General features: G+C 53.3%; 1 protein-coding gene and 1 long non-coding RNA gene across 2 annotated transcripts; one reads left to right on the plus strand and one right to left on the minus strand.

Annotated features, from left to right (window-relative positions):
* Window positions 1–7,725: 7,725 nt before the first annotated feature.
* PXDC1 (PX domain containing 1) lies at window positions 7,726–33,302 on the minus strand. Its single transcript, XM_082663622.1, has 5 exons — window positions 32,574–33,302; window positions 19,957–20,048; window positions 19,344–19,461; window positions 12,216–12,327; window positions 7,726–8,735 (listed from the first exon to the last, which is right to left on the minus strand). The coding sequence occupies exons 1-5, from the start codon at window positions 32,827–32,829 to the stop codon at window positions 8,618–8,620; spliced, it is 696 nt and encodes a 231-aa protein (XP_082519748.1). The 5' UTR covers window positions 32,830–33,302; the 3' UTR covers window positions 7,726–8,617.
* A 74-nt stretch (window positions 33,303–33,376) lies between these two features.
* LOC309828475 lies at window positions 33,377–48,345 on the plus strand. The gene is made up of 3 exons (XR_014297313.1): window positions 33,377–33,982; window positions 44,857–45,659; window positions 47,065–48,345. It is a non-coding gene; the product is annotated as an uncharacterized lncRNA (long non-coding RNA).
* The last annotated feature ends 22,410 nt before the right edge of the window (window positions 48,346–70,755 follow it).

The following is a 70,755-nucleotide window of genomic DNA, read 5'->3' on the forward strand; positions in this document are numbered from 1 at the left end:
GTCTAATGGGAGGAACAAACAGGAAACACTGAATTGCATAAATAATCAATTTCAGTCATGGAAAGCACCAGAAAAACAGTGATATAATGAAAACTATACTCAGTCTGTCCCAGGTTCCGACTGAGTTTTAAAACCCTTTCGAATTTCCTTTAGTGAGGGGAGGGGTTCTCTTATGCTAATGAGGTGGCCCTGGAGGGCCCCTAGAGAGCTTCAGGTTAGGGTCTGGTCACCAAAAAGACCAACCATGTGGTTGGGGGCTGGAACATTCCACAGCCCAAGCTGGCTGGGATGGCCCGCACTCCTGGGGGATGCTGTCCCCACCTGAGCACCAGGTTCTCCCGGGAAGGGACGGAGCCCAGGGCCTGCTGTCCTGTCTTCAGGGACTGTCCTGCCAGGGGTCACAGCACGAGGGCAGTGAGGACTCCCAGGTCTGCCAGACGTAAACCCCGCGTGGAGTCAGATAAGCTCTTCCCGTCCCGGTCCTCCAGCTGCAGTGAGAGCTCCCTCCAGCGCCAGGTCATTTTTCTGAATTACAAACAACAAAACCACAACAACAAAACACACACACACAGATGTCCAGGCGCTGAGCGTCTGTGTGAGTGTCCGTGTCCGTCCGTGTGTGTTGGAAGAATGAGCAGGGACAGAAATCACCTACTTGGACACACTCCCCTCCAGCTGTCCCTGAAGTCCCCATCTCTGGAGACCCCAGGCACTAACACACCCGTGTTGGGGGTGACTTGACAACTGGGGCAAGCCCTGCAGCCTGGGGTTAATCCACCCTTCAGAGGGGGGGCTCTCCTTTCACCCACGTAGTTCTGGAAACTGACCCCCAAGTAACTTCCCCTTTGCTGCTCCCCTGTACCCCTGGAGGGCCAAAGCCCCAGGCAGCCAGCCGTTCAGATCAAGAGAAGTGAATCTGGAAGCACTGGGTTAAAAACCTGATTTGATTCAGGTACAATAATCCACAGATACCCAGCAAAGAAAATTCTGCTCTACTGAGGGCTTTCAAGGCCAGAATGGACCCTGGTGCCCACTGCCACCCCCTGCCCTTGGCCTCGTGATGGACTCCTGCCGTGATTGAAGGGGGTGTCCACCCATTAGGAGCCAGTTTGTGGACGCAGAGGCCTGGCTGGGGCTGAGCTCAAACCCTGACATCTGGTGGACCGGGGCTGGCAGCTGGTAGGTGGCAGTGGGGATGGAGGTGAGAGGTAATTTGGAGGTGGGATTTCACAACGGCACGAATGGGGGGGTGCAAGGGGGTCAGGGGAGTGTCAAGAACGGTTCCCGAGTTTCTGGATGGAGATCGCTGGGAAAGAGTGGGTTTGGAGAAGGAGGGAGAAGGCTGCTTTGGGCACGCGAAGCCAGAGGAGGATATGTGGGGGGCAGGGGGGCAGCCTGGACAGGCACGGGGGCCGGGACGGGAGGCTCCGGCCATCCCAGTGGGGTGGCTCAGAAGACCCCCGCCAGCTCGCCGGCCGAGGGGTCCACATTCATCTGGGGCCTGAGCTGTGTGGCTTTTCAGTCTCACGCCCTCCACGCTGGGACAAGGATTCGTGCCAAAGATCTGTTTCACGACTGCTCACGAAGACATTCCACAACGAATGATGGAGAACGCAGACACGTAAGAAGTCTTGACAGAGCTATGGCCAACCTGAGATCAGATACAATCCGGTGGCAGGAGCCAGGCCTAGGGACAGGGTCTAGCCACACTGCCACCCCCGGACCTGTCTGGGGAGTGCCTGTGGGGTCACTGATCTCTCCAGCAAGAGCCCTGAAGCCAGGGCAAGACACGGATGCCGTCAGCAGGGGCCGGCGGGGCCTGTCTCTCCTGCTCGACGCTGCTCAGGCCTCTTGTTTACTAGCAAACCTGCACCACACACGCCAATCCATCGTCCTGAATAATTGATCCAGCACGTATGAATAATTCAGGCTCAGCTGGGACCTACGGCGAAGAAATCCTATAGTCCTTCAACTTTCTCACCCTGTGTGACAAAGCAGGGACAGAGCAGGAACCACCCCCAGGGAGCCGGCCCTGCAGGGACCAGGTGAGGCTGTCCCTGCCTCTGCTGCCTGCCCCCGGCTGAAGGACAGCATTTCCCCCTTCTGTCAAAGGCCAGTCCTGGGGGGTGGGGTGGCCCCTCCTGCTGTGCGAGGCTTCTGGCTTCCTGGATCCCTGTTGCTGCCAAACCTTCTAAGTTCCAGAACATTCCCTCTTTGTGAGGGGAGCAAGATTTTGTAGGGCTTTCATAAGATGGGCATCCTTGGCCTTGGCAAGGGGCGCACCTGCCCTGTGCCAGCATGGTGAGGTCTCACCGTCTCCTTTCCCTCATTGCTCTTGGACAATTTGGGGGAGAAGCTGGTCAACCGAAGTGCCCGGTCGCTCAAGGCCAATATCCTTCTGCTCAAGGTCTTTGCACTGCTGTTCCCTCTCCTGGGCTGCTGTTCCCTGCGCCCCCTCCCTCCAGACCCCCGGGCATGGTACTGGGTGGCTGACCCAACGCATGCAGCTCTGAGGATTTCAACCCACATCTGTCAGGCTCCAAAGCCCAAACACTTTCCTTCAAACTGCAGCAGAAGGAAAGGAGGGGAAGACGGAGGACTTTTGAGGTTGTGACCACAGCTAATACTGATGGCTTTATATAAAACCAAATCTTAGTGTCCTAAAACTTCCCAGAGCTGTGAGCTGGGGATGAAGCAGAGTGAGGGCTCTCCCAGCCCACTTGCCCCCATCTCATGGGCCCTGAGGCAGAGCCTGGCACCCCATCACAGCTTTGCTGAGAGCAGTCAGGGTCAGCACTCAACACTCCAATTCAGGGCAGCTTCTGGGTGTTATCCTGACACTAAGCCCCGTCCTTCTCCCGCCCACAGCTGAGCTCTGGAATTTGACCATTAGAGCCCCTTCCCTGGGGTTGAGATTTTGATCCCTGGTAACATTTCCAGTACCCAGGGAAGGGATGCCTCCTTATACTGTCATGAGGCTTCTGTACCTCGGGGTAAGGAAGCAGTCTGGTGGCAGGTTTCATGAGGCAAAGGGAAGCTGGGAAGGTTTGATGGGAGACTGACTCTGCCCGTGAGAATGTTTGGGGGGGCCTGGGGGGGGTCACACAGCAGGTGCACCGCCAGATGGAGAGACGGCGTAACCAACGTTTACCTGCGTGTGAATTTGCAGTTCTGCGCCACCCCAAAGGCCGTGCTTCTGTGGGTCTGAATAGTGATGAACAAAGTTGATTAAATCAAGGCAAAATGCCCTTCACCCTTTTCTCACCTTATTTCTCCCTGTCCTATTCCTCGAGCGTATTCCTCACACGCGTCCTGGGCACCTTCCTATGAATTATCCATGAAAACATAAGAAATGCCCACTGGTCAGGCCAGTGATCCGTCCAGCTCACGGCCACCAGCACGGAGCCCGGCGATGCCCTGCGCCTGTTGGTTAAGCTTCCCTCTGAGACCAGCCTCGGACGTGCCAACTGCAAATCGTCCCAACCCTCCTTGTCCCCTTTCAGAACAGAAACTTGTACCTGTGAATATGAACGTGCGCAGCCTGCTTCGTCTTTAAGGAAACGAATCAGTTGTTCTAGACCAAATTCTATGATAACTTGGATGTCCTGTACCAGAATCTATCGCCTATGGACCATAGTATTTTCCAGACATTGCTAAGTGTTTCCCATCCCTTCTTTCATTTAATCCTCATAACAGACTGTGAAGGACTTATGATCTCTCCTGTTTCCAGCTGAGTAAACTGAGGGGCAGAGAGGTCATGTGACTGGCTGAGAGCTACCCATTCAGTGGTGTAGCCGAGATCTGAACCTCTGTCCATCTGGCTCCAAAGACAGTACAGTTACCACAGTCTACACTGCCTAGCGATTTACCACAGCAGCGTTGACCCTCATCACTAACACACAACTGGAAGAGGAGAATTACAGCCTGAACCATTTCACTCCTCATGTGTAATAACAATTATGAACAGTGATTAACAATAGTAATAGCACTTGAACCTACTCCAGGTGGATAATCAGGACAGAGAGTGACAGTGAGAAACCATGAGCAGGCTTGGCTACTTTGTGTATGAGAAGGAAACAGCCAGGCCCCAGAAAGGACAGGTGATCCCCCAGCATCAGGCCGCTTGCAGACCTCCCAAGACCAGCATAATCCTGGCCCTGGTCAGAGTCAATTTTTAAAACTGATCACCGAGAAGATACTAAACTAAATGGTGACATCTAATCAGGCTCCTTAGATGTTTGGAAAAGATTTGTGAAAAGAGAATTTTCTGGAATGTTCTGTCCAATTCACCCCCGAACTGGTTTTTATCTCCCTGTGCGGAGCCAGCCACGCAGGATGAACTATGTGGGCTCTGAGCCGAGTGTTTGGGGGCTGGGGAGACGCAGGTCTGTAAACAGAACCCAGAGGTAATCAGTCCGCTGGTAACCGGAAGCCCTTCATGGTGATGGTGGAGGACGGGCCGTGTGCCTGGGGCCGGGAGCGGCCGGGGCTCCAGCTGTAGGTGGACGATGGGAGCAGGGCCCTGCCAGAGGAAGGCTCCACACAGAACGGGCCGGATGGGGAAAGGCCTGCCTGCCAGGAGCCTGGGAGCTGCAGCAAGCCCGGACTCAACCCAGGCTCCCCTGTGAGCAATCGTGGCAGGGGCAAAGCCAGAAGCAACGTGGGCACCCCGAGGGCAACCCACCTGCCATGGGGAGGACTCCCCAAAACCCGGCTGCCCCCCACTGAAGAACTGGGATCTTCCGAAGCCAAACGTCCCCCTTGCTGCTGGTGACCCAGGAAGCCGAAAGACCCATCCCCAGGGACCCCGACTGTCTTCCTTCGTGCCAAACACAAACCGTCAATTACACTTCCTCATTTTTTTCTTATTTTCTTTCCGGGGAGGGACTGGTTCAAGCATCCCCCGTGACCACGCTGCACCTGACCATCCAGTGGAGCCAGGTTCCCGGAGAGAGTGAATACTGCCCAGCCTGGGGGTGCTGGGGGGACGGTACTGACCCGTCCAGCCACTGGGGAGACAGAGGCCCTGTGCGGCGTCTTTGTGGGGCTGGGATGACGGGGGTGACCGCGCCATGCCAGGTCTCTGAGCTCATCCGACCAGATCCCAGGGGCCCTGGAGGAACTCCTGGTCCCCACACACTGCTCAGCTCGTGTCTGGAGGCTGAGCCCAGGCCCGGGGAGTCCAACTCTGAAGAAAGCAGCTCTAACTCAAGTCCGAGCTGGGACCAGACTGGATGGCAACCTGCCCTCAACACAGGAGTGGACTTAGACTGTCCTGTGAGCTGACTGCCGTGTGAAGCTCCCCAGAGACTGAAGCAGTCAGGCCTCCCGCCCACAGAGTCCCAAAGGACCTTCACACTCGTTTGTTTTGTGTGTTTCCACCTGCTGGCTGACGTCTGCTCAGAACCGAGACCGCCCCGCACACACGCCTGTACACGCATCGCCCCTCGCAGTACCTGGGGCGTCGGGGATGCTCGGCGAGTGTCACTTCTCTTTCTTCTCCCCCTCCTTCTTCCCATGCCTGGTCTCTAGGCTTGGGCACTGGTGACACCAGTCCCATTCCAGCAACACTCCTGCCTCAGGGCTGGGAAGTCACGGCAGCTCTGCCTAAACGCTCAGAAGACTAACGTCGTGGATCTTATTGCAGGCTCCTCTCCCCAAAACAGCAGGCTCCCGGGCTGACTCAGTCAACTCCACTCATGAAATGAAAGAAAAACAAAAACAGTGGGTGGCTGATGTGTCGATCAGACCGTTGTCAATGAGTCAACATTTCAAGTCACTGGAGGACTTTCTAGCCCATCATCCAGCTGTTACAATTTCTCAAAGCCCAGTTTTGATGTCGTCTGTTTCCATTAAACACATTTGCAGCTGAAATAGGCAAAAATCAAACCCTTCCTGCTGGGTGGGGTGGAACACCAGAGGGATAGCTGGTCATTAAGCTCCCTTAAAGAGAAGGAAAGCAGACTGTTCAGAAAATAAAAACATATTTTCAAAACCACCAAAAGGAGGTGTGTCCTGCACTCAGCAGCAGCCCTGTTCCTGGGTCTCAAGGGCCCCATCGCTCTAGCCAGTCCTACTTCTCTTCAGAAAAAAATGAACTTTAGTGGAAAGAAGCTTGTATTCTAGACCTGAAACTGTGTGAACAGCTGCTCCAAACCCAGCCAGGGGCCTGGAGACCATAACTCACCTACCCCCAACCTACACGGCACCTGGCTTTACCACCAAGAGGGACAAGAGTGATCAGCCCAGATTCTTAAAGCAGAGACTTAAGATCAGGCCTTTATGGGATGAAGTGAATTGACTGCAACACGGCCCCAACTTGTCCATACCTCCCTGTACCCACTGACTTCCCACACTGACTCCGGGCTTAAGCCTCTGGGAAGGTAACAAATGGGATGGAAACAGACTTGAAAAGCACCTGCACTTGGGGGCGTGGCCTCTGTCTGCCCTGGAATGGTGAGTCGCAGTGTGAAAAACCCGAGCTAGCCAACTGGAGGATAGAGGGCAGGGGATGCAGAGATGACGGGTCCAGCCCGCCAGGCCCTCCTACACCAGCTCTCCCTCAGTGAGCCCGGCCAGCATCACCAAGCCTGAGCCCCAGTAGCAGAACCACCTGGTTAAGCCCAGTGCACACAGCCGACCCTAGAACTGTTCAGTCACTACGTTTGGAGCTCGTGTTAAGCTGCAGAAGCTAAGTGACATAAAGGCCAATTTCCTTCATGAGAAGAACTACGTACCTTTCACATCTAAAAAAACTCCCACAAATCAACAGTCACCTTATTCTACAAATTCATTCTCATTCATGAGGAGTTTTGTGTGTGTTCAGACACATCCTTTGCTTCTTGTTTTGTGAAATAGTTGAAACGACCTCAATTTCTATCAACAGAAGCCACGGCACAGGCACTGGTGGTGGGTATGACTTCTCTGGAAGACAACTTGGCAACATCTTTCAAATGCGGGGACATAACAAATGGGTCTAGAAGATCATGTTTTTCCAGAAAAAAACATTAAAAAAAAAAGAAGCCAGAGAACATTCTGATGTGTTTTATAGGAAAACAAATATCCAAACATCTGAGATCTCGTGGTGCATTGACTGGAAACAGTGAAGCTTCTTGCATGAAAGCTGGGGGGCGGGTCTTGGGGAGCCAAGCTGGGCAGTGAGGGGGTAACACAGCCCCCGTGAGCAGATGAGCTCAGGGGGCTGCCATCACTGTGGCCCCAGAGCTGGGGAGAAGTCTCCTGCAGAATGTGGGTAACGAGGAAAACCCAGGAACCAATGACTGGAACTTGGAAGGCGGTTATAGCTGTGATTGATTCTAACCCCGCCAGGCAAGAGGCCCCACCCTGCACAGGCCTGAACTTTACCCCCAAGAGAAGAAGGCAACTGGTCGACCCCACTGGCCGCCTGACAGCCTGTTTAGAAGCAGGCTGAACCCAACTGAGCACAGCTGGAAGCAGAGGGAGACGCAAAAGCCACGGGAAGCCCATCTGCTGCGCAGCTGGGTTCCAGGCGGCTTCCCGGGGCTGCCAGCGAGGAGCACGGAGAAAGGGGAAACCCTAACTCAAAAGAACACTTTGCTTACTTTGCAGTTTGGATAGATCATTCCCCAGGGTGAGAACAGCACATTTCCTAAAGGACAATGAGACGGGAGTGCCGGGGGCAGCCCGGAGGCGCAGCGTGTGGGGCAGGGGTAACAAGAGCCACATCTTAAACCCGTAAAAGTAGAGTAACGTGTTTTATTTAATTAAAATAGATTAAAAAACAGACTGTGTAAAAGAATTAGGCTTCTCAATAATTTACTATTATTTACACGAGAAATTCTGGTTGTTAGTTTTCTCTGTGAGGAGATGAACACGCAGAGCCCAGACCCTCCCCGACGGCAGAGGGAGACTCGCTGGGGGCACTCGGTGACCCCCTGATTCCCATCCACTCAGGTGGATATGGCAAATGTATCACCGAGATCCTGGTGACCGGCAGGAAGGGTGACCCTCAGCCGCCCAGGGGTCACTGCGCTGTCAGCCCTCGTAGGAGCCCCGGTGGGGACTCCTTCCTCTCGGGAGAATCGTCACCACTCAGAGTTCATCACACGGGCACCAGTCAGTGGTTCCCCTATGCCCGCGGCCGAAACCCCATTCACAACCAACCTTCCGCAAACACTCCCTTGGCTGACGTGAAGCCCACAGTTTCCGGATAGAAGATAAAAAACAGGAATGGAAGCTGCACGTCCTGGTTTCCAGGGAAATCCTGGATGACAGAACACACCTGCCTGTGTTGTCCAGAACTTGGTGACTTACCAAGATGCCACGCAAAATGTTCTGTGCGCTTGTGGAGGGAGGAGACGTAGGGGGAGGAGCCGGTGTCCAGACCCGGCCCGGGACGTCCTGCAGGCACTTGTGGCCCCTCCAGGCGTGGAGGGGGTGTGTCCCGGGGATGCATACACAGGCCAGGAAGACCCCTAGAAGCAGCAGGGGTGCCGGACCCCCGTGACCCGACTCCTGGTTGTCGGAGACTTACGGTCTCCGTGGGCGCGGGCGGCTGGGTAGGACCGGTCCCTGGCATCATGGACTTCAGTGGAGCCACGGTCACTAGCTGGGGGAGGAGGGGCCCCGTGGAGACTCAGTCCAGAATGTCCGTCTCGAAAGGCACCAGGTGGTAATAGGACAGGTTGGTGACATAAGCTGCTGGGTCATCTCCATCCTCCAGCTCGGAGGCAAACTCACCGCCGTTCTCAAACCTGAAATGGGAAAGCAGAGGTGAGGCCAGGGCTGGCTCACTGGCCCCCGGCCCCGCTGCACTGGACAAAGGGCAGACGGTCACTGGCAGGAGGGTCTTTGGATCGAACAGCACGGAAGGGCTCTCCACGACACCGGCCCATCCACCACCAGGCTGTGTGTGGAGCTAGTGTGGAAGGAACCATGATTGCAAATTGATCAGTCACGTGGGCCCGACTCCAAAGCCATCACGGCTTTGGTTTTCACGGCCTTAGAGACTGATTTACTCTCACTGTCAATATTGAGGCACCCATCCATCCATCCATCCAACCACCCATCCATTTATCCATCCATCCATCCGTCCGTCCATCTGTCCATCCGTCCATCCATCCAGCCTGCCAGCCAGCCAGCCATCCAACCACGCATCCATTTATCCATCCACCCATCCGTCCATCCGTCCATCTACCCATCCATCCATCCACCTATCCATCCATCCATCCATCCATCCACTCACACAGTGAGTATTTCTCTCTCCATCTGGGGATTATTCTGGGCCAGGCGCTGGGGACACAGAGTGGACCAGGCACAAGGACCTGCCACGTGCTGGGCCTGTGGACCATGGCAAAGACGGGTGAAGAAGGCCGTGTGGTCCCAGCTCCCAGCCTGACTGCTTCCTGGGCCACGTGCACACACGACCAAGGAGGCAGGAGTCAGGGAGGAGCTGGGTGAGGGCAGAGGTTAGCAGAGGGTGGGGTCCTGCATTTGGGTCCTGTATTCAATGTGGGGCATTACATGGCGGGCACGGGAAGAGCTCAAGGAAGGGTTTGTGCCCCAAATGTGAGGTGACCTAAATACCTTCTCAACAGGGATTCCCCAGGAATGGAAACCCTTTCCGCGCCCTGCCTGACCCAGCCTCAGCTTAAGCACACTTGCTTAAGCTGGACAAAAAGGACGACAAATGTTAAAAGACTCTTCACAGAGAAAACAGTGCACGGAGGACCTTCTCCCCAGGAGGGGAAACAGATGCTGCCTGTACCTTTTCCATTGTTCCCCAGCTAAGAACCAGTCCAAACAAAGGGGAGTGGCAGAGGGGGGCGGATGCAGGCCCTGCTCAGGGCAGCGGAGAGGGCCTGGGGCCACCGAGCACACTGTCCACACTGTCCCTGCTCTGACTCCCGCTGACTGAGACCTCACAGGAGTTCAACTACAGCGGAAAGCCGGGCAGCGACGGGCAGGGCACGAGGCGTCCAAACCACATAGCCGCCAGCCTGGCTACACTGGCTGGGGAGCCAGCCGGGATGGGGGAGGGGGAGGGCGGAGAGGTGCCCCCCCGCCCCGCCAGCATCCAGGGCACGTGGGGTGGACGGGGTCCCAGGGAGGCCTGCTGCCTCTAAGTTGCAAGGGAGAAGCGGAGGAGGCGGCGATGGCAGCTTCGAAATCAGACAGGAAAGGCATGGAGGTGGGTTTCCCTCTAAGTCCATGCTGACGGGCGTGTGTGGAGATGCGTGGAGCCCTGCGTCCGTGCAGGCAGTGAGGCCGAGAGGGGGCCCTTAGGTGCAGGGAAAGGCTCCGGGCAGGTGAGGGACGGGCCCGGTGGCGCCCACGACACAGCCCCGCCCAGCAGCTTCCTGCCCCTGCTACCCCTCCTGCCCTCAGATCCCCTGAGAACCGGGGAAGGAAGGGGACCTGGGATGCTCAGCGGAGTCTGGGGTCCCCATCAGCCCCCGGACTCCTCGGCAGGCCTGGCGAATCCCCCTGCTTCTAACCAGTGAGGACAGGGTCAGGGCTCGCCCCAGGCCTGGGCAGAATCTCCCGGAGCCTGGCAACCCCTCCAGCCAACCAGGGTGGTCACAAGGCAGAGGCCAGCCATCCCGCTCTCACTCACGTCCCCGCCAGGCACACACACTTGGTCCCTGAGTGCAGGGGGCTCTCCGGTCCGAGTACTGTAGCTGCTCTCCCCCAGGGACAGCATGGGGACTGACTGGTCCTAACAGCAGGCCCGGCAGCATTGATCCACAGCCTTGGGGCCACACAGCTGCTGTCGAGGAGCGCTGAGGACAGCTGTGGCCAGGAGAGTGGACAGGAGTCCCCTGGAGTGTTCAGACAGACCCTCCCGACAGACAGACGGCAGCAGACCATCACTGCGGGGCTGCCCGAGGTCAGGCACCTGGAGAAGTGCCCGGCAAGCCCGAGTTCCCTGGAGATGCTCCGGGGCCGCTCAGAGGCCGACATCTCCTCGTTAAGCTACCCTGGGATCGCAGAGGTTTCCCCGCGATCTTTCTCTCCCACCAACCCGGCGCTGCAGATTGAGGATGGGTCGCCCTGTCCGTGCAGAGCCCCGGGCTGGCTGGAAAAGTTACATTACAGCCCTTGCTTTCTCTCCATGCTTCTCCTCCAAAACGATTCATGGTTGAACTTCCTTCTCAGAGCTGGCCTCATGCCAGGGGCAGAGGGCCTCTCGGGGCCTCTGAGACAGAAAGGGTCCCTGGGATGCAGAGCCAGAGCCAGGACCCTGCAGCCCCTGGTGGTCCACCAACCACTCCACCAGGACAAGCCCGGCCAGAAGCTCCTCCCATGCAGCAGGACCTCCTTCCGTTGCCGTGTAATCCACGTCAGCCTCGGACCCACAATGCCAGCTCCAAGTTGGCTTGGGGGACCCTCGGGCTGGGAGCTGTCTGTGCACACACCGTGTGTACGATGTGCATGGTCCTGGCCAAGCGCGAGGCACGGCAGCAGTTGGGTCGGTCCTGGTCCGCTTTCACATGGGGCTGACGGGGTGCGGAGGGACCCCCGGACTCTGAGAGGCCCCCTGGTTCCGGGCTTGTGCCGGTCAAGTGCCCGCGGGAGACCCTGAGCTTCCAGAGCTGCCTGGGGGTCCCAGTGTCAGGCATCCACGCTCGTCACCTGAGCCTTCAGGAGATCCTGCGAGAGCACAGCGGTCCCACCCGGAGAGAACAGGAGCCAGGAGACGGGAACGAACTCCCTGAGTTCACACCGCAGGGAGAGCCCCGGGCGTGGCCTTGACAGTCACCAGAGCCAGGTCCTGCCCGATAACCCCGAGACGGCTGGCAGCACCCGGGGTGGCTCTCCTAGAGCCCCCATCGTGGTCCCTGTTCTGTCACCGAGGAAGGAAGCACGGAGGGCAGGGGGCCTTTAGCTGCCTGCCTTCTCTAAGCCGACGCATCCGCCCTCGCAGGGCAGGCCCGTGAGCCACAAAGAAGCCCCCTGGGAGGCGACGAGAGGTCAACACGCAGCTGACGCCCCCCACCCCAGGAGACCATGCCCCCACGAGGAGGCTTGTGGCCCCGGACCCTCCAGGGCCCAGCACAGCCCAGAGGTGAAGCCAGGCAACTCCTCCTGAATGTCCCCCCTCCCCACTGCCAGCCGCATGGTCACACTCTGTCCCCTTCCTAGAGCCCCGAGTGGGCAGGGAACCTGGCCCGGGCACTGGCTGACGGCTCGGGACCTCGTGTGTAAAATGACACTCGAATCAGTGCACTTACAGGTGCTCCGAGGGGTCCACAGCTGCGTGCTGGTCTTTTCCGTTTGGTATGCTGTGGTCAATAACGATTGTTTCGGTATTTGCTAAGCAAAATCCATTGGACCTCATGATTTCTGAAAGCGAAAGCAGTAAGGGAAATATTCAGAAGGGGATCCAACTTTGAAGTTTTGCAGTCTGGGCTCACACTGATCTCCCCACATCCCCCTTCTCCTACTGTGCTCCCTCCTTCCCCACAGTTTAGAGAATGCTCCGCCGCCCAGACTCAGGCGCCACACCTGCCGGCCCTACACCAGTCAAGAGGGGCATCTCTCCCCCGCAGAAAGGCGCTCTGGCAGTCCGAGCGCTCTCGCCATACGCCCGCCCTGTGGGTTTGAAGCTGGAGCAGAACGAGGCTGGGTTTCAGGCTAAGACGACTGCACACGACGTGGGCTCTGCCCAGGTCGCCTGACCTCTCTAAGCTCTCACCTGTCTCAGGTGAGGATAACACGGCCCAGGGTCGCCGTGAGGATCCAGCGCAATCCGTGTGCGTTTTCAACCAAACGGGTGACTCCGCCTTCTGCTTTATATAATCCTATATATAAACTGACTTCTCACCAACAAGCACAACTTGGAGTAATTTTAAAAGGGCAACAAAGAGACCATCTTTGTGTATCTACATTGGCTGTGCGGTTAGATTCCAAGTGCAAAGTCTGGTGCTCACTCAGCTCTAGAAGGGGAGCGGGGGAAGGGCAAGCCCGAGCATCGGTGGTGGCGGGGTGTGTGTGTGCGTGTGTGTGTGTGTGTATGCGGAGGCGTGGGCAGCTGAAACAGCACCGGCCTGGGACCTGGGACTCCACGGCGCAGCCCAGCAGGGAACCCCGAGATACCGGACGCAGTGTCCTAACTGGAAATTTCAAAACTGTCCTGGATGCTCTCCAAGGACCCTTCCAACTCTAAGAGCCTATTAGCTCCCAGGCTCCATCACGCCATCTGGTCCATTTAAACATAAGTGCACCTGACTCCCTTCTCCGACCTGGGGAAGCTCTTACTGATGTTTCCCGGGGACTGTGTGTCCTTCCCTTCCCTCAGTGGATCGCAGACTCTCCAGGATAGACCTGGAGGGTCACCAGGGCTCCAGCTCCTTGCGTGCATCTCCAACCAACCTCAGCCCCTGGTCGTCGAGCTCCACGCTCAGGGCCTCGTTTGTCCCATCAAATCAGGGCCTTCACTAACCTCACCTTAAAAACGTGCTTCAAACAGACTCTAAACTCCTACCGGGTCCTCAAATCCAATGATCATCATCTTCCCACTCAGGGCCTGATGCACGGAAACAGCTCAAGACAGCCCTTCCTCTGGCCCTGGCACAGGCCGCAAGGATGTCCAGCGTTACCCCGTCTCGTCGGGCATCTGATGCTATTGTTGTTTGCGGGATTGTTTTATTTCTTACATCTCACCGTAATTTAGATTATTTTATCCCCATGTACAGATTTGCTTTTTTTTAATAAGTGAAATTGTAACTTCCTATTTACTTTTAATCCTTCTGGGTATTTGATTCTCAGTTCTATGAATTTCTCTCCACATGAAGACACTTAGGGAAACTACACAAAAAAAAAGAAGAAAAAAAAGTCGATTTTCTCCTTGCCTCTGCCCCCCAGGATAAAATGACTATCCATCCGTCGGATTTGCCAAGTAACTGCTAAAATTTCCAATTGACTTTCTGGAGAAGTGACAGCGCTCGTTTCACTGGCCTTTCGAGGTCGGTCGCACTCCACGTGGCATCAGCACATGGCTCTTTCCCGACCTCCTCTCCCTGGCTGAGCCCACCCAGAGCCCACCCGCCTCGGACAGCCTGTAAGTCATGAGAAGGAGCTGAAAACCAGCGAAAAGTCAGTGCTTGGAACCTCTGGGGTCAACTACACCACCAGGTGCAAAAAGAGCATGAAGACGTTGACCAAAGCCTGAGTGGACAGACACTGCAGGGGACGACACCCCGACAGGAGAGATTAATATTCCCCTGCTTCACAATTTAAAATGCACAACAGCACAGAACCCCTTGCTTTACTGCTTGTATTAACTGACTCAAACCTGTCCCAGGAAGCACGTAAAACCTCAGGGGCCTCAGGACAGCCAGCTGACAGCCCCCAGATCCTCTCTCCCACCACCTCCCAAGGGAATTTGGAGGGGAGGACCCTACAAGTGAAAACAAACGTCAGTGCTGCAAAACATCTGTGAATGTCGCCAGGAGTCACCTTGTATAGGAACTTCCTCATCTATCTTAAATGTGAGATTTGGAGCTCTAGAAAGTGGAATCTAGAAAATGGAACCAGCCCCCAAAACAAACTTGTTACAAATCATTCCTTAGTTGTCTGTGCAGAGAAGCCAATTGTCTGCAGGGCCAGCTGGGCCCTCCAGGAAACTCCACTTCCGCCACTTAAGCGTGGGAAGCAGCTTACTCCTTGCTTAGCTTTTTCGTCCGTAAAAGGGGAATAACCGTATCCAGCTATCCTAAGGAGCACAGGTATGGATTAAATGAGATGGTTTTTATAAAGAATCTAACAAATGCTGGGGCTCACGAATGGTAGTTATTGCTATCGTTGTTCCAAGCGTCCTCATATCTGTTGCGTCACCCAAATAAAAAGAACCAAAGGAAATGCGACGTTTACTGAAAAGCTTCAGCATCTGAAGCCTGCCTTCAAACATACTGAAAATGGGAATTTCTTAGAAGTCAGCTTAGTACCTTTAATCACATACATGGCCAGTTCCATGAAATAGTTCGTTTTCAAGCCAGTTTTTTGCATACAGAATTTTCTTCACATGAAGAAGAGTCCTGCTTTGCCATTCTTACTTCTTAAAGCTTTTTTGGAGCTCATTTTAGAATTACAGGAAAGTTGCAAAAACAGTGCAGAGCTTTCACAGATCGCTCGGCAGCCCGTCCTTTGGTTAACATTTTACGTAACCATGGTGTGACGAGCAAATCCAGGAAACGAACATCGGCGCAATACTCTAAACTAAAACCTCCTGCACCTGAGTTTCACCCACATCCCTCTGTCTGTTCTGGGCCCGGCCCGGATCCCTCAGGGCAGGAAGATGTGGTGGTTCAGCCTCCTGTGACCCCTGACGGCCTCGAGGGCCTGGGTCTTGCCTCATCTCTCCTGTGGCTGCAACACTCGGGGCGCGGACTGGTGAGTCTTTCACTGACTGTGCCTCAACTTGCCTGGTGTTTCCGTGCTTGGACAGAGGTGGACGGTCCGGCAGGAACCCGCAGGGACGCTGCCTTCCCTTGGGCATCAGAGATCAGGAGTGCGATGCCCACAGGCCTCACTTATTCCTGGGATGTCGTCTGGATCTCTCGGGTCAGGAGGTTTTCTCCAAAATGAGGATACTCCCTCTCTCTTTGTAGTTGAGAACGATCCTGGTGGAGATGCAAGTGCAAATTCTGCTTCTCCTTCAACTTTCACCCACTAATCTCAGCATCTTCCAGGGATCATTCCTGCAACAATGGCTAGTGTCTGGCTGGTGGTGATTTGCTTTTCTTACTCGCAGCCCGTTTTCACATGCCCCATATGCCACCATAACTCACTTCATTAATTCATCTATTCTTTTTTTCCTGCGGACAGTCTCAGCCCTGAAAGCGTTCACACACTCTCCGATCCCCTTTCCTGTTCTACTGTCAACGTCTCTAGCAACGGAACAAAACCCAAAGCCGTGTAGTTTCATTAGCTGGAGACCAGGACTCTCCCCGCATGGTGAAAATTAAGTTGAGAATATACAGATGCCTGGTTACTAAAAAATGAAATGATTTTTGAGGCCAACATCAGTTAATCCAAGCAGCCAGAGCGAGGCTGGGGTTCATGCTTTCTTTTAAGCTGCACCAACACAGCCACGGTGTAGAAAACTAAATCTAAGTTTTCCTAGACTCGGTAATAAACTTTCAGATTAACACGGGATGAAGAGTGTTTAAGGCTGCACCGGTCCAAAGCATCACCTAAGAGGCCAGAGCACTCGCCAGAATCGGGGCCCCGGTGGGGGTGGGGGGGTGGTGGCGGTGCTGGTTCTCACACCATGGGCGCCTGGCGCCACCTAGTGGAGCCTCTGATCCCTAGCCGGTCAACCTAGAGGTCACTGCAGGAGGCCTGAGAGTGGGCCAACGTCAGGGCTGTCCGCCAGGGCACCACCTCCCAGGATGCCACATCAGAGGCTTGAGAAGGTGCTGAGAAGTCTGGGGGAGGGGGTGACAGTGGGCACGGCCGTTTCCATGCACGAGTGGAATTTAGCTGGACAGGAGGGACGTGGACGGGCAGGGCTTGTGGGGAGGGAGGAGACAGGGCCCAGCCAGCAGGAGGCCCAGGGCCTGGAGCAGAGGGGTCGACGGTGACATGGAAAGCCAGAGTGACCACTGCCTGACATGCCCAGGATGACAGGAAATCCATTAATGAATGAGCCAGGAAGTCAGGTCCTGGTGGCCGATGTCGGTACTGAGGACACACCCCGGGGAGAGGCTGGGCTGCTGGAGACTCAGTCCTCAGGGCGCCTGGCTCTCCGGGTCCTGAGGCCCAGCGCCCGGGGACTCCCGAGTCCACGCGCAGCGCAAATACGGGCCCAGACTGAGGAGCAGGGCTTGCCCACGCAGCTCCAGGCCCTCTGCGGCTGGCAGCGCTACTGTACCGAACAGTTTTCATTAGAAGTTTCTCTGAATTTGCCACATCCTTGTCTCAGTGGACAACGAAAGCACGTCTCACGTGCCATGGGAACTGCCCCACCCAGCCACGCGCTCAGGCAGAAGGAGGGCCAGCGAGGTTGGGGGCGAAGATCCCAGGGAGAACCCCTTTGACTGATGAGGGCAGACGAGGAGGACGGACCCCCAGGCATGGGAGACCCTCAGCTCTGGAAGGGGTGACCCCGCCAGCTTCCCGTGCAGGGCGGCCTTCAGGCCGTGGTCTTGGCACAAGGCTTCGTGCTCTCTGCAGCTGACTTGCAATAGCTGCTTACCAAGCCCACTGTCAGGCAGCCCTGTGTCACCAAGTGTTCTGTGCTGCACCGCGGTGGCTACAGTGACTCCCCCCTGTGATGCCCCAGCAGGGAGCACGATGTCCCCAGGACCCGGGCTCCCAGCCTGCATGGGGAGGCCAAGGCCCTGCCTTCCCAGACCTGCGTGCCAGGCCTCCTGAGCTCGTGGGCAGGAGGAACCCCAAACCTCTGTCCTCAGTTCTCGAAACAACACAAGAACGTAGTTAAAACCTCGACGTGGGACCCCAGCGCTACCCCTGTTCAATCCTGTTTCCTTCCTTTCAGCGCTTTGGGGTAAACTTGGGTCGTGAGTTTATCTGAATCGGCAGTAAAGACAAGGCACTGAGACGGGGGCTGGGGACGCCAGGTTGTCGCCATCAGAAGCACCTGCATGCAGCGCCGACCCGTCCCTCTTACGCCCTGGGGCCTTTGGGTCAACCTGCGCCTGCCACCAACCCCAGGCCCTGAAAGGATCCTGCGGCTCTCGGTTCTCCTGTTTGCTCAAAACAGAAAGAAATCAAGCAAAATGGAGATGCCAGGGCCGGGGCTCTTCCGTGCAAGACTGAAGGACAGAGATGCCCACGCTCCAGGTGACAGCACACAGAGCCCGACACACTCTGAAGCCTCTCTGAGCCTTGGACACTGGGGTCCCCGGACATCCGGTCAGGAGGGCTGACCGCCATTTTCACTCTCCTGTAGAGAAGGTTCTGGACGCTAGGCGTTAGCTAAGAAGAGGCCCCCAGTCCCCTGATCATCTTCCTAAGGACACACACGAAGCTCTCCTGGGAAGACGACAAAAGTGGCAGACACGCAAACCCAGGCTGAACCCTGTCCTGCGCACACACGGTCAGAGCGAAAAGTAACTTTTCCATCCCGGGTTCCCAGAACCTGCCAGCCCTGCCCGCCGTGCCCCAGCACGCAATTAAGGACTCTCATCCTTGCCCTGGTATATCACTCAGTAAGGACACTTTTATAACAGTGACGTCAGCCATCACCCCAATGTGCCCCCTCCGTCTTTCCATCACTGGGACCCAGTTCCTTTTCAGGTGATGGCTCTGGGCTCAGGTCCCCTCACCTGCTGATTCTTCCCCATCACCTCCCTCTGAGCCCCCCTCCTCCGCTCCCTCCTCTTTCCTTCCTTCCACTCAGAACTCAAGTGCTGGACACAGGGACCCCGCCCCGCCCCCCCGCCTCCCCTCACGTCAAGGTGACCTGTGGGATGTCACCGCTGGCCGAGCTGTATCCCCTCTGCGCCCGGCAAACGCCCACACAACCTCACTCAGGCCAGACAAGTTGCCTGGGGAAGCCTGGTACCTGAGACTTCCAGGACAGACCTCTTTTCCTACAAGATGCCCCTCACAGGCTTTGCCGACAGTACTGCAAAAACAGAGTCTACTGTCGTAGCAACACGTGAGGCCCAGATCTGAGGAAGCTGCCGCCGGGCTGAACCCAGGCTTCCCTCGCTCCCCTCTGACCCGCAGGACGGCTGACCATCCCCTCCTAGCGCTGCTGACATTTGTCAGAGGCTCAACCCAGTGTCCACGCTAAGGAGACCTACACCATGTGTCCCCTTCTGTCCCCTCGCCCTAAAGCCAAGAACCAAGTCAGTGTTGCGCTAGGCGAACTCTTATTTTTGCAGGCTGGACGACGCATTCCAGTAATTCACTTCAAAATGCCTCACTGAGGGCTTCCCTGGTGGCGCAGTGGTTGAGAGTCCGCCTGCCGATGCAGGGGACACGGGTTCGTGCCCCGGTCCGGAAGATCCCATATGCCGCGGAGCGGCTGGGCCCGTGAGCCATGGCCGCTGAGCCTGCGCGTCCGGAGCCTGTGCTCCGCAGCGGGAGAGGCCACAACGGTGAGAGGCCTGCGTACCACAAAAAAAAAGCCTCACTGATGCTTTCATCATAGACTATTTAAGTACGTTCCAATTTATACGTCAGATAACTCGCTTTGGAAGTAGGAAGAGTGTAAACTGCAGGTCAGTAGGTAGAAACACACTGTTTCATAAAAATCGGGAAACAGTCCCTCCCCTGCTGCTTCCACCCTTCTGTTGGGCTGTATTTCTGGATCCCAAGGTGGGGGAGGTGTGTCCAGCACGTGGACAGTGGGCTGGGAAGGTTTCTGGTGGCCCTGTGGCTCTCACCTGATATTTTCACCGGACTTTGAAAGCTGGGTTGAATTTTATGGACGTTGTCATTTTTTAACACCTGATCCAGGGGAGATCTTTCAAAGAAGGTGAGCACGACTTCTGACCTGGAATACTGGGAAGAAACACGTTCATTCCTACACAGTTTCCTCTCGTGAGGCAGCCCGTCTGACGCTGGTGGCCCCGCACTGCTCAGACTGCGGGACTGAGCGCGGACGGGGCCGCTTCCCCACTCACCTGTCAGGTGCTCAGGTAGCTCGAGGCCCAGGGACGGACAGGATGGGGACAGTGGGAACAGTTCGTGCCTGGTCTGCGCCAGCATTCACGCACGTCCATCTCCCCTCACTTTCCAGTAAACCGCGAGCCCGTCACTTCCGCTGCCTCCCCAGGGAGAAAGCACCGGAGCCCCCAGAGCCCGAGGAGCCTTCCTTCCCTGGGCTTACACCTAACCCCACCTGACACTTCCAGGAAGCGCGCCCCGGCCCCGCCCGTCCGCCTGCACCCACCTTGCACGCCCACCTTGCACGCCCACCTTGCACGCCCACCTTGCGCGCCCACCTTGCACGCCCACCTTGCGCGTCCACCTTGCGCGCCCACCTTGCGCACCCACCTTGCGCGGCATGCTGATGACGGCCTTGAGCAGCTTCTCTACTTCGTTAAGCCTGGTCTCGATGTCGTGGGCATCCTTTATGGCGACCAGCCCTGGGATTGAGACAGAAATGCCTCCATCAGAAAAACACACCAAGACGTGTGCTCCCGAATCAACTACAGAACAACATGACGCCTCCCTGGCGTCACCCTCCATGCAAGACATCTGGGAAGTTTACTCGGCCTCACGTGGGTGCAGCCCTGCCCCGAAAGCCTGGCTCTCAACCTCGTTTTAAGTTTCAACGACCCAACGAGTGATTAACGTGTGTGCTGCAGTGGACGCTGTCCGTCTGAAAGCCACAGAGACACCATCAGAGGCCTCTCCGAGCTGGACTCTCCAGCCGCACCCTGGACAAGGCCAGAGCTCAGTCCCCGCCAGCGTGGTGGCTGTAGCTGGGGGAGGCTGGACCCACCAGCCCCCAATGACACAGCTGAGATGACCACAGGTCCTGTGGAAACGGAGCCTGTGTTTAGACAAGTCATTTAGATACGGGCTTTGGAAGGGAAAAAATCACATCTCTACCCAGAGAAAACCAGCGCGGGCGTGACTCACAGCACTTTCCAGGAATCGGCTCCTACCCTCGTTCTGGTTACCGGAAGTCTCGACTGGCTACTAAAAAGCGCGGTATTCTGTCTCTAAAACACGAGAGCTAGTGGCACGGAGACTCGGGGTGCGTTTCTATCTTCCTTTGAGCAGTGCAGAGCACAGACCTTCCCAGCACAGCTCCTACACATCAGCTTCCCAGGGATGGAGCAGGTCACATTCCCAAGGACATTTCACGTGATCCAGGATGTTGGTCCCGGTGAGCTACGACCAAACCACAGAGGCTGAAATCCCAGAACTATGTTCAGTCACTGAATCCCAGTTTTCAGAAGTTCTGGTTTTGTTTTACAGGTGAGAAAGGGTTGTTCATTTTGCAGGCAGCTCACCAAGTCCACGTAGTGTTAAATTAACCTCCTAAACTACGTGATTGAAATTACGAGGCCCCGGAACGCGTGGTCCATGGAAACCAGGGGCGTCCCAAACACAGGGCGAGGCGCTTCTGAAGGCCTGGGCTGAGCAGGGGGTCCCTGGACCTCCTGGAGCACAGGCCGGGTGCACCTTCACCTGGCCACCCGGGGGCCTGCTTCTCAGTGGGCTATCTGGTCCTGCCCACCCCACCTCAAGCCACACGGACCCAGGCAGACAGCCAAAGACCCCAAGCCTCGGTCCACACAGCCCGCGCTGGCAACCTCAGCAAGACTCCCCAGCCATCGCCACAGAGAGGGGCCCGGGCCACCTCCTCTCCTCTCACCTAGGCTGCCTGGCCTACCCACCACCCTGCAGGCTGGGGGCAGCGAGAAGGGAGAAAGAACACCAGGGTGCCAGGGTCTCAGCCCTGAGCTTCTTGTTTAGAACTACACACACGCACAAGCACACACGCAGACACGCACACACACCCCTCTGTGACCTCTTGCTTCCTACGGACAAGTCTAGAGAGGAAAAGAGGGACGCTGAAAAGTCCTCTGCAAAGTTGTTTTTAGAGACAGGACAATTCTGTAAGTCGTCCCCAGAAAGAGCTTCTTTATTCTAAGACAAGCAAAACGACTGTCACGTTTCAACTTCTGTTACATCTAACACACTGGTGTTAAATCACTCGAGTTCATGGCACAGTAGTTGTGTTCTGTAAGGACAGTTCATAGGATCAGCCTCTCATCCGGTCAACGCATACGGCGTATTTACACCCACCTCCTAGGACGTAGAGCACGTGTAGCCCATGGTTGGGTTTACAACCACCCAGGGTACCATTCCGTCAAATAAACACACTCTGCTCTATGCTGATCTTCTTTCAGGGCTGCCAGAATTAGCAAGCAAAAAGCAGGACACCTAGTTCAAGGTGCGTTTCAGATAAACAATGAATAATGCAACAGTATGGATAAACACACTAAAAAATTATTCAGTGTTTATCTGAAACTCAAACTTACTTGGTGTCCTGTACTTTACCTGGCAACACTATCTTCTTGGCGACCTGCTTTCCAGACGAAGCAGAGAAAGGCAAGAAGTACGTGGTCAGGCCTCTGGGAACACGTAAGCGTTTAGGCTCAGCGCACACACCCTGGGGGTCCAAGCCTCGCCAACCTCACCAGCTCCACTGCTCTGTGACTACCACATCCTCATCCCAACCCCGAGGAACAGGTCCAAGGCACCACACAGCACTGCCTCTGGGGGACTCATGCCCACTGGCCTTCCCCCACCTCCAGGCTCGAGTGGGAAAATCCCACCATCTCTTAAAGGCCACGTGGGTTGGGACACGCCTTCTGCTCTGTGAAGCCCCCCACCCACCAGGCGGGACTCGGTCTGCTCTGAGCTCTGGGAGAGCTCCATCCACCCCACCTCTGCAGCACTCACCGCTCTGCAGCAGACCTGCTCCCTCCCCTGTGGCCTCCCCAAGCCCACCTGTGAAGCTGAGTGTAGGAGGTGCCCAGGGTCCCCTCCTGTCGTCAGCCGTCAGCACAGGGCCTGACACTGACACTGACACCCGCAGGGGATTCACTGGTCGTTGGTCGTTTGTTGATGGAATAAAGTTGCACAAGAGAACAGAGTCAAGGACGAGTTATCGCCTGTGTGTGTCCAGCAGCCTACGGGTGCCAACCACGTCTCTTGCTTCTCGGGGTCACTGACCCCAGCGGATCCCGGCCAGCAGGCTCAGGGTCACAGGCCTCGGACGACAGCTGCCCGAGACCGAGGTGGCAATAAACCCACCTAGTTGTCGGCCACTCTGGTTTGGTTCCATCTGTGGAAGCTGCGACCTTATCGCTGCCTTTCACCTGCCTTTATGCTTCTGAGGAGAAGCCCAACGGTGCTCTCTGGAAGTGAAAACATGCTTCACGACAAGAGGGGCTGAGAACATCTCAATGGCGAAAGCACACACTGGACTCCCTCCTGCAGGAACAGTGACAGGGGTAGTTTCTTAAGCTTTGGCTTTTGGTTGGGGGCCCCTCGTCATAATTTATCTCCCCGTGGCGTAGTGGCTTCTGGGTGACAACCAAGGTGATCGGGCTCCGCGTTCCCACGGTATGTCCTCCTTTCCCCAAGGAAAGCCGTCCACGTGAATGACAAGGACGCCCACCTCTTCCCTGGGCAGGGAATCAAAGGTGGAGATTCATGAAGCTATGGCTTCGGCTGGGCTGACTGGCATCCATCTAGGGGCGGCCCCCAAGGCTACCTGGCCCCCACAGAGCGCCTCCCTCACCCCACATCAGGGCAGGAAGGGGTCACCACTGGCTACGGGGCTTCCAATGGCCTGGCCCCTCTTCCAACGCCAGCACCCACGTTTCCCTCCCCTCCTGGGCCTGGAAATCTCCCTCCTTCAGTTGTTTTAAAGGTGTTTCCCATTAAACAGGGAGGTGTACTAAATGCGGAAGGAAAACATTCAAACAAACAAACAAACCCAAAACTGTGCTTTGGGGCCACAGTGCAGAAATGAAATAAAGCTTCCTTTAAAATTTCATGTCTCAAACCCACTGAGGTCCGCCCCCATCAGCTTTCTCAAGTTCTCAACTGTTGGAAACCGAAACACCAGCTGGAAACACCCAAGATCAGCATCAATTCCCAAAATGACACAGCACCCGGCGCGGGGTGTGAGCAGAGCCCACATCTGGGGCCTGTGTCATTGCCCAGGACAGACAGTGGATGGGGACGCTCAACTACGTACAGGCAGTCGGGGGGCTTTCTGTCCTACCTGCTGTATTCTTCCTTTGTGACCCAAGAGCTTTGGCTTTTGATGACCGGCAGAGCTTTTCCAAATGTCACTTGTTTACAGTAACTATTTTAAACTTCATTTTCAAAAATGTGCTTACGTCCAATAATTTAGGACTATCTAGAACTTTTAGCTTTTGTATTCCAAATATGGTTGATCGAACGAAAACTGTGGGGATCTTGTTTGACTCAGTTTTACTATCTGAGATCGTGATTCTAAAGAATGCAAGCGGATAAAATGGTTGTAAATTTGCAGTTGGACAGAAAAACTCAGACCCCCCCCCTTGGTTATGAGGCTGCCGTTCCAGGGCCGGCCAGCAGGAGGCGCCATCAGTCCATGGAAGGCGCGGGACGCAGTCCAGCGAGGACAGCGGGAAGGGATGCGGTCCACCCGCCACACCCAAGTTCTAAGGAAACTGACTCAGAAGACTTCACAGCCCCAGGAAATTTTCTAATTTCTGATAAAGCATCATCACTAATATAATCTCAATTTTTAAAAATTTCACTCTACACAATTTGTGATGTGAGAAATTTATCCAGATACAGCCCAAAACTTTGAAACTGTAAGATTGATGACACGACTATGTACATTTCGGTATGTCAATTTCACATCCCTTTGGGGGTTGAAATTCAGCCTTGAGCAGCCAGGGTACCCCTTCTGTCTAAACTAGTTTACCCTTGAAAATCGAGAACTCCAAACGAGCTTCTGTCAGTTCCTGGGTTAGGTCTTTATACAAACACAAACACCTGACGCATTCTCGGAACCCAAACTGAACCCAAACTGTATCAGCACAAAGATCAGGCTGAGGGAGCAGACACGGACCAGTGTCCTAACCTCAGGCACCTGGTTCCACGTCCTACTTCCGTGGGTGGAGGCCTCGGACTGAACATCTCTGGTGACTGTCCCAGCCTCCAGGGACAGACTCAGGGCTGAATCTGCCTGAGCGCCTTCTGCCGCTGTAATTCTGGGAGTGAAGACACATGCTTCTCGGGTCAATTGGGAAGGAGTGTCCGTTACCCAGAGGATGCCAGTCCCTTAAGAGGAGACTCCCATGGCAGACCCCGGGGAAATCTTCTGTGATGTGGACTTTCCAACTGAGTCAAAGAAGGCATAGTTCAAAAGTCCATCCACGCAGAGCCCAGAGAAGCAGGCGGCTCGGGCGAGGTGCGGAGGGCACTGTCACGAGATATATATTCTTTAAAAGCTGAGGATCGTACAAATTTTGGAAATAAAATATTTTAAAATTTCCAGGAAAATTGTCAATGATTACTTCGTAAATACTTGTCCTCTAAATAGGTAGTCAACATAAAACCAGCAGGGACTCACTCAGCGATGAGCTTGAGCTCAACCAAAGTGGTTATTCTCTGCTAAACTCAAGCATCCCCACGCAGCCCTCGCTCCCTGGGACCCCGTGGCGACTCTGACCTCACAGGCTCCATCCATGGGGTCCCACCCTTTGCCCCCATGCCCACCCTGCTGCACACAAGGCTCGGTCCCCCTCCCCCATCACCCTCCCCTGGCCCAGAGATGCCCAAGGCAACACTGATGGACAGGAACATCTCCTCCCCGTCTTTGCAAGGACGAGAAGCAGGGCAGGGAAAGGAGGCGGAGGAGAGAGACGAGCAGAGACAAGACAAGAGGTCCGGAAGCCCCGGGAAGGGGCTGCGGGAAGACTTCTGTCCTCCGCTTCTTCCCAGGCCTGTGAGATGCCCGCCTCTCACCACATCCCTCCGCCAGCCCCTCCTTCTCCGGCCGCCTCGCTCTTCTCCCACCACAGGCAGAATTCCTTACTAACCTTCAGACTCAACACGGCTAAGGAGTCACTCACTCCGCCTTAGTCCGTCTTAAAACTTGGAAGGAATTTAGGGAATCAACGCCAGCTGTCCCAGGCTCTCAAAACAGGAAGCACTTGATCCCGAAGCGGGCACCAGGCGACAAGACCTGCCCCTACATGCTGCCCAGGATGACGGACACGAGGCCAAGACTGACCGCAGGGAGGTGTCACCAGGAAAACCCAGCAGGGAACCTGCAGCGCAGGGGTGAGGGCGAGAGCGGGCCGGAAGGGCTGAGACAAGCCTTACACACCCCTGGGGGCCAAGGGGGGCCCGGCTCTCCACCCAGGCTCTGCCCCCGTGGCAGCTCTATTTCTCATAGAAAATACACACTGAGAGCATCTGCCTCGGAAAACTGCCCCCGAGCCTGACCCACGCCAAGCACCAAATCCCAATTTCTGGACCAGCAAAGCCCCAGGCCTGGTCGGTAGGGGTCCCACTGAGGTATCGGGTGCCCCACTCCCCCGGCTCTCAGGCGCCATCGCCGTCCCCACCTCCCTAGGACAGGAGGCTGGAGGCCACACCCCCGCCGGGAGGGCTCTGGGTGAGGGACGCTGGCTACCCAGAGCAAAGGGCAGAAGCTCCGCCTCACACGGTGCCTTCCGTCCAGCATGGCTCTGTCGTGGCTTCAGCGCTCACAGCGGCGGCCATGCAGATGCCACCCCTGCCAGCTTATCAACCCTGCAGCGGTGGCTTGAGCTGAACCACCTGCCTCAAGTCACGTGGGGGGAAGCCGGAAACAGCCCGACACCGCATCCTCACCCGCCTCAAGTCACGTGGGAGGGAGCCGGAAACAGCCCGACACCGCATCCTCACCTGCCTCGAGTCACGTGGGAGGGAGCCGGAAACAGCGCGACACCGCATCCTCACCCGCCTCGAGTCACGTGGGGGGGAGCCGGAAACAGCGCGACACCGCATCCTCACCCGCCTCGAGTCACGTGGGAGGGAACCGGAAACAGCCCGACACCGCATCCTCACCTGCCTGGTCCCAAAGCTGCTGCTTGGTGCTTTCGGCCGCTCAGCCCAACCTCCTCCCGCCGTGACCTCGTGTCCCCAGGCGGGTCCACCAGTCTCGCAGGGCCTGGATTTTCCCCTGCGGGAAGCAGGGGGTTCTGGTGGTGAGCAGGCACCGTGGTAACAGCCTTAATCCCACGTCCGCTCCTTCCCTGCCCCCACCTTCGGTCCAAATGCCGCTCGTCGTGTTTCCTACTGACTGTAAGTCACACACCAGCACAGGACGACGGAGGTGCCTGTTCTTAAACGTGCGGCACGACCTGCAGTGTAAGTCGGCAGCGGAGCAGGACCCACGTCGGGGCGGGGGGAGCGGGGCCCTGCGGGGCCTGCCTGGAGGACAACGTCGCGGCACGTGGTCTGTGCTTCTATGTGACACAGGACACGTCTTGTCTGTGCTGCCACGGTTCAAGGGAGCCCAGGCCCGACCAGAAGAGAAAGGCGTCCAGCCCTTCGCCTCAGGCCCCTCCCTGCCCCCGTCACGGGGAGGATTTGGATCCAGTGCCTGGCGGGGGCGGGGGGGGGGGGAGCTTCTCAGGCCCATTCAGGGACATGGGGACCATCTTGTCAGTGGTGACGACCGAAAGGGCTGGTGGCTGCCTACTGTCACCCGAGGAAGTGAAAGTGAACAAGAACACCAATAAAAACGATTTCAGTGGGACAACGTCAACCCCTGGTAACGCCGCGCCCTCACTCCCTGTTCCCTATGTACTCTGCTGACGGCCGCTGCCCCTGCAAGACGCCCCGCACCAAGGGGCCGGGGCCTGGGGCGCCCGTGCTCGCCCGTGGGGTCATCGCTCCTGGCCAGCCTCTCCGCGGCCCCGCCCTGCAGCTCCGCACCGAGCCTCACGGAGCGGCCACACGGCCCCGACCCTGCTTCGTACCGCAGAGGCTTTGCTGCTGCCTTCCGCTGCACGCCCATCTTCCCTAGTTCTGACTGCTCCCAACCAGAAACACCTCCTGCTGTTTGGAAAAGTGTTTATAAAAACGCACAGTGGAGGCACACCAGGCCCAGAGTTGTTAAAAGAGAGAAAAGGACGACGGCGTCCCTGGGGGCCAGCCTGAGGGCACCCAGATGCTACCAGCCGGTCCCGGTGCTGAGATGCAGAGCCAAGTTTCCCCTTGGAAATCTAGTGGGAAGTAAGCGAGGCCTAGAAGCTCCAGAACCAACAAGCTCTGTGAGTTTCTGGCCGCTCCTTCTCTGACTGGGAGTTAGCCCGAGTCACCTGGGCCCACGGCACGGCCGGAGCTCTGACGGATGAGACCATGGGACCGCAGAGCACACCGTCACTCACGGAGGAAGGAGAGTCCGGACAGGGAACTCGGAACAAAGCCTGAGCGACAGCAGGGTGTGGGTCTGGGAAAGAAACATAAAACCTTAGGAAGAGAGGAGACAGCCGGCTCCCGGGGGGACAGCAGAGCCCGGCAGCCCTATATATGGAAGAGATTCGAAATAGGTCTGTGAATCAGAAAGATCACCCAAAATGCCCCAGAGAAGTGAAAAATGCCCCTCTCCCCATTAGAAGGGGCAGGACCCCCTCCAGGGAAGCCATGCATGGGGGCGGGGCTGGGCTGTGAGGGGGGAGGACAGAACCCCAGCCCACTGAAGGGCCCGTCAGGCCGGACAGAGGTGGCCTCTGTCCCCCCGATCTGCTGCCCCGACCTGTGGGCGGCCTCTGCTCTTTTTTAGCCACTTTCACTAAGAAAGGAAACTCGGGGCTCTGCAGTTCACCCCCAGACCAGACAGCGATCTACCCCTGCTCGTTTCGGGGAAGCACAGAGCTTCTCCCCATCCACGTGAGAGCAGAGCCTGGGAGCAGAGCGCTGTCCCCTAGAGCCGTGGGGAGGCGGGGTGTCCTGGCTGGCGGACCTGCGCCCAGGCCTCTCTGGTCGGTGCCGGACGCCTTCGCTTCTGCCCCTCCATCTCACATCTAACAGAAGGTCTATGAAGACGCAGGCAGATCCACGTCCCCGGTGACAGGGGTGAACAGACGTTACCCCAGCACCACGCACAGGATCTCAAGGAGGGGCCTTATTTGGAGAAAACACTAAATACCGTGTTCAAAGCTGGGCCCTCCGTCAGCTCCCCCTGCGGGCTTCCTGCATCGCCCAAGGCTCCCCACACCCACATCTGGTCTCTCCATAGACCCTGCACTCCCTCCCAGACACGTCCGTGTTTGACCACTTCTCACACCTTCCCTGTCTCCCCGGCTCGCCCTGGTCCTTCTCCAGCCATGCTCAGCACAGCAGCCAGCGTGCCCGTCACATCAGGTCGCTCCCGTTCCGAGCTCTACATCTCCGACAAGAGCCCCACGCTGAGCGTCATCTGCCCACTCCCTACCTCGATCTCCCATTGCTTCCACCCCCTTCTCTCCCCTCCAACCACAGCGGCCCCCTCAGGACACAGGGCCGCCGGGCACATGCCGGCCTCAAGGCCTTTGCACTTGCTCTGGCCACTGGCTGGAAGCTCTTCCCCAGGCACCCACATCGCTTTCTCCCCACTTCCTCCCGGTCTCTCCTCACAGGTCACTTCCTCTGAGCCCTTCCGGACCAGCCCATCTGAAAGTGAACCCCTCCCTGCCCCTGCAAGTCATAGCTCCTCTCCTTCCTCCCTTTTCTTTTCTTCTGAAGGTGCAGAACCATCTAACATTTTTTTTAACTTATCTTCTTTATTATTGGATTTCCCCCACCCTGAATATAGAGTCATGAGGGCAGGGTTTGTCTGTTTTGTTCACTGCTGCATCCCCAGCGCCTAGAAGATGATGGTGCAGGGGAGGCATCTGGTAGGTACTTGCTGAGTGAATATAAAACCAAAGTGTTGATTTGACAGTGATCAGGAATCAAAGGTCACCTGACTACTTTGGAAATAGAATCTGTTTCTACAGTGATGACTTCATAAGGCCTGAAACAGGTGTTATTTTTTAAAAAGGATCAAAATAATCCAAGAGCCCCAAACAGTCACTGGGGAAATTCTGCATCCTTGTCTTTTAAAGTGTGAACCTTCCCAGACGAGAGATGGAACAGGCAAGAGACCTTGCCACATCTGGTCAGGAGCCCTGAACCATGTTAAGTATTACGTAAAGGGGATTTAAGTCAAAGACTCGGCCCTACCTGTGTCAGAGTGTGGAAAGAGCAGAAGGGGACACCTTGGTCACCCAGAGATGATATGCACAGAGAGCAGCTACCTCCCTCCCCCAGGCAGGGGCACAAGAAAGGAAGGACGGGTATATCAGATCCAGACGCAGAAGAGCACAAGGTGAGAGGCCAAGAGGCCAAGGAAGAGGACAGAAGAAGCAAGACTAGTCCTGAGGGCAGCCTCGCCCAAACAGAAGACCAGAGAGGTGGGCGAGTGAGCCCCGTGCCGCCACTCCACGCAGGGGTTTAAACATCTCTGCGCACGTGTCACCAGGAAACATACACGTTCCACAGACAGACAGCCAAGGCTAGCACCAGTGTGTGTGCAGAATCAAGGAAAAGTACTCTCTGCACAGAAGCACTCTCCCACTGCAGTACTCCAGGGACCAAGACAGAGGGCTCAGCATCCCCTTCACTGCACGCAGAATCAAAGATGCAAGTCGGACCCAAGGCGCTCCCACCCCCTGGAGGTGTTCAGTCCTGCATTTACAAGAGCTACCAGCCTGCTGCCAGCACGGGTTCTCAAACCTACGCTTGCAAAGCTTTTTAAAGAGATGAGCGGGCCAATGTAACCCAGCCCAGAAACATGCAATAAATTTAAACTGAGGGAATCTGATGGGGAATTGCACTGAGAAAACCTGGCATCTCTAAAACAGCACACACATCTGGATGCCTTTTGTGTGTACGGTTTGTATGTCCAGACGATCTGTTTATGCAAATAGGAAATCCACCTGGAAATAAGGTGAACGCTTCTTTTGCATTATGGCGATGTATTTTACTTAGCAAACGACTTCCCTGGACTTTCCTTCCTTCTAAGGAAGGAAAAGGCCTTCCCTTGGGTGTACAACAAACTCAGGTAGTGCTGGGGGAGGGGCCACTTGCCTCCAGGCAGAGAACCTGGAACCAGACAGAGGGTTCAGGTCGCCTGTCCTGCGGCCCCGGGCCTCCACCTCCTCTCCTCAAGGGGTGCTGAGCTGGCCTTGCAGGAGGCCCTCTGGTCAGGACTCCAGCCGAGAAGACATTCCCACAGTCCACCGTGGGCTGTTCGAAAGGCCTTCACACACAACTGGTCCTCACCTGACTGCCGCCCCGCGTGTCCCCCACTAAACCTAATACCCATTTCTTGCCGATTTTTCTCCCTTTAGACACTTGAAAGCAGCTATCATACCCCTTCTGCGCCTTGTTTTCTCCCTGGTGGTCACCCTCTTCCTGTCTCCTTGCGGATGGTGCGCTGACACCTCGCAAACCCAGAACCAACCAGGCACAACCTGTGCGGAGGGACAGAGCCCAGGGCGTGCGAGTGCACAGCGCACCCTAACCCTTGTGCTCCGGGTAAGGTGGTTTCCTCACCAGATCCCAAGGCGACTGAAGCTCCGCCCTCCTCCCCACCTTCTATGACCCTCACCAGAAGCCGCTGGGGGTGACAACAAAAGCCACCTTTGCGGAGGGCTTACTACTGCTGGACACTGAGGGTGCACTCCAATCCGCACAAGAAAAGTGAGTGTCAGGTCCTATGTTACAGGGGCGGAGCCAAGTGGGGAGCCTGGAGTCACAGCTGAGCGGGGTCCTCTGACAGAGTGAGACCTGGAGAGCAGGCGGAGGGCAGAAGGGAGGGCAGGCGGAGGGTATGGGGGAGGGTATGGGGGGAAGGCAGGGGAGGGCGGGGGGAGGGTATGGGGGGAGGGCGGGGGGAGGGTATGGGGGAGGGCAGGGGAGGGCGGGGGGGAGGGTGTGGGGGAGGGTATGGGGAGGGCGGGGGAGGGCAGGCCCTCCACCAGCTCTCGGGGACTCCTGTTTGTTTATGGCCTGCCTTGTTCCAGCATCCATTTGATAAACAACAACACACACACACACACAGTAGATCAAGGTAAACTGCTGCCATGCTTGAAATACCACTAAACTCCCTCCAGAGCAGCACGAAAGCGAGACTCAGGGGAGCAGGGCCTGCACACGTGCTGGCTTTGGGAGCCTTTCCAAGTGACGCGTCTGCCCGAGAATGTGTCATGAGAATGAGCTAATTACCCATATAATTCACACACGGGTGGGAGCTGTCCCGGGGAGGGGGGCGTGGGGCGGAGTGGAGATTATCCCAAGACCTCAGGCAGACGGGCAGCTTCAGTAAATGCCCCCTAAAGTGCCCCAGGGATCTGCTTAGAGGAAGGCGCTGGGAAGTGTCACCAGATTCCCAGCGCTGCAGGTGGTCACGCGTGTGTGTGGGAGGGGGCAGGGGGGACCCCAGTCCTCCTGCCTCGGCTTCAGCCTCTCGCTTCCTCTCCGCGGCCTCCAAAGGCCAGCCCGTGGGCCGAGAAGAGGAAACGGGAAGCCACCCAGTCCCTGCGAGCCAGGAAAGTCACAAGGCGCGGGAGGAGGCCTCTGGGCTCATCAAACTCGAATGCGGACCCACCCTGGTGGCGACGGAGGCCGCGTGGCACCGCGCACTCGGGCTGTCGGTCACCGGGGACAAGAGGCGCGGCCCTGCCGGGGGTGGCCTCGGAGGGGGCTGCCAGACACGACGCGACCCCAGCTGGACGCTGTCCTTAACTCCTCCCAAACGTCCCCCCCGCCTCTCCGGCCGCGGCCGCGGCGGGAGTCGCAGGGGCCGCCCGACACTGGCGCGGGCCGGTGGCTCGCCTTGGGGACGGTCAGGACGCCCGTCTGGCCGGCCTCGGGCCCCGTGCGCCGACTCCTGCGCACCAGCCACTGCACTTCACCGCCCGGGGGCGGGCGGAGGTCTGAGGGTCCCTGTCCCGTGCCGGGGGCCGGGATGTCGCGATCCCCGCTTAATAACCGCCCCTGCGCCCCCTCCCTGCACTTCAAAGGAGCCCCCGCGACCCCCTGCCCCAGGCCGGGCCCGCGCCCACCTTCGCGCAGCGGCGCGAGCGCCAGCTCGGGCCGGTCCTCGGGGAAGGCGTCGCGGAGGCGCTGCCACAGGCGGCCCAGGTCGGCCAGGCTGCGGTGCAGGTAGAGCACGCTGCGGTCCGACCACTCGGTGCGGATCTCGAAGAACTCCTCCTCGTCGCCGCGCCGGCTGACGATGAGCCGGCGGATGCCGTTCACCCAGCAGCCGCGCACGAACATGTTCACGAGCGACGTGCCCTCAAACACCGCCGAGGCCATACCGCGGGCCGAGCATGCCCCGGCCGGCAGGGGGCGCGCCCGCCCGGGCCTGGGTCCGCGGGGAGTCCGTCCGGAGCCGGGATCGGTCTGGAGCCGGGGTGTCTGTTCGGGGCCGGGGTCCGTCCGAGGTCTGTCCAGAGTCGGACAGATCCAGGATCTGTCCGGAGCCGGCGCTGGTCGGGAGTCTGTCCGGAGTCGGAGTCTGTCTGGGGTCGGCCCGGCCTCCGCGAGCTCTCCGGGATGGCGCGGCGACGAGCCGCGGGTTCGGCCGAGCGGCGGCTTATAAGGCGCTTCCCTTCGCGGGCGGCGCGGCCGCCGACGTCGAGGCCGCGGTCGCGTCCGCCTTCCCCGCCTCCGGGTGAGAGGACGCGCCAAGCGGAGGAGGGGGGGGCCTGGCCTCAGCGCCCCGCGCCGCCTCCCGAGCCCGCGCTGCTGGGGCCGCGGGGACCCCCGGCTGCCTGGAGGGGCGGAAACCCGGGCGCCGGCCCCGCCTCTGTGCCCCCGCCCCGCCCCCTCCCTCCCTCCCCTCCGGGCCCCGAGCCGCCGGCCGGGATCGGACGAGACTGGGCAGGGAGGGCGGGCTGGCCTGCGCTCGGCGGGCTCCCGGGGAGACTTCTCTCTTTCCGTTTCTCGATCCTCGGAGACTGTCGGGTCGGGGGGCTGCGCGCCCCACCCGACCCGCGGGGGTGGAAGCTGCACGTGTGCCGGGAGGGGGGCGAGGGCGGGGCGCACCCGCTCCGGGGACCCGGCGCCGGTGCTGTCGGCCAGGTTCTCGTCCGCGCGCCGCCCGCCCATCTACCCTGGGCCGGGCCGGAGGCCGAAGCCGCCCGCCCCGCGTCCCCCGCGCATTCCAGTCGCGCCACCGCCCGGCCACGGCGCGGACGCGGCTGGGGACAGATGGGGACACGGTGGGACAGACGACGCGGCAGGCCCGGGCCAGCCAGCCACAGGGTCCCCCCAAAAGGAGAGTGGACGCCCTGCTAAGAAGTGGGACGGGCCGGCGGTGGGAAAGGGTCCCCTCGGAAAGAGCGTCCCCGCGTGAGCTGGGGCCCTTGGTGAGCCGGAGAGATTTCGAAGTGGACCCGGGGAAGCTGCCCCCGTGGAGAACCGGGATTCACGGCCGCCTGCCCCTCAGGCTGCTCCTAATTGGGAGGTAATTTCGAGCGATAGTTAAGGAATCCGGTTAGTTCAAGTATTGGAAGTTGGTTCTAGAGGGTCTCGGGTGACCTCACATCGCCCCAGGCTGGGGAGGCAGAGCCAGGGCGAGGCCCGTAAGCGCTCTGCGCTCCTGGAAAGTATCGAAAGCCCAGCTAGGGCGCAGAAACGATGGGGATCGAGGGCAGGTTGTCGGTCACGTGACTCGATCCAGACCCGGGGGTCGTCGGTCACGTGACTCGGTCCAGCTTGAGGGCAGGTTGTCGGTCACGTGACTCGATCCAGACCGAGAGGTGTGTCTCACTGCTACACACGCACGCACACGCACACACATCACCGCCTCCAGGTTTTACTCAGACTGCTCCAGTGACTTGCCCATATCAGACCTTCAAAGTTCATCCAAGTTTATCTTTACCTCCCGTTTGCCTTGTGAACTGGGAAGAGAAGGTGTTTTCCACAACCTGGAGACTCCCCAACCTGGCGACAGTCAGTAAATGCTGGTAACTGATGGACTCACCACCTAGTCCGCAGGAGGGACCTGAGGGTAGAGGCTGAGGAAGCGGGCAGAGCTGAGTTCTGCCGTCCCCCACAAAGCCCCACTGAGGTCTCCCCCCATCGTATTCTCCCTGGGTACACACCCCCTCTCCCACTGCCGCTGGGCTGAGCAGAACCTCTCCGACCACAGTGAAGGTGTTTTTATGCATCCAATAAATCTATCCTAGGAGCAATCAGGTCTCCTTTTCCCTGTTGCCTAGGAGACCTAACTTCGTGAGGCTGCTCTTCAGTTGTGCCAGGCACTCTGGTCACTAAAGAGAAGGAAGCTATTTCCTGTCCGCAATATTTGTTTGTTAAAGAGACCTGGAACTAGAGAGTAAAAATAACAACGGCCCAAAAGTCACTAATCATTACAGACATTCCGAGTAAAACACAATGAACTGCCACTTTTTAATCCATTGCACTGATACAGATTTTTAAAAATCTATTAAGAGAAATTATCCAAAATCTGAAAATAAGACCAAAAGGATGGCGCTCCTTTCAACCTCGTTTTGAAGCGTTGTTTAAAAGCTCAAGGATTACTTACTTTTCTAGGAGAATTTCTGTTGTTTGATGTTGCTGTTTACTATTAATGAAAAGCTGAGTCTCTATAAGGTTATGTACCAACTTGTAGATTTGTGCCTGGTAGAGATGCAAATAATCTTTGCCCCAAAGAAAAGGTAACTTCAAAGGTTAGAATTATTTCCCTGTAGGACATTAACCATGTTTATATCTAGCCTAGCAATCTTATTTTAATATAGGTTAAGGACTCTGTAAACCCATTTCCCCAAATGGTCTTTGAATCAGCTTTTTCATCTTACAGACGTCCTCATTAGTTAATGAGGTGAGTAAACTTTTGGCCCATGTGCATGCCATATTTGTAGAAAGATGTGAGAGTCATATTTAACTTTGGAAAATTATACTCGGGGAAGTCTGACAAGAACAGGAATTTTTGCCGGCTTATGGAGAGACACGTACCCTCGCGCGCTGATTCGGGGCGTCCGGGTTGGAAAAAGCTCTTTGGAAGGCAATTTGGCCGTTGTTGTTGAAACTGAAAGTGCACGGCAATTCCTCTTGTGACCCAACAATTCCTCTTCTAGGAGTAAGTCCCGAGAAACATTTCCACACAGGCACTTAGAGAAATGTGCAGTGTTTGCCACGGTGAGAAAGTGGAAAGGACTTCAGTGGCCAGCAGAAGTGGAATGGAATATAGCCTGGATGAACAACAAGGTCCTAGTGTGCAGCACGGGGAACTATAGTCAACATCCTGGGATAAACCATCATGGAAAAGAATAGAAAAAAGAATGTATATGTGTGTGTGTAACTGAGTCACTTTGCTGTACTGCGGAAATTAACATTGTACATCAGCTACACTTCAATTAAAAAATACTTTTAAAAAGTGGAATGAACAAATTAGTGGCACATACGTGTGATAGAATACTCTAGAGCCACAGAAGATGAATCAGCCCTAAAAGTGTGGCTAGATCTCAAAAACAAAATGTCAGTGGGAAAACACTGTCAATGAAAATGACTGTGGGTACAGCACAGTTATATGGACGTATATGACAAAACAATACTAAATGGAAAGATACCTGCCACATCCTTCAAGGTGCCTATGGGGTAGTGAACAAAGTCAGGATGGGAAGATGTCAGCAGGGACTTCTGCTGTATCTGTAGCGTTCTTGTGTACATTTCTGAATTAAGATGCACGTATTACTTGTGTAACATTTTAAAGGGGTATCTCGGCACTGTGGGAGTTTGGAAGTAAAGAGCCAGAGTGTGCCCAGTGCTTGACTCTGGGAAGTGGGATTAGGTCCTAGTGAGCTTTTCTTCTCAGGCTTTTTCTGTTACTTAAATATTAGATGATGACGATGATGAGAGAATCTCTGACGTAAGTACTAGAACTTCTAGTCCAGCCCAGCCACCAATTCCAGTGTATCATCTCACATGGCGCACCTGAACTCTCTTTGCCTGGATTTGCCTCTCCATGTATCAGGAATTGAACACAAAAAATATAAGAAGTCCATGTCTGCTGTGAGGACAAATAAGATGATAGAGGGCAGGCAGGGTGCTGGTACACCTCTGAGAACCTGTGTTGCGTAAACGTCAGGAACAGACACAGAAAAGACGAGTGGTTTCAGGTTGTAAATCGGGCTGACTGGGTAGCCTGGTGCCTGAGGCTACATAATACAATGTGAAACCGGGGAACAAAGCTCTCTGGGTCACCTGCCTGTCTGCCAAGGTGGGTAGAATTACAAAGGTGTGTCCGAGGAGGAGCCCTGGTTGTAGGCGAGCGCTTGGGAAACCAGATACTTTAATCTGATTCTTAAGAGTAACAAATGGGAATAAAAGAAAGGCTTCATGAAATTCAAGGCCTTTACTTTGGAAGGGATGATCGTTTTTCTGTTTACTTTTCTCCTGTGGCTGTTTTGTTTGCGCTTAGGTTGTTTTGTAAGTTCTGTCCTTGCTCCCTAACACTCACAGTTAAGAAAAGAAAGAGCAAAGGTTGGTGGTCACTCCAGGTCACCCTCCGTGTCCCCCTCGTTCTGCATCAGAAAACATGGTAGGGAGCTGGGGGCTCAAGCCAGGAGGTTAGACGGGGCTGGGGAGGCGTTCCTGGCCGCAGCAGGGCCCTAACCACACCTGTTCCTCAATTCGTAACCACCCCACCCCCATGCTACCGCTGCCATATGCAAAGTTGGAGCTAGAGTGTCTTTTGCATCACTGCCTGTGCTTGTGATGAGTTGGGTAAACTAGTAACGGGCACCGTGATTTTTAAAAAATTTTTATTGGAATATAGTTGATTTACAATGTTGTGTTAGTTTCTGCCGTACAGCAGTCACTCAGTTATACATATAAACACATCCACTCTTGTTTAGATTCTTTTCCCATATAGGTCATTACACAGTGTTGGGTAGAGTTTCCTGTGCTCTTCAATAGGTCCTTATCAGTTATCTGTTTCATATATAGCCGTGTGTATATGTCAATCCCAGTCTCCCAGTTTATCTCCCCCGGCACCGTAACCATGAGTTTGTTTTCTACATCTGTGACTCTGTTTCTCTTTTGCAAATAAGTTCATTTGTGCCATTTTGTAAGATTCCACAGGTAAGCAATATCATACATTTGTCTTTCTCTGTCTGACTTACACCACTCAGTAGGACAATCTCTAGGTCTATCCATGTCGCTACAAAAGGCATTAATTAGTTCGTTCCTTTTAATGCCTGAGGAATAATTCACTTTGAGTTCCGCCCACGGGAGGCGGGGCAGTGAAGGCCCCGCAAACATAGCTCTCCTTCCTCCCTCATCAAATGAAAAGCAGTGGTGAGGCCTCAGCGCTGTGAATGCTTTCGGCACAGTGGCTGGTCTGACGCTCATGTCAGCCCTCAGGGGTGGGGAGGAGAGCTGCCCCTGCAGGTGAGGAAACTGGGGCTCCAAAAGGGGCTGAAGTGCTCCTGGACCCACGGCTGGCCGTGACCGAGGCCTCCCGGCTGACCCCACAGCCTCCTCCAGCTGTGGTCCAGCTGCACTGGCTTCCTCTGCTGGCTCCAGAGAATCTCCTATGCGGACGGTGGGTGTCAGGCTCGCGGGCCTGGTGGGCCTTACCTGCCCCCATGCCCCCCTGGACTGAGGAGTCCCACATCCTTTAGAACAGTGATTCTCAAGCCCTAATAGGCCTGCGAATCCCCTGGGAGCTTGTGAAAAAGCAGATCCTGATTCAGTGGGTGGGGCCTGAGAGTCTGCATTTCTGACAAGTTCCCAGGAGGCCCCGGAGCTCATTTTCTGCAGAGGCCGCTCTGAGTAGCAAGGTTGATTCTAGCTTCAACCAGACAAAGCAAGTCTGGTGTCGGGCAACCCGTTGTACCATCTCACGGTGTCCTCACCGTTCATGATTGTAACTAAGCGTTAATTATGTTTTCCTGGCTGGAATGTCATCCCCACGAGGACACGGACAATGACCGTCTCCTTCATACTGGTACATACTGGTACATACTGGTACACCCAGTGCCTAACACAGTGCCTGGCACGTGATAGATGCTCACTAAATATCTGCTGAATGAATAAGGTGAGTGAGGGACACGAATGACTGAGCCACCAAAACGCCGCCGTCCCCCGATTCCCAGCAATGAGACGTTTGGGAGGGTTTCATAGTCTTATCATCAAATACGTATTTTCCTGGAGACCCAAATTCCATGCATCAAGCCATCTAAAAGGGGTTCATGGTGATCATCTCTTCGGAATGGGATCACAGACTTTTTATTTTCCTTTGTGCACTTTCCATGTTTTCCAAATTTAATGCAATAGGCGAGCATTACTGCAGTAATTCAAAGGAAATTTAAAAGTTCATCTAAGCAGATTCTCTCTTGGTCACTTCTGCTTTATCACCACAGACGCTGAGCTGGCTGTACTGTAATCAGTCACTGTGTTCAGTGTCTCCGTTTCCAGACTATAAAGTAAGGTTGGGCTGGAGATGACCACTGCGCCTCACTGGGAGGTGAATTCTCTCTGAATTTGTCTTTTCGTCCATGTATTCCTTCTCATCCCTGTTACTTGCAAGGAATCCTAATCTCATATCCACTGACCTCACCTCTGTGGGTTCTTGCCACCCGGAATACCGTTCCACGATACCCCTTTTCTGAGGACGGAATTTGTTGCTTAAGTCCTGAGTAACAGACTTCCCCGCTGCAGCTGAGGTGTTTACATAAACTTAAGTCACCATTTTTTAACGTGATGCTGAGAAAACTCAATGAAAACCCAAGACTGTTTAAGACTATCTGTCTTAGTCACAGCATGAAATAATCCTGTTGGGAAGGGCTGCTGGAGTTTTACACTTCTCAGTGTAAAATTTTTTTTACATTTACATACTGTAAAACATTACGTTACAGTAAATAATGATCAATTAACTGTAGCGAATGTTGGTTGTAAAGTTATTCGTGCTCCTGGGGGTAGAGATGTTGTCCTGGATATATCTGCATTGGTTGCATCACACAACCCAGAGTCTAGACTGGTACCCTGGGCACATTTCATTCTATGAGTGAATGAAAAGGAGACGGAGGTACTTCCAGCTTGTTCAAGAAATCAAGGGGGGAGGTTTGGGTCGATGTTCACATCCTTTGACATCCGATCATATCTATATGCCCCAGCCTCCCGTCAGTTTTGTGCAGCTTCCGTATCCACTCACACCTTCGGCCACTTAGCACGAGGTGAGAGAGAATCCCTAGGTGAGAAGACCAGGGCTGAATCCCACTGCCCCTCACTTTATGCAGATGTTTCTGAAAAGATGTGGACTAAGTACGTGTCTATAAATTTGATTGAAAGGAGCAGAAATTTGTAAAGGGAGGATGTATTTGGCCACTCAGTCTCACCCACATCGAGGGGCTTGATTTGTCCCCGACGGCATTACTGAGTAGCAAGGACCTACTTTGGGGGGAAATTATATGATTTGGGCCATTTAAGAAAGGAAATATGGGGCAGTTCTGGGGCTCAGCAGGTGTTTGGAGAGGCGGGCATCCTGTCCACAGCAGGGGGCAGGCAGGGGTCCATGAGGCTCCTGAGCCGGTGAGGACAGAACGAGCAGCTCCTGACCACCGGCAATCGCATGGGCGTGGCTTCCACGGGGCGGGGTGTGCCGGCAGCCATTTGTCCTCCGGATTCCGGATTCCCACTTCACTTCGCACCCACCTTCCAGAGCATCCCTGCTGCCACGCTCCCGGCCACACCCCCAGGTGACAGCCTCTTCCTTTCCCCTCTTTCCAAGGCATAAACTCTTTCTCCTGCCCCACTGTGTCCTTCCTTTTGGAATCTCAAGAGCATCCTTCTGGGGCGGGAGACCCTTGTTTCTCTTCGCCTTTTTGACACGACAATTCGAGTTCTTCCTGAGTGTGAGTCTAAGGAAATGAGAGGAGATGTCCATCAAGATCATGTTTGAAGTTATCATACACAGGAGTCACAGGTGACCCTCCTTTATTTTTCTTTTTTTCTTCCTTTGCGGTACGCGGGCCTCTCACTGCTGTGGCCTCTCCCGTTGCGGAGCACAGGCTCCGGACGCGCAGGCTCAGCGGCCACGGCTCACCGGCCCAGCCGCTCCGCGGCATGTGGGATCTTCCCGGACCGGGGCACGAACCCGTGTCCCCTGCATCGGCAGGCGGACTCTCAACCACTGCGCCACCAGGGAAGCCCAACCCTCCTTTCTAAGGCTGATACCCACATCCTGATTTCCTCTTTGGCTTTTGTGGACATTTGTATTTTCATTCCCAGATGGGCGCAGCGCAGGCAAGGCCATGTTCATAGAGCCTCTGAGTTTAGTCTCTTCTCTCTGACTCTCTGATCCGCCTGGATGTTGACTTCCACGTGGCAGCCCGAGTGACTTCACTCGGTTGTCTGCACATCCCAAGTATTTCAGCTAATTGTCAACTTTCTGCTATCCGTTATCTCGGGACTGTGAGTACCTCACTGATGGGGCTTAAACAGGCACAAAGCATTCAGTGAACTGAAACCAGAATAAAGGCTCAGGGCAACGGCACAGATGCCCATGCCGTGGTTCAAGGAGTTGACTTTTACAGAAGTAAGTACATTTGTATTCGTTGTTATGGTGAATTGTTCTGACCCTCATCCAGACAGGAAAATAATGGAAGTTTCTTTTCCCAAGTGCTCCTGAACGCAAACATTCCAGATGACCTGGCCTCAGCTGGCCCAGAGCAGAAGTCGTAAGATTGAAGAAATAAGTAAATAAATTTTTAAAGAGATGGAGGGACCACTGCTTTCCGAAAACATCCGATTCGGGCCAGTGATTGAAGATGAGCTCAGGACGTGTGGAACGTTTGCTTCCTCCTTACTTAAAATTGTTTAAGTTGCTTCTGTTGACCCTCTAAGCGAGAAGAGAGTGTGTGTGTGGAACGTTCATGCTTGAGGGACCTTCTCTTCTCCATCGTCTCCCCAGATATATATATATATATATATATATATATATATATATATATATATATATATGCACACATATATTCTAGAAAACCAGTGCTAGTCTGATGTCCAACTCTGGGCAGAGCGCAGTTTAGAAGGTAAGAAATTGCAGACGCTCTGTCAAGCTTTGCTCTTTGTTAATAATCTATTTACAGGTCAGCACACCGGCACCTCCTTTGAGCCTGATTATACTCCTAACCCTCCAAGTTCAATGTCAGCAGATCCCGGTCTGACAGTAAGTGAGATTGCTTTCTGGGTTTGCTAGTGTACCGCATTTGAAAGACAGACTCCGCCCATAGCAGCTGCTATGGTGGAGCCCGCACTGTCCCTTGCAGGATGGTTTTATTAAAGGCCATCTCCCTGGGAGAACTGGTCTACCTGGGTGGCAGTGTGGCCCTGTTCCAGGCAAATGGCCAAGGTCTGCATGATCTCCACGTACTTCACCCCTGTAACCGTGACCTCCTGGATATTAGGCACTGTCTAGTCTTCAATGATAATAGCTCTTGGTGATTAATTTTGCTGCTTTTGATCGCTTCCGGGGAAACGGGTTTTGACATGTAGTCAGTATCTTTCAAACTGAGAGCAAATGGAATTGAGGAGACTGTTTTCCAATTTATCCCAACAATTTAAAGTCCCATGTTAGAAAAATGCAATTCTTCCTGGAATACAAACACATACCAAGGGTTCAATTACTTATTATAACAACTTCCTTCCAAAAAGTGTTTGAAGTGGCTTCCAAAACAACGAATAAAAGAATGAAATTGACAGCTAAGGATTTGGGGCAGAAACGGAGCATTACCTAAATCACCTCATTTTCCCATTTCTCTGGCTGCTCATTTCACCCCAAGAGGCATAAGAAATGAGGAAGGATGACCATCGGGGAAAATGACATGGAATCTGGGAATACCCTGTTTAAGTCATAGGCTCACAGGAAAACATTATTTAGACCATTTTTTACACCATTTAACTGTTATATACAAATCTAGAATTAAAAGCATTTTAATAAGGTGGGTAAAAATATTTACACATATTCCAAATGATCACGCGTTAGATGCTGCATCGTACAGGAGGCTTGCACCGTCCACCTCCTTCTGCCTGCAAGGTTTCTTCCTTAATAGCTGAACTTTTCCTCTGAATTGGCTCCCAGCTGGGAGAACAGTCAGTGTTTTCAAACAAAAGGCACTTCCAGGAACTCCTAAGTCAAAGAACTGGTCCAGAATTCTTTCAGTTGTGGGGAGTGGGCAGGAGGGAACTTTTCTGTCTCCTCTGAATCCAGTACTTGGTGGTCCCCTGCTTCTTTAGTGAAACAACAAAATGGCCGGAAAACACTTAAAAAAATGTTTCTATGACAACGTGGTATGAATGAGCACACTTCCTAAGGAAATGAAACTCCTAAAAGCTTCTGTGACTTTACTGGTGATCTCAAGAGAAGGCTTTTTCTGTTTGGTTGGTTTTTTGTTTTTTTCTTTTCAGTTCACTGATTATAAATCCAGGTTCAAAACTTAGGACTCTTTACCCACATAAGCAGTTATTTTTTTTACGTGTCATTTTTTTCACCCCTCCAATTTAATTTTTTTAAATATTAATCAACACAATCTCCCTTTCCTTGTAAAAATCCCTCCTTGTCACCTGTCCATCTCTTTTCACCACTCACTCCTTCACTGATTCAACAGATTTTTTATTGTCGGGTCATAAATCTAGTGAGAACAGCACCAAAATGAGCAGGAATTTGTCTGAACTTTTGGTGCTTCTTCAGAAAAGATAAACAATCCCTCTGGATCTTGAGGAGTAACCAGGTGGTCTGGGTTTTCCTTTATGTTTTTTATTTTTATTTATTTAAAAATTTTCTTGAGGGCTTCCCTGGTGGCGCAGTGGTTGAGAATCTGCCTGCTAATGCAGGGGACATGGGTTCGAGCCCTGGTCTGGGAAGATCCCACATGCCGCGGAGCAACTAGGCCCGTGAGCCACAACTACTGAGCCTGTGCGTCTGGAGCCTGTGCTCTGCAGCAAGAGAGGCCGCGATAGTGAGAGGCCCGTGCACCGTGATGAAGAGTGGCCCCCGCTTGCCACAACTAGAGAAAGCCCTCACACAGAAACGAAGACCCAACACAGCAAAAATAAATAAATTAATTAATAAACTCCTACCCCCAACATCTTCTTAAAAAAAAATAATAATGACTAGCCCAATAATTTACTGTGTAATTAAAACCACTTCTTAACCTGTCTATAATATTTAAAAAAAAAAAAATTTTCTTGAACTGTAGTTGATTTACAATGTTGTGTTAATTTCTGCTGTACAGCAAAGTGACTCAGTTATACATATATATGTATATTCTTTTTCCTATTCTTTTCCATTATGGTTTATCACAGGATATTGAATATAGTTCCCTGTGCTCTACAGTAGGACCTTGTTGTTTATCCATCTTATATATACTAGTTTGCATCTGCTAATCACAAACTCCCAGTCCAGCCCTCCCCCAGCCCCACCCCCTTGGCAACCACAAGTCTGTTCTCTATGTCTGTGAGTCTTCCTTTATGTTTTTTTAAATTTAGATTTGTTAGCCCGAGAGATCAGGAATTCCTGGCTCTTGAGGACTGGGAGAGAGGGAAGATGATATTCTAGAAGCTGGTCAGGTACCTCTGATGAGTGCATCTATCAATTTTTAATGCCACCAGGGTTTAATTTCAAAGTGGAAGAAATTTGTGGCAGACTGGAAGCAGTAGCTGCCGCATCCCTGACTGTAATCGGTGTGAGCTCTTTAGAGCCCTGTTTCATTTTTAGGAGATGGCCATGCTGTCCATTCCTTTTCTAGAATGCACCCTGGAGATAAGGCTTGGGGTATTTGCTGCACAGCCAGACGTCAGACCATTCATTTCTGCACCAATTTTTCTCCCCCATTTTAAGGGACCTTTCTCTGTGGTAATGAGCTCACTTACAGATTGATATCTCTAGGGGCCCCCGTGTGGGACCTGTGTAGTAAATTTAGAGCAGCACATTCAATTTGTCATAGCAAATACCTCCTGTTCTCTTTATAAAATTCACATACACATGTCTTGTCCTGGATTTAGTTAGCTTGTTGACTAGTGGAAACACTCATCAAGGAGAGAAGCTGTGGGTATGTCACTTTATGAACAGGAATTTCCCAAACTTCCAATTTCATTCTTCAGATGAAAAGAATGAACACCACATGGTAAACTTTTGCCGTAAGAGTTTTGCTGAAACGCACTACTAATTTTCAGCAGTCAAGAGCATTGTGTCTGAAAGAAAGGAAGAGATAGGGAAACACAGTCAGCTCTCACAATAGATTGAGAGTGACCGTGCGAACGACGAGGATAAAGATGAAAATAACCGTGTCCTTCTTTCCCCCCTTTTCACCCTAGTGTGCCGTTTGTTTGCATCTTCAGTGCCAGGCGGGGGTCTTTCCCAGGTGCCTCCCCAGAGCCAGCCGTCCACGTTCTGCACAGCCAGGCATCCTCTCAGGGGACAGCTCTGGAGCAGTCGCATCCTTTCTTTAAGGAGCACAAAGACCTCGAGGTTGCTTTCTTTCTGTTTTGCATCACTTCCCTGACTAATACAGACACACTGTATTTGCATAACATAGTTTTGGTCCGCATGGGACCCCAGCTCCAGCTTCCTGAATATGCATTTTATTCTGTGTGATGTCTGAACGTTGCAGCTCTAATCTCATCACCAGCCTGTGTACTTCCACTGAGTTATTCTCCAGGCTTTAGAACCGCACCTCCAATTTGTAAGCTGAGCTAACGATTACATTTTCATCTCTGAAAGATGTTAAATGAAAGCATGCTTTGTGGGGAGAATAAATTGAAGATCTCAGCATGAGTGGCCCCCGACCCCCAGCCCAACGTCTCTGCTTGCTCAGTGGAGGCTGGAGCATAAACTCCCCTTTCTCTCGAACATTCATCTTCACCCAGAGAACCTTGCGGGAACTACGCTCTTAATACAGCACTGTTTGGCCCCCTTCACTGAGACGCTTTCATTTGATCAGCCCAGAGAATAACCATTTCGCAGCCTTGGAGACAGAGTTCAGTGATTGAAGCACCAGCCGATGGAAACGGCGTGGGACCCCAGATAGCTGGGATCGATGAAGAAACTGTCCATCCCTAAAAGAACAGGACAACAGACAGGCTGCAGTTGCAAAAACTACAATCAGAATTTCGCTGAGGTAGGTCAAAGGCAGAGTCAGAATCACTCTTCCAAGTCATTTCCATTTCTTTGCGTTCTCACTTAGGGTTAGCTGCTTTGGGGCCAATTGCTTTGCCCAAATGATTTCGTTTAACCCTTAGCACAATCCTTGGAGGTTGATTTTTTTTTTTTTTTAATCCTCATTATACAGTTGAGAAGCCGGAAGCAAGTGACTTTCTCTAGGTTCCACGGTAAGGGAGGGATCAGAGTCGAGTCACTGGGTCTGTGGGTTTGCAGTAATGTGCAGGTTCAACTGTCACCCAATCCTGGGTCTATCCCTTCAGTGTCTTCAGGCCGGTTTTCTAAGACCTTCCAGGGCAAGACCACACTCACACCAAACCTCCTTCTGCCAACTATGTGCTTTGCCAGCTGACACTTCCTCTTATGGCTTTTTTTTTTGCCTCGGGACCCGCTTTCTGACAAGATGGGCGTTTTCTACACCAGGCTCATCACCAGAATCATCTGGGGTGCTTATTAAAAATAGAAGGGCCCCCACAAAAAATAGAGGTGCCCCAGCATCTCTTGGAGACTCCGATTCATGGAGCTGGGGGTGGGCAGGGGCCCACAAGTTTCTTTGTGTAATTCTGATAATCAAGTTGGGGAAGAGATGTCATTTCCCCAAAGTTTTTGACCCATGCACCCCTTTCATGTAATGTATAATCTGAAAACTCCTTCAAAAGTAAAGAAACTCCTTCAATATTAAAAAAAAATTTATATGATGTTCGCCAAAAGTCCTTTTAATTTTAGTATCTTATTTCAGATCAATATGATATCAAAGGATGTCAGAAAGTATTTCTAATGTAATATTAATGATGATCATAATTTGTAAGATGCATTTTTACTTTTTCTCCCTTCACGAGTGACTTGTGATATGTAACATACTTTAATTTTATACAAAAACGAACACACAGTTTTTTGGCAAACCAATTTTTAAATGATTTTTATATTGTGTTTGGTTTGGGCAAACAACAAATATTACAATGCAGCTTGAAATTTAACCATGTTAAGGGCATCAAAAGTGGACCATGGGGCTTCCCTGGTGGTGCAGTGGTTGGGAGTCCGCCTGCCGATGCAGGGACACGGGTTCGTGCCCCGGGCCAGGAAGATCCCACATGCGGTGGAGCGGCTGGGCCCGTGAGCCATGGCCGCTGAGCCTGCGTGTCCAGAGCCTGTGCTCCGCAACGGGAGAGGCCACGACAGTGAGAGGCCCGCGTACCGCAAAAAAAAAAAAAAAAAAAAGTGGACCATGGACTTAATTTTTAAAGAATTTTCATATTTTGTTTCAAAATGATAAGATAAGGGAGAGGGTGTTTCTTTTGTTAGATTTTAATTTCAATAAATGGAAAAGCAATTGGATACAATGATTACTGTTTTTTCTCTTTTAGACAATGGTCTGGATATCCTGAACTGACATCCTGTAAGAATTTCAATGTATTGAACGTAACTGGTAAAATTTTGGAAGCTTATGTGAGGAATGATTGTTATTTTCTTCATAAACTTGGATTTAAATGTCCGTATTCCAAATGCTTTGTTGATTTAACCAATGGCCCATTGCGGGCATGAATTACACAGTGTAAAACTAAGATGAAAAATCACGTAAATGCTGTCAGGAGAGGCAGCGCGGCCTGCTGTTCTCAGCGAACCGGGTGACAAAGTCCCATCCCTCCTCCACGGCCGCCACGGGGCCTCCCTCCTGAGTTCTCAGAGCTGCAAGCTGTCCAGTAGTAAAGGAGAAATCTCTGAATAGCTATTTTGTTCATTTATGATTTTAAAACGAAAGTAGCAGCAGGTGCTGTCAGCACCTTCATGACTTGACCCTCTGGAACAGGTTCAGAGACGCTCCTGGGGACCCGGGAAGGGGTCGGGAGGCTCTGCGGCTCCTGGTACCTCAGCGAGGTTCTCAGTCCCAACCGCCCATCAGAGTCATCGGGGCAACTTTTAAAAGATGGGTGCCCAGGCCCAGCGCAGCCCATTAACCGGACTCTTTGGTGGAAGCTTCCAGTGTCAGGACCAATCTCCGCAGGTGATTCCAATGTGTGGCTGTGAGCCAGCAGCCCAAGGGGATGAATCGGACACTGTGACAGGCTTAGCAGTGGAAGGAGTTTGGGGGCAATTAGGCCTAAGGCCTGAAACCCCATCAGGATCCTGGCCTTCTCCCCGATGCTCCGTGTCTTCAAGGAGTCCACAGCGCCTTGAGGAAAGCACACACACCCAAAAAAGCATTCTGCCTGAAGGATTTTGAAACTTGCCTGCAAGTCACTGTTAAAGATGACACCTTTGCACATGCAGGTTTTGGAGGCCACGCCCACATCACTGAGCACGCTGTCACCACCACCCCCGCCAGTACAGGGTGCTCCCCAGGTCCCGCTTGAGGACAGTGTCTTGTAGGAGATGCCAGCTCCAGCCACACACGTTCCCGAGCGCTGGCTCTGTGCCCGGCCTCACACTGACCCCTGACAACATGCAGATGAAGCTGTGGCCCTGCCCCAAGAACCTCCATCCAGTCGGGGACAGATGAGCAGATCAGGGGTTACAGCCACTGTGCTGAGAGCCGAGACGGGGGTGCCGGCAGCATCCTCACCGCTGCCACCGTCCCAAAGGTGACATGGGTGGGGAGCCAGCATTTGAGCAATTTCACCTTCTTTGTACATTCAGATATATTATATAGAAACGTATAGAATGCATTAAAATATCTAGTTCGCACGTGTCTGTGTGTATGTACCTGTGTGGGTGTGTATATATACAGCTTTTGTTGTTGTTTACAGAACAGACGAGCAACCGCAAAGTATTCCATGGGAAACTTCCTTCCACTGCAAGTAATGGGCTCATTTCAAATGGTGCCTAAACGTGTCATCTTTGGATCAGGGGCTTGTGGGAGAAGAGGCTGGGTAAGTGGGTTGGAGCTGACGTGGGAGCTCTGCATGCCAGGCTGGGCATTGTCTAGAGGTGTTATTCTGAACGTTATGAAGAGCTGTGTGTGCGCGCGTGTGTGTACACGTGCGTTGGGGGAGGGTGGTTGTGTATGTGTGTGTTGGGTGTATGTCGTGTGGGTGAATGGCGTGTGGTGTGTGTGTGTGCATGCCCAGGCACGTGTGTTGGAGAGCATGTGTGACATGAGCAGACCTATCCTGGGGGACCCCTGGTAGCAGCTGTGCTCTACACTATTGGGGGACAGTCTCTGGTGGGGCAGGGTGGGCAGGTAGGAGTCCGTTGAGTCAGAAAGTTCCCTTGGAAACAGAAGGAAAGGGGCAGGAGAGGGACCGTGGAAAAGGGACTGATGTCAGATTTGGTACCAACCAGATGCGGGGCCTGGGGGAGGGTAGCAGGGCTGTGAGCTGTGCTCCTGCCTGATGGTACCTCTGATGGGGGAGGGGCACCCGAGGGGATGGGAGAGCCCCTGAGCTCAGCTGGGGCTTGGTTGAGTCTGAGATGCCGAACTCAAGGGAAATTGGAGCTCCAGACACTAGTTAAGACATCGTCTAAGAGAGAGGACAGGACGGGGAGGAAAATGCGAGGGACAGGAGGGGCCTGAGGGGTGGCTGCCCAGGGCAATGGGCCCGGCTCTGGGGCCCTGTCGGGCCAGCTCACTGTCCTTTGGATGTGATGGAGGGAGCGGTCAGGACCCTGAACCGGTGGAGAAAGTCAGGGAAGATGCAGAGCTGCCGAGCTGCCCTGAAGACCCCAGCACAGCAGGGGCTGCGGGTCAGCGCCTGCGGGTCCTGCTGGGGTTTCTCCGGCTCTATGCCTCCGGGGGACCCACATCCGGGCCCTCGAGGTGCGCCCACCCCCCCAGCAGCAGCTTCCCTCAAGGGCCTGGGGGTGATGGTCCTGATGCCCTGAGGGCCGCCCCTCTTCTCCGGAGGGGTGCGCTCTGCTGATTTATTCAACACAGAATTCGGGAGACAGTCTCTTTTGTCAGCTCTTTTCTCCTCCAAGTAAAGAGATCAGTAAGTGGCGATAGCCAGCAGGGCAGGAAGAAGGCTTCCCCAGCCTCCCAGCCTCCCGTAGGACCCCCGCCCCCCGACCACGGAAAGCCGGTCGGGAAAGCGGCTTTGGGGCTTTGCTCCGTTTTCCCGTCATCAACATGGAATTTTCATGCAGCAGCTTGAAGTTCCTTCTAAGAGAACAGAACAGAGGTGGAGTCAGCAAGACGTGTGAGTACACGCAGCTCGACGCTGCCAGACGTGGGGGCGGGAGCGGTAGGGGGAGCCGCCAAAGCCTCAGGAAGCTCATCCTGCCCAGGCCGCCGCTTGGCATGAAAATAGAGCCTTTCTTTACCAGAAAGGCTGTCTGAGTCAGAGTTAACCCAGTTCAGCGACTTTCATCCCTTACTCAGAACTGAAATCGGTGTCTATGCTCGAAACCACACTCACGTTAACTCATTATTTCTATACGCCATCCAGGCATGAGCCTCCCGTGGCCTCACAGTGAGTGTGTGTATGCAAGTATGTGAGTGTGTGTGTGTGTCTAGGTGTGTGTGTGAGTGTGTGTGAGACACTTTATCTCTCACACTGCCCACCCCTCTGGACGCCAGCAGCCCCGTCCTGCTGGATGAGCTGAGCTTTGGGTACCAGCACGAGGCCCAGGACTGCATCCCCCGGTGGGTGTGGAGTGGATCCTCAGTACGACGTTCCCCTCACCCCATTAGCCATGGTTTCCAGCCCCTAATGGCCTCTGACCTGGAAAACGTGCTGTGCGAGGCAGTATTGTGGTATCTGACAACCTGCACTAATTTGTGTCTGAATTCATCCTATAAACCACCCTTACGGTTCTTGCCTCCCATCCTGCATGTCCAGACCAGCCTGAGGTTACCCCGGGAGTCTGCGTTTGACGGTAAACAGCGACGGCTCTCCTCCTTCAGATGCGAAGTAGGCATCATTCTGTGCTCACCGCTTTGGTATGACCTGAAGTGCACTGCGGCGACGGAGCTGCCGCTCTGCAGGGTCCGCTCAGGTGGGACAAGCCTGCCCTTGGCCGAGCGGTGAGCTCCCTCCAACGCTTGGCTGTTCCGGTTCCAGCCGGCACTTGTCACGAACCGTCCGTCCCAGGTGCGTGTTCGCCAGGAAGCTTTCCAAAGTCCTGTGTGATTCACCCCACTGGCACAGAGCCAAGAGCACTTTCGTGCCAGGAGGCTGCCGCCCCCCGTTTGCTTATTGCCAGGGTGGTCTCACCTCTGCACGGCGCATGAGCATCTGAAACTCGTCTGCCGGGGCCCAGGGCTCCGCTGGGTCATGGTGGAAGGGCCCTGAGAGGCTCAGGCCAGCATACTCTGCACCTGTGGATCTCCTAGCTGTCATCATTTTCTCTGCTGTCTGTTCTTACCTGAAACCATCAACACAAACGGAACTTTTACTGCAAAATATACCACAACATGCAAGGCAGGGGCGCCCAAGAGTCAGCTTGGGCGTTGGCTGAGGGGTTCCAGAGGCTCTCAGCGGTGCCGGGTGACCCTTTAGATGCAGCTCATGGAGAGATCTGGGGGTGCTAGGGGAGGGACCAGGGAGGCCAGGGCACCAAGGGGGCCCACGGCTAATTACCCGCCAGTCTGGAAGCTTTGCAACGCATAACAGTGTCTGTGGCCTTCCTGGAACGCGGTGGGGAACTTCAGCACGGATGTTAACCCAGCTTCTGTCCCCTTCACTCCCTGACCCCTTCCCGTCTAAGATGTCTTCCAAGCAACTGAGTTGATCCAGGAGCTCCGCACAGACATAGAAGGTGCAAAGATGAATGAACACGCCCTCACCTGCACGCACAGGTAAGTGGAGGGGCAGCCCTCACTCACACAGCACGACCTGACTGGGGGCCAAGGTCGGTGGGTCGTGTTTTATAGCTGTTGAGAATGATGCTGCTGTGAACACTGGTGCACAAATACCTACTCAAGACCCTGCTTCCACTTCTTTGGGACATATGCCTGGAAGTGGAATTGCTGGATCATACGGGAATTCTTTGCTTATTTTTTAAGGAACCTCCGTATACCGTTATCCTCCATATAACCTCCATATACCGTTATCCCAAGTGGCTGCACCCTTTAGTGTCCCAGCCAGCAGTGCACAAGGGTCACGATTTCTCCAAATCCTCACCAACACAAGCTATTTTCTGGTTTGTGATTGTGGACATCCCAACAGGTATGAGGTGGTATCTCGTTGCGGCTTTGATTTGCATTTTCCTGATAACTAGTACGGAGACTTTGAAACTCCGCCCATTTTCTGTATTAATTTACTAGCACACAGAAGAAAGAGTAGCTGCAGCGCCCAGACTCAATGATTGAGCACAGGTCGCAGCCCCTATGACACCTGGCCCCTGAACACCTCAGCAGGCGTCATTCTGAGACTTTGAACCTTGGCCTGTGGGTTCGTTCCAAACAGGGATGCGTCTCAGGTCCCGTGGACCAGCCTGGAGCATCACTGCCGGGTAGCACTGCTGTTCTTGACCCGGTTGGAGTTTCTGCACAAGCAGCTTTCAATTTTCTAATAAACTGTAAACTCTCACTGGTACCTTGCCTTGGGTGGTCCCCAACAGATCTGAGCGGTGCAACTCATGCTATCACGTCCCCCCTCCCCACCCCCCAAGAAACTTCCGAAGGACTCCATCTGCCGTTCAGCATCTTTACGTTTGTTCTTCTTGTAAATATGTTCTGCAGTGAAATGAAGGTTAGGCTTTCTGATCCCGTGATCCTTCCCGACTCCCGCGGGCATCCGTCCTTTCTGGTTTAGTGACATGTAGGCATTTCCATGTTCTCCTGGAGCTGAATCATGGCGGCTGGATTCTTGCTGTGTGTGGCTGGCCCAGCTCCCAGGGCCCGGCATACTCCGTGGCCAAGTCTGTGAAAGCCACGCAGGAACCTGCTAAAGATAACGAAAACCAGCAGTGGCAGTTCCGCCTTTCGGTGGAAGGGTCCTCACAGGGCTCATCCTCAGGGTTGGGGGCAAACAAGGTGCATTTCATTCTCAATAGCTGAGCCAGGGGTGCTGAATGTTCTGTCTTTCTCATGGGCGGTGTCCTCTGGGTTTGAGTCACGATTAGGGATCTGCTCAGATGACCAGGTCTATAGGTCTGCAGTGGTGGCTGCACATTAGAATCACCTTGGAGCCTCTAACGATCCCATGCCTGGGCTCTAGCCCCGACCAAAGAAATCCAAATCTTTGGGCATTGGTGCTTTTTACAGAAACTCCCCAGGTGACACCAGCGAGCAGACATGCTTGAGAATCAGCTTCTAAACTTGAATGAACATGCAAATCACCAGGGCATCCTACTAAAGATGCAAATTCTGAAGAGCAGGTCTGTGAGGGGCCTGAGATCCTGCATTTCTGACCTGCTCTCCAGTGACGCAATTCTGCTGGTCCACACTTTGAATAGCGAGTCTGAAACAGGGCTTGGCAAAGCGTGGCTCAGAGGCCAGATGCTTTATTATTATTATTATTTTTTTTTGGCGGTACGCGGGCCTCTCCCTGCTGTGGCCTCTCCCGTCGCAGAGCACAGGCTCCGGACGCGCAGGCTCAGCGGCCATGGCTCATGGGCCCAGCCGCTCCGCGGCATGTGGGATCTTCCCAGAACGGGGCACGAACCCATGTCCCCTGCATCGGCAGGCGGACTCTCAACCACTGCGCCACCAGGGAAGCCCCAGATGCTTTTTTAAAAAAAATTTTTTTTGGCTGCATCAGGTCTTTGTTGTGGCACGTGGGATCTTCCTTGCGGTCCACGGGATTTTTTGTAATGGCGCACGGGCTTCTCTCTAGCTGTGGCGTGCAGGTTTTTTCTCTCTAGTTGTGGCGCGCAGGCTCCAGGGCACGTGGGCTCTGTGATTTGCAGCACCCGGGCTCTCTTGTTGAGGCTCACGGGCTTAGTTGCCCCACCGCATGTGGGATCTTAGTTCCCTGACGAGGGATCGAACCCACGCGTCCCCTGCATTGTGAGGCAGGTTCTTTACCACTTTACCATCTGAGGGACCACCAGGGAAGTCCCTCAGATGCCTAATTTTGTAAACAGTTTTACTGGGGCACAGCCATGCCCAGCTGGGTAGTTATAACAGACCGTATTACCTGAAAGCCTAAAATATCTACTGGCTGGCTCTCTACAGAAAAAACATGCCAACCCCTGGATTAAAGCATGCTAATTAATGCTGGTATATCTGTTATGAACTCAATGACCCAGGCTGTAGGTCATGATCGTTATAAGATGATGGTGACTCAGAGGGTCTCCCTCCCTCAGAGGGGCAAGGTACATTTTTAAGTCGCAGTAATTATTAGATCGTCTGACCTCCTTTTGAACCTTTCAGATTTGGTTTACAATTGTGGAAGTGAAAATTGTTTTTTGTGCAGAGAATGTACTAAAAAAAAAATAAAGAGCGAGAGGAAGGATAATTTATACTCCTCTGAAAGTTCTTTGGCTAATGTCTTAGCTGTGCCATCTATTGTCCATAAAATTCTAATGAATTATTGTCACTTAAAAGTTTTCTACCATTTAAAAATTATACAAGTAATATATGTTTGTTGAGGAAATTTGAACATACGGTACTTACAATCGGAACATCCAGAAATAACCACTAAAATGTTTGAATATGCTCTTCAGGCCATGTCTGTACATACATACACCACATGCCACAGTGTAAACAGTCTCTGGTGTCAGTTTTCTCATCTCTAAAGTGTGGAGAATAATAATACTTCTCCAGGGGGTTGTTGATAGGATTAAATGAGATCATGTGTGTGAAGTGCTGAGCTCTCGTTAATAGCTCAGTAAACGTTAAGTTTAGAAATGGGGTTCTATTGTTTCATAAACTACCCCCAGGGTTTGGGGGCCAGTCATAAAATCGGTACATGCCACTTTCATCATTCTCTTCTGGAGAGAACCTGGTCTCAAGACCACACACCTTCCTCCAAGAGATGCCAGGACATGCAGTGCAGCTGGGCAGGCACCCAGACTGAAACCAGGACCTCGGGGTGTGGGTGAGGGATGTAGGTGGAAAGCTAATCTCTGCCACAATAGACTTTACCCCACTTTTCTATGAGAGTGTTCATCTTTTGCTATTCGATGCATGTGAGTTCTTTATAAATTAATGATAGGAATTTTATGACACATATATTGCAAAATTTTTCTTCGGTGCCCTTTTCCACTTTTAATTGTGTTTATGGGGTTTCTATTTTAAAAATTAATTTAGTAATATATGCACATATGGACGTTGTAGAAAATTTTGAAAATAACCAAAAGAATGAATTAAAAATTGCTCAGAATTCCACAACTATAGATAACAACTCTGTTAACACCTTGATTTAGTTGATGTGTGTGTGTATTTGTTTGTGTATATGTGTATGTGTGTTTCTTCACACACAATTAGATTTATGCTTTATATTCTATATATAGTTTTAAATCCTGCTTTTTTGCTTAAAATTCTACTGTGAGAATTCTCCCATCCCACTGGAATTTAAGAGATAACTTTTTTTTTAACATCTTTATTGGAGTATAATTGCTTTACAATGGTGTGTTAGTTTCTGCTTTATAACAAAGTGAATCAGTTATACATATACATATGTTCCCATATCTCTTCCCTCTTGCGTCTCCCTCCCTCCCACCCTCCCTATCCCACCCCTCCAGGCTGTCACAACGCACCGAGCTGATCTCCCTGTGCTATGCGGCTGCTTCCCACTAGCTATCTATTTTACGTTTGGTAGCGTATATATGTCCATGCCACTCTCACTTTGTCACAGCTTACCCTTTCCCCTCCCCGTGTCCTCGAGTCCATTCTCTAGTAGGTCTGTGTCTTTATTCCCATCTTACCCCTAGGTTCTTCATGACCTTTTTTTTTTCTTAGATTCCATATATATGTGTTAGCATACGGTATTTGTCTTTCTCTTTCTGACTTACTTCACTCTGTATGACAGACTCTAGGTCCATCCACCTCACTACGAATAACTCAATTTCGTTTCTTTTTATGGCTGAGTAATATTCCATTGTATATATGTGCCACATCTTCTTTATCCATTCATTCATCTGTCGATGGACACTTAGGTTGCTTCCATGTCCTGGCTATTGTAAATAGAGCTGCAATGAACATATTGGTACATGACTAAGAGATAACTTTTAATGACTGCTCAACAATCCATCATTTAGATGTTCAATATTTCATTTCCTCATATTTCTAATTTTGGGTATTAGATTGTTTCCGTATTTTCACTGTTACAAATAATGTCTCAGTAAGTGTCTTTCTTCCCAGACCCTTGGCCACCCCTTCACACATTCGGCAACCGTGCACTGTGCGCCCATGATGCACCAGGCACCCTCCTGGGGTTAGGAAGACATCACTGCCCTGGGCTTGGGGCTCACAGTCTCATCCTGCTTGTTTCCATAGCATACGTTTCTAGAAGGGGAATGACTGTGTCAGAGACACAGAGAGAGAAGCTGGGGCGGGAGGAGCTGAGCCTCGCTAAGGGAGTAGCTCTGGAGTCGGGGCCCCCAACTCCCCTTCTGGGGGCAGAGATGGCCATTCCCCGAGGACTGCGGCCTGTTCGTGCTGTTGTTTCTTCAGCGTTTGGTTCGAGCTTTCCTTAAAGCGTACATGTAACAATGAAGCCCTACACGTGTGCTTCCAGGACATAGTGGACTCCTCCGTGCGCAGCAGGGGAGCATCAGGGCCCTTTGGTACAGTGGCTGGTGATGGACACGCAACGGATTGTGGGAGTCATTCTGCCCTAACACTGGTGGGTCCCAAGGCCCAGCACGAGCAGAGGTTCTCACCCTGTCGGCCTAAATATTTAGAAGTTACTCATCAGATGGTCGAACAGAATAAGCTCTTGTCCTCCTGCCTTTGCAAGTACACCTTCATCGTGACCTGAGGAGCAGGTTCAGATTTAGGACTTCTGGCACTTCGAGGTTAATAACACGCAGGGATGCAGGACCAGCCTGCCGTCAGCCTGCGACCTGCCTCGTCTCCTCCCCAACGCCCGAGAGGCCTCCCAGCCCCATCCACAGCCCGCCAGCAGCTGCCCTGCTTCACCCCGAGGGCCTGGGGTGTGGTACCTCGGGAGAAGAGACCCGGGGAACGGGTCCATGTCGGCCCTGAAGGTGGGAACAGGCAGTTTGGGCAGGAAATTCAGGCTCCCAAGGACCTGGGACGTAGTCCAGAGAGAGTCGTGGGCTCCAGGTGGACACATCCTCACCCCAACGGGCGTGGGGCTAGATCGGGGACCCGTGAAGCCTGGGGCCAAGGCAGGGCCCCTCTTGCTTGGGTCTAAGCCGTGCTGTGAACAGCTGCTATTGCATTGTTGCTTCCAGATCACATGGCTCAAGGTTGTCGGTCGACTCCCGGGTGGTGACGGCCCAGCCAAGATGTGACCCCGGCAGCCCGAGTCCAGAGTCCACCCTCTTCACTGCAGTGCTTTGCTGCTCCTCATAGAAGGGTGGGAAGCCCTGGACTGGATTATCTCGAGACCCACTTCCTCCCAGGGATGGGGGTCAGCTGTGTGGGCAGGGCTGCTCCGGTCTGGCCAGCTCTGCAGTGAGGAGAGGTCCAGAGACCTCCACGGCACTGGGTCTGTCCCCTGACCATGACCTCACATCCGTTCGCTCTCAGACGTAGGTTCTATTACTAAATATTCCAAATCGGGATGTTGCTGAGCATTTAGGAACAGAGGTTCTAGTTTCTTCGTCTGAGTTTTCCCCGGATTATCTCCCTAAGTAGGATTGATCAAATGGCCCCTCCCAGCAGGACCCTTCTCTTGTCACGGTGGAAATTATGCAGTTCTCTCCTCTCCTGGCAAATCAGTGTGAAGTGAACGCTTTCCCTTGGAAATGCTCCTAAGTCTCGGTTTTTCCAAAATACAAGTATTTTATCAAAACAATACTTCGATGATGGGAGCTTTTTTCTGCGCTGCCCCATCTTAGCTCCGCGGATGGAGTTTGGGGTGGGACCAGGGCCGGCAGTGTGGCTCCATTCCTGCGTCACCAGGTGCAGAAGCAGGATTTGGGGACCGTTGGGGTCTTTCCCTCCCCTCTGCGCAGGCCAGCCTGGGGGCTTTGATAAAGAACCTTGGGAAGAGGCAGCCCACATGCCCCGTGGTCCCCCCGCAGTGGCGGCAGTGGTCCCCTGACAGTGCCTTCCTCTGCAAAGGCACGTGGAATGAACAGTCTCCCTAAATTAAGTCTATAAAACGTTTCCTATCTCCCCTATTACCCACGCCTCAGACTGAGTTCATGGGCAAAGGAGAGAGAGTAATCCATGTAGAATTTTGGTCAGTTGGGTAACCCCCCGGCACAGTTCTGGAAAATGTGATATGAGAGGGAAGTTCTGTATAATTGCCCAAGTGGGCGTGATTTCAATGTGCCTGTTGCTTCCCCTGGGCAGTGGCAGGATGGTTCTGTGTCTTTTTGTTCTCACTTACCCAGGGGTGAGTTTGTTTCCCCCTTTTGCTTGTTAACACCCTTGCTAACATTCACCCAGAGTGGCCATGATGGGTGAAATAAACATTTGAAGGACTAGCCCTGGCTCCCGGGCCTAACACAGTCGATCTCCCCCAGCCAGTACTGGTGGCTGCCAGCCTTTAGGATTCGTCCGTCATTTCATCCGGAAAGGCATGACAAGCAAAGGAATAGCCTGGCTCTCAGGAGGGCAGCGATGCCGTTGGATGGCTGAAATGGCCTAGGAGCGCCGGGCCCACGGCCGCCCCGCTGGAACTAACCGTGGTGCGCCGAGCTCTCCAAAAGCAGGATGAGCAGCGTTGCAAGGACGTGAAGGGAGTCCCCAGGACAGGCGACCTCTCTCCAGATCGGATGTGGCACATGGTGGCTCGTGCACCCACGCTGCCTCGGTTCTCCCGACAGCAGGCAGGCGGCCCTGAGATGACATCACTCCTTCCCGCTGAGCCCGGGCAGAGTTTCACCGCCCTTCCCAGCAAAGCCCATCAGGCATGTGTTGCTGAAAGATGGAGTTTTCATGCAGGGTGAAGCCCAGTGGAAATCCCACTCTAACATCAGCCCAGGAGCCACCCAGCATCTCTAAGGAGGGTGGCGATGGCAGAGCCCGTCGGTGGCCTAACTGCTCTTCCGGCTTTCTCTTTCTCGTCAGGATCCACAGCTCATTTCGGAGGCTGAAGGTATCAGGTACTTGGTTTCGCAGGCTTCTCTGCAGCAAGGACATAGGCATGTGTCCTAACCCTGGCCAAGGATTTGTATTCTGCCTGTAAAAGCTCTGGTGGAAGTTTTCCTTCCTGGTAAAAAGAGATCTGCAGAGAGAAACCCCACTCTTTGTGCTTGGAACTTGCTTACCTGAAGATGTAACTTCCAGAGCTGTGACCATCGTCTTGTAACCACGAGGCGCCAAGCCCGGAAGTGAAGACCACTGCTCTGTGGACAGTGGGACAGAGAGACGGACACACCCGGGTCTGTAATAACCTGCTTGGTGGCTGAATTTAACATATTTGGAACCACTCACTTCTGGACTCCTCCTTACGAGACAGTAAGTCCTTGTGTAAGCCGCTTACAGTTGGATAAGCTAGTGCTATAGCCAAAAGCGTTCTTCCTGATCTGAACCCTTCCCCTGGGTTTGCGGCATCTCCTGCCTTAAATGGCAGAGCACAGCCCCCGGTACAGAAGCTGACTGTGCTGACTGGTCACTTTCCCAGCTTCCTGTGCAGTTCAGAACGGACACACTGCCTGGGCCCCACCGACCATGCGCCCAGGCCAGACCTTGTGTCAGAATCCAGTGTGTGAAGGAACAGAGGTGGTGCAGAGTTCATGCAGTGGAGGGGACAAGAGGCTGCGTCCAGTGTCCCCGGTGGCCAGGGCCGTGGCTCTGGCCGCAGCAGGAACTAGGCCCGTGACAAGAGTACTTCTGGTGCAGCAGTGGCCTTTTTTATTTTTCCTGTACGCGGCTCTCTCACTGCTGTGGCCTCTCCCGTTGCAGAGCACAGGCTCCGGATGCGCAGGCTCAGCGGCCATGGCTTACGGGCCCAGCCGCTCCGTGGCAAGCGGGATCCTCCCGGATCGGGGCACGAACCCGTGTCCCCTGCATCGACAGGAGGACTCTCAACCACTGCGCCACCAGGGAAGCCCGCAGTGGCCTTTTTTGATTGGAGTGTAGTTAATTTACAATGCTGTGTTAGTTTCAAGTGTACAGCAAAGTGATTCAGTTATGTGTATATATATATATATGTAAATTCTTTTCAGATTCTTTTCCATTATAGTTTATTACAAGACATTGAGTAGAGTTCCCTGTGCTCTACAGTAGGTCCTTTTTGTTTGCTTACTTTATATATAGTTGTGTGTATATCTCATTCCCAAACTCCTAATTTATCCTCCCCACCCCATCCCAGCGGTGGCTTTTTTGTTGTGGGTGGAGAAGGCCATTCCTGTCTGCATAGCGTCCGAGCTGCCTCTCCATCCTTCCCAGAGAGTTTTGAGCTTCTCAATACCTTTTTAATCAATTCCCATTTTGCTTAAAATAGCAAAATCGGCTTCTGTCGCTTACATCTAAGGACACTGACCGACACAATAACCCACAGGCAGTGGTAGCTATGGACGATACTGCCCACGAGAAGCCCTCTGTTAGCAAATTGCCCACGTGCCACCTCTTTTGAGCATATAATGTAGACACATCTCTGAGTCCTAGTGCATACAAAATCAAAACATTTTCCATTTATACGTTTGGATTTCCAAGGTGAGGGAGGTGTAAAATTCAAGTAAATCGTTAAGAGAATCCTCCTAAAAAACACATGAAATATTATTTTCTACTTCCTGGAAGGAAACACAAGATTGGTTCCTCTTGCCTTTGTGGTTGCTCAGAGGGTCCAGGGTGACCCAGTTACCATGGCAAGAGCTTCCTTTTCAAAGCACAGCAGAGACGCAGCCATTCAGAACGTGTCCCGATGGGCTTGTGATTCCTTCTGCTCCCGTGGACATCAGCTTCGCTGTGAGCTCTGTGTGTCGTTGCCGAGGTTCCTGAGACCTTGGTGTAGGGCCAGCTGAGTAGGTTTGGGTAACAGCTGTTTCTCTCTTGGTCCTGTTTTGAGTTCTGTGATCGATGAGGCTCTGAGAGAAGCCTGAAGCCACCAGCAGAATCGGTGTGAGAGCCAAGAGCTTCTCCCTTTTCAGGTTCTAACGCTACGTGGGCCTCGACGGTAGACCAGATACCTGACACGGACCTTTTAACTGTTGAGTGGTCTGTAGACGGAAACTACCGCCACCGGCTCACTTGTTTCAAATCTTAATTTTTTGCCACCTCCTCATTTCCAACTTCTTTCTTCCTTAATAAATAATAATAATGATAATAATAATAATGGCCACTTTTTGTTTGTTGTTTTTTGTGGTACGTGGGCCTCCTACTGTTGTTGTCTCTCCCGTTGTGGAGCACAGGCTCCGGACGCGCAGGCTCAGCGGCCATGGCTCACGGGCCCAGCCGCTCCGCGGCATATGGGATCTTCCGGACCGGGGCACGAACCCGTGTCCCCTGCATCGGCAGGCGGACTCTCAACCACTGCGCCACCAGGGAAGCCCGGCCACTTTTAATTAAGCACACACTATCAGCCATGCTACATGCTAGATGCTTTATATATATTATCTAATCTAACCTCCTATGTTTCCTGAGAGATATTTTACAGATATTTCACAGATGGGAAGACAGAGAGGCAGGGTGGTTAAGAAACTCACAGAGGTCATTTTGAGAGGTTGACATTATTAGTCATCTTTTCATACGTCCATGTTTTATCTCCCAGACAGACCCCTTGAAGGCAGGAACAAAATAATATCAATCTTTCTAAAACTCATGGTTTTAGAAATAATGTGTTGGGCTGGTCAATTGCTCTGTCTTTAAATACATCCCAGTGTGGGAGGATGAGAAGGCTTGACTTGACACGGGATCGAGTGGTGCACTGGACCTGATTCGTCGTGTTTGCCTATTTCCATCATATGGGTGCTTCCCGCCACCACCACCACCCCCGGCTGCTTTCAAGTGGCCAGTGTGAAGGCATAGTGGGGAGATGGGTGCCGTTGGCTCTCAAGGGCTGTGGAAGGTACTGCAGCACCTCCCTGGCACCTGGGCAGATCACAGGGTGTCTATAGCCCCAAAGCTGCTTTGTTTGGGAGGTACTTTGGCTGCTCTGTGATCCTCTAATAGTTTCTCAAAAGCACAATGCCTTGGAGGAGATTGGTGATGGGTTTGGTGGATAATTTACCCAAATCTCATTCTGACACAGGGTTTCCTTCTGCTGGTGACTGCGCCTGCCTAGCACAGGACACATGGCTTCGTGCCTACCCAGGGGCGCGCCCACACCCAGCATGGAGCTGTGTTTGGGCAGAGAGAGGCTGTGTGACCCCTGGCAACCCCTCCTCCTAAGAGCAAACACTTAGAGCAAAGCTTTTTTGCTGTGACTTAGAGGAACACGGTGAGGAATTTCTTCCAAGAATGATTAACCCTAAAGATAAGCAAAACACGCCTGAGCTAACAAGGAGTTTAAGGATCCGACATTCTTCCTGGCAGCGAGCAGATCTCATCCTTCACCTGTGTCTGAGATGCTCTTGTTTAAACAAAAAACAAAACGCCTCTTGTCTAAGCCTTGGTCAAACTTACCACCAAGAGGAATGCGTTTTAAAAGGCTTATAATTAGAGGTGCTGGATGCCATGTTGCTGAACAACTGTTCATAAAACAATAAACATGGAATTCTGTTGTTAGAAGGGGAATGGATTTCTAATTTTTAGTAAATCTAAAAAGAGCTCCAAGTCCTTTAAGTTACTGAAACTGAAATAATATCTAACAGCTTGGTAACAGACCGACATCCTCGACGTGTATGCTTGGGCTGGGGCACTCGGCACTCTCCCTACAAACTTTTATTGCGTGTCTCTTAGGTACCAGACACCCTGTAAGAGCCTGGAGATATAAAGACGAAAAACACACAGGCCACTGACGTCGGAATGAAGTGGCTAGAGAATGCTTTCCGGGGCTTGCAAACTACAGCCTGAGGGCCACACGCAGCCCGCAGCCTGGGGTTTACTGGGCCAGGGCCACCTCCATTCACAGACACGCTGTCTATGGCCGTTTCTACCGCGACAGAACTAAGAAGCTGGGACGGAAACTGTACACCCACAAGGCCTACGTGTCTATCATCCGGCTCTCTACAGAAAAAGGTTGCCAATCCCTGGCCTCGGAGGAGAGAATGCAGACCTAGACCATGGCACTCATATCAGGATAAAGACAAGGACACGGAGCCTGGTGAGGTTGAGGGGGTGGGATCTACAGGGCAGAATGGGGACAGAGAAAGGGAGAAAGACAGGGCATAAGACCCAAGATATCTCTCCGGAGAGGGAGGGAGGGACATCTTTCCCACCTCGAGCTCCCTTATGTACACACCAGGCCTAGCATTTCCTGGACCTAATAGGCAAACCATATGTTTTTCCAAAACACCCCTGTATGAATGTGAGTGGCCTTTTGTCCTGGAGAGCCTGGGACAATATGTCTAAAATGAACACCTCTTTTTTGCGTTACTAGTTTATTGGAATATTAACTACTTTATCTAATGCTGTCATAGGACTCAAAAGGGGGCCAGCCACTTACATAAAATATAGCAATATTGAACTTGGCAAGTTAAAATCTATGAAAGTGTTTTTCTTAATCCTTATCATGACTGAACTAACCCAGAATAAATCCCTATCAGACAATGCAATCTTTAACAGATAATAATTTCACAAAGTAGCCGCTTGACAGTGGAACTTTGCTTTATTTTTTTAATCCTAATGAGAGAATTAAGGACAAGTTCTGGGCCAGTATATAAGTGTGCTATGGGGGAAAGATGACCTTGAGGAACTGTTCATTCAGCCTCCTCCTTGACCCCCATGGTTCAATGAAAATATTCAGAGATCCTAAATCTTACAAGCTTCATGAATCCTGTTACATTAAGTCCATCCCTGCAAAATAACCTTATTAATGACTATTCAACTCCGCAGACATTATTGGGGCCTCCTCAGTGTAAGGCATGGCACTGTGCTGCTCTCAGGGGACAGAAGGATCAGGAAGAGATCAGGTGTTTTCCCTCAAAGAGCTCTCAGACCAGAGTGAAAGCACAGAGGTTCCCTGTGTGTCCAGATGTATCTGATGCGATCTATTCTTTTTTTTTTTTTTACCAAAGTATAGTTGATTTACAATGTTGTGTTAATGTCTGCTGTACAGCAAAGTGACTCAGTTATACATATATATATTCCTTTTCATATTCTTTTCTGTTATGGTTTATCACAGGATATTGTTACAGTTCCCTGTGCTCTGCAGTAGGACCTTGTTGTTTAGCCATCCTGTATAGACTAGTTTGCATCTGCTCATCCCAAACTCCCCCTCCAGCCCTCCCCCACCGCCCCCTTGGCAACCACCCGTCTGTTCTCTATGTCTGTGAGACTGTTTCAGATGCGAGCTGCTCTTAATAGAAGCAGAACCGTCCTGTTACCGGTGGCTACTGTTCCGTCTTCCATCACTTTCCCGGTTCTTCTGCCAATACTGTGAGCATCCTGCCCCCGCCAACCCTGTCAGTGGTTTGAGTGGACGCTGACACCCCCGACCTGCCCTGGCCCCATCCGGATGCCTCCTGCCCCCAGCCCCAGTGAGGATCCCAGGGTCCTCCCCGGGACTTGCTGAGCTGCTGCTGAGAGGACAAAGCCTTTCCTTCCTGGGTGTGAGGCTGTGGGCTTGGGTCGGAACACGGCCGCCATGGGGTCTCCCGTGGACGGGGTCTGGGACACTCAGAGAGAGGCCAGGAGAGCTTCGACCTCGGCCCAGGCTCTGCTTCCTGGCACCCCAGTCCTTCCCGCAGTTTGGCTTCAAGGTCAGTAAATTGCCTCCTTTTGCATAAGTCAGTCGGGGTTGGGTTTCCGGGCCTAGCAGGACAATTCAGACTGATAAAAATGTGGCCAAGGAAGCAGGGGAGAGAGGGGGCTGGTTCTCCCTGGGGCATCAGGGAGGCCTTCCCGGTCGGGCGTCCAGCTGAGGCTGAAGACGTAGCAGGGTGTCTCCCGGCAGAGGTGGGGGCCAGGCCAGGCGGCAGCCTGGCCCGTGCAGAGGTACGGCCGGCCGGGGCTGGCCCGGGGGAGGCCCAGGTCTGATGTGATGGGAAGTGTGGGGAGGGCCGGAGAGGACCAGGGAAAGAGAAACACTCGAAGGCAGGGTGAGGCCAGAGCATCTGTGATGAGCCTGGAATGCTCACAGGAGAGGTGTTCCTAAAACCCGGGTCAGGAGTGCCATCCTTTTAGCCTGCCCTTGAGTAGAAGTTACTCCCAAGCAAGTGGCAGCGGGGGGCTGCGCGTGGCTGGACTCTGGCTCTCATTGCGACGGCTCACGTCCTGGCCCCTCTGTGATTAGGGCTTGCTCTCCTCTGCCAATGACCAGTGCCAGCCACGAACTCTCGGGAAGGAATAAGCCACCTGACACACATTCTACTCGGAAAACACAGCATTTGGGTCGGGTTTTAATCTGCCTGTAGCTTCTGCTAACAATTGAAACATACATGTTATGGGTCTGGCCCTTGGAATCTAGAAGCTAAGCTTGAAGAGAGCAGTTGTGTGTGCGGTTCACAAATAAACAAATGTTCATGGCTAAATGTGAAAACCCCTCAGGTTTCTTGCAGGAGCTCAGTAATTCTCTCTGTCTTTGTTGACAGGAGACCTTAGGTTACAAGCAACGCATAATTCTTAAAGGCAGTTTCCAAAAGTCTCGGAGTCCGACAGATTGCTGCAACAAAAAATAAAAGCTGGGAGCAAAGCCAGGACCTCTCTGGACTATTTCTGCAGCTTGCTGAGAGCCTGAAATCATTTCCAAGTGAAGATTTTTGAAATGGGCCAGGGTCTGTGGTTAAATGCACTTGGGAAAGGCTGGCTACGCCATCCTTCTGTTGGGAGTGCACCAAACTCATGGTTTTCTGAAGGTTCTGAGAAGTCCCGCAGCAGAGGAGCAAGAGTCATTCGGGGGGCCTGGGGCGGCTTGGGACCCACTTCCATATGGCATAGCCACACAGGACATGGGTTGAGTTGTCGGTTTTCTTAAGGGGTCCAAAACAAAGCTTGGAGAGGCCACTGCTGGAGAAGAGAATTCGAAAGGGTCCGTGGCCACCTCTGCTGAGAAGCACGTTGTGAGCCAGCCTGTCCTGCGACGTGCTGGGCAGAGACCGTCCCCAGACTCAGACACCTGGCCTTCTGACCCGTCACGAACATGCCACCAGGATGGTGGCACTGAGGACACTGCGGCCCGCTGTCCCCCCTGAGGACACGAGCGGGAGTGAGCACGGCACGCGCGGGGCAGCGAGGAGGCCGGAATGACCAGAGCAGAGAGGGCAATGCTCTCACACGTCAGGCCGGCAGAGAGTGATGTGTGTAGATCGGAAGGTATTGCCGTCAAGTAAGATAGCTCCTGGCTTTAAGAAGCCCAACGTCTAATGGATTGGGAATACCGGGATCGATTAAACCAGAGCACAGTTAACTGTATTACAGAGAAGAAGGCTGTCTCTGGGGGGTGGGGTGGAACATAAAATGCCATAAGGATTCAAAACAGAGGAATCGTAACTGTTTGGGAGCAGAAGTATCGTGAACGTCTCCCCGGGGAGGAAGTCGTGTTAAGGAGGACCTCAAACAATGAGTGGAATTTCCAAAGTGGTGTCCAATACTGTTATCAGTTAAAAGCAATACCAACCCCAAGGCCTGGAAAACCCAAGTGACAGCAGCTGAAGCATTAAAGACGGTTCATTATCTCATGTGAAGTACGGAGGCCAATGCATGAATCTCAAGAAACTGCTAAGAGAACAGAAGCCGCGTCCAAAAGATTACGCTCCGTGTAATCCCACGTGGGCGACATTCTAGGAAAGGCAGAACTATGGCAACAGAAGACAGAGAGGCAGTTTCCAAGAGCTGGGACGGGGCTTGACTGCAAAGGAGCCAGAGGGAGCTTGCTGGGGGTGGGAAGGTCCTACTTCTTGCCTGTGAGTGTGGTTACACTACGTCTACATGTATCAGAACTCCAAGAGCTGCACACTTAAAGTGGGCTACGTTGTTTGCGTAGGCCGTAGTCAACCTCATTCGTTCTATCTTTTATTACAAAAGGATATAGATATTCATTGTAGAAAACATGAATAATACAGAAAAGCCCAACGGAGAACTTTAGACTCACGCATTGTATTGAAGCACATCCTTTCGGTGTTTGTTGTAATAGATTTGGGATTACACTGGCAGTGTTTCATAACCTGTGTTCAAAACTTAAATTTTAACGCCTCAGGAGTATTTCATCGTACGGATGTACCAAAAGTCACTGAACAGTCCCCATTTCGGGAGAATGTGTAGTTTCCGCTCGTTTCTGATCATAAATAATCCTCTGCTGTGTCAGTGCCCTTACGAGGATCCGTGACATCCCCTCAGTGGCGTGTTTGGTGAAAGGGTCTGAACCCTTTTTAGCACTGGTGACACCTACCCAGGGGCATATTCTTTTGATTAGCCATTATCGTGGATACAAGTCATCAACCTGGGCAGGTAGATTTTATTTTTAAGGAATTGAAACCCAGATTGAGCCACCTGTCAGGAATGAGGAGACAGGCATGCTGTGGAAAGTCAACGGAGTAAAACGACCAGACCTCTAGAAAGTCCCCTCAGCTGTTCGTAGGGGCGGCTTCAGAAGGAGGGGCTCCGGCGCTGCTCTGAACGGGCAACAGGCCGAGTGTGCAGCTGCACCAGACAGCCGGCGAAGAGCAGCTCTCGTCGGGGGAGAGAAGCCCCACACAGCCTCGTGCTCGCATCCTGGACACCAGAGTCCTGCGATTTCTTTATGTGCCTGTGGGCTCTCTGTTTATTCACGTAACTGCTCTGACCCCTATCCTCAGCTCCGTGGGGAAGGATTCGCGACCAGCTCTCATCACGACTCAGCACCGGGGCTCCGACCCCAGGCCGGGCTTTGAATCCAGGGACCTCGCCACCCAGGATGAGTAACCTGGGGGTTTACACCTGTGAATGTCCGCCCTCAGGTGAGCCGCTCCAGGGCTGTGCTGTCTCCTCTCCCAGATCCAGTTTGTAAGGACATCGTCTGGACCTGGGGCCCCGCCTACTTCTGTGTGACCTTATCTTAATTACACCTGCAGAAACCCTGTTTCCAAATGAGCTCACACTCGCAGGTAGCCAGATTAGGACGCCAACCCACCTTTCTGGGGATGCAATTCAACACAAATTTCATATTTTGTGTTCACAGCCAAAATCTTTATTATAAACACACACAAGCGTCAACCTCCTGATGGATTATGTAAACCCTCGGTTCCCCTTAGGGGGAAAATCGGGAGACACCTTTGGTTGTCATGACTGTGGGTGGTGCTCCGGGCACCCAGTGGGCAGAGGCCAGGAATGCTGCTAGACACCCCACAAGGCGCAGGACAGCACCCGCGAGAGAGGTGTGTCGTCTGGTCTAAAACAAACATCCCACGTGGTGAGGCTTCAGCCTAGGTTTTCGGGGGACCCAGTGGTACCCACAGCACCTCCCGCAGACTTCCATCCTGCCATCCCCCCACATCAGACACCTGGATCTTTACCTCCATAGTGGATGGGGCTCGAGGCAAGTTCGTTTGACTTCAGGGAGGGGGTGAAAGCTGGGTGTCACAGGAAGTGAGAGACATCTGTTCTAAGTCATGACAATCGATCACTCACCTCTACGAATGAACACCTGCCACAAACAAAAACTAACAGTGGGTTTCCCTGGTGGCGCAGTGGTTGAGAGTCCACCTGCCGATGCAGGGGACACGGGTTCGTGCCCCGGTCCGGGAGGATCCCACATGCCGCGGAGTGGCTGGGCCCGTGAGCCATGGCCGCTGAGCCTGCGCGTCCGGAGCCTGTGCTCCGCGACGGGAGAGGCCACAGCAGTGAGAGGCCCGTGTACCACACACAAACAAAAAAACTAACAGTGCTGGGAGCCGACGCAAAGAAAAGGTACAACAGCAAGTTGAGTGATTCTGGAAATGCCACGTCACCTGGAATGAGGCCAGGTTCCGTGAAACTGGGGATGCCCCAGTGGATGCTTCATACATACCCGTGGGCGAAATAATTAGTGTTGCAGGGAGGAGCTTTGAGAAAGAGCCTCACCTCAGAGGCCTCGCCCATTATCACTCAAAACCCTTCGAAATGACGCCAACCCCATTTCCGGAACGTCGTGGAAATAGTGTTTATGAGTGTGAATTGCTATGTGTGCAGACGGTAGGGTAGAAGTGCGTGCATGTGTGAAATAATACAAAGTATTAGGACGTATAAATCCGCACAGATGAGGACGTGAGGCTGAGCTCTGTAAACCGCACGAGACAGCAGAGCTCTGCTGAAACCTTCAGCCGGGGCTGAGGGCTGAGATGGGGTCGGAGGAAGACCACCTGGGAGGCAAGACCAGGTGCAGGAGCCCGAGCTGGACCCCCTCACTGGGGGCCTGGTGACGTGCTCCTGACCCCCCTTCCAGCCCCCCTTCCAGCCCCCGTGGGGCGCAGCCCTGCCCCCCGGCCCCTCGGGCCCTGGTCCTGAGATGCCTCGCCCCCCGGGATGCCAGGGCCCCCCATCCCATCCCCACGCGAGTCCTTGGTGCTCTGTGACTCAGAGGCCCTGGAAGGGATGCTCAGGGGACCAGGGGCTCAGGAACCCGGAAGCCTGGCCTCTGTATCAGCCACTTGGTGGCCTTGGGCAGAGGCGTTTGCCACAAAGGGCGACCCGCAGAGATGAAGACTCTTCCACAGACGGGTCGGGGGCATCTTAGTCGAGGGTCTCGTAAGGCAGGACAGGGCTCCTGGGCCAACTTCGGGGATAGTCCCCTTCCAGGTGCCCCAGTGGCTCCCAGACTCACACCTGTGCTCAGAGCCCATCCTGCTACCAGCTCTCACCCACACCCCTGCACCCTCCTGTCATAGAGCATCCTGTCCTCAACGTTGCTAGTTCCAGGCCCAGGGCCGGGGACGCAGCCAACCACTGGCCCTGGCAGAGAAGCTGCCTCCACCGCATCCTCTCAGCTGCGGCTCCTCCCCAGCGCCGCCGTGGGGCCCCAGGTGGGAGTGCAGCCCCCAGCCCTCACCTCTGAGGGCTCCGCCCTGGGCCCTGAGCCCCCCCAGGGGTATATATATACCTACACATAGGTATACATGTACCCACATAAGGTACATATACACCTATACCTAGTCATGTGCCAGTCACTGTTCCAAGTACCTTACAGCTAGAAACCCGTGGACTCCTCCCAGCGACCCTCTGAGACAGGACCCCTGGCTTCGCAGATGGGCAGACGCCTCCAACGCCCTACGGGACACAGCCAGCGAGGCCCACGTGCATTAAACGCATTTGCGTGGATGTGTTTGAAAAGTGAATCGTCCACTGATGGTACTGTTTCCACAGAAAAATGCTTTCCCAGTTCCACACTATTCCTCACAAACTTTTAAACACAATCCACCAGGACATGTGGACATTTTAGCAGCGGTGTTTCAGGGTCCCTGAGACCCGGTGGGCAGGACCCTTCCTCCTGCCCCTCAGTGCCCAGCTCACAGGCGCCCCTCCTCTCACCTGCTCCCCTCCCCGCCGCCCCCATGACGGGACACTTTTCACAAGGAAGAAAAACATGAATTTTTCTTCTCGTTCAGATACATTTTTGTGAGAGCAGATCTTTCTTCTTGGAAGAAATCACCACGGAGATTACCCCTAAAGTTTGCCCAAAGGATGATGTACAGCAGGGTGACTATGGCTAGTAAATAACACTCCTGGCACCTTTGAAAGCTTCTCATCCCAAGAAAAAAATGTGTGACTAAGTAAGGTGAAGAACGCTAACTAGACTTATCGTTTCGCAATATATACAAATACCAAATACATACAAATGTCGAACAAAAAAGAAATACATCTTTACAGGGACAAACATAAAAGTAATAGCATTGAAATCATGCTAGATAAAAATATTTTCCTGCAACTTGAATTTTCATCTCACAAGATGTCCTGGAGAAGCTTCCAAGTCTCTGTCATCTATAATCTACACTGTTGCTTTTAACTGTTCCATAAAAAAAAAGAAAAGAAAAGAAAAAAGAATTCCTCCAATTGTTTACAATAATAAGAAAGTCTGGAAACAGCAGCACCTCTGAGG

Source organism: Grampus griseus (genome assembly GCF_964374135.1).
Source record: "Grampus griseus genome assembly, chromosome: 10".
NCBI lineage: Eukaryota > Metazoa > Chordata > Mammalia > Artiodactyla > Delphinidae > Grampus > Grampus griseus.

Excerpts from the sequence above, each read along its gene's own strand:
- PXDC1 (XM_082663622.1), bottom strand. The coding sequence starts at position 32,829 with ATGGCCTCGGCGGTGTTTGAGGGCACGTCGCTCGTGAACATGTTCGTG. Across the intron at positions 20,049-32,573 it reads GCTCGCGCCGCTGCGCGAAG|GGCTGGTCGCCATAAAGGAT; the intron begins GTGGGCGCGGGC and ends TCTCAATCCCAG. Across the intron at positions 12,328-19,343 it reads AAGTCCGGTGAAAATATCAG|AAATCATGAGGTCCAATGGA; the intron begins GTGAGAGCCACA and ends TTTCGCTTTCAG.